The sequence below is a fragment of the Helianthus annuus genome, chromosome 15, assembly GCF_002127325.2.
Source record: "Helianthus annuus cultivar XRQ/B chromosome 15, HanXRQr2.0-SUNRISE, whole genome shotgun sequence".
Classification (NCBI taxonomy): Eukaryota; Viridiplantae; Streptophyta; class Magnoliopsida; order Asterales; family Asteraceae; genus Helianthus; species Helianthus annuus.
This window is the reverse complement of record NC_035447.2, coordinates 168,789,190-168,861,087: the sequence shown is the minus strand read 5'-3', so window position 1 is coordinate 168,861,087 and position 71,898 is coordinate 168,789,190. Positions and strand designations below refer to the sequence as shown.

Below are 71,898 nucleotides of genomic sequence, written 5' to 3'. Positions count from 1 at the left end.
CAAAGGGCATGGAACGTGGTCCCCGAAGTCATCATACCCGCCGAGTGGTACGCCATACACCCGGAGCCTCCGCAAGAGATAGTGCAACGGGTCCCGGTGGGCGTTCCCCCTCCTCCACGAGATGTTGAGGAAAATGAAGCCACATTCTTCCTTCCAAGGGAGATAGAAGAATGGCGTTGACAACATCTAGGAAGATAACCCTCGGCCAAGAGTCCTACTACATCGGGAAACTATTCCCAAAATTTTCTCAACAAAGAAGTAGAACTCTTTATGATAACTTTTTGTACCACCTGACCTATCTAGTTAAGATTTTTCACTTTTACTTCTTTTTAATTTTCTAGGAACATTATGTAATTCTCTCTATGATTTTTAATGAAATGATGGTTTTAAGATTTGAATGATGGTGTTATAATAAAACACACTCGGGATGGTCAAGGATAACAAGGGAAATGAGAAACATAGCTCCATGCATGAAAACAGGGCCACCTGACAACAATTTCTTCATTACAGTAAGCTCAGCACGGGTCGTATCCGCCTGACATGGCCCCGTGCTGCACAGTCTGCAGCAAATCGCCCAATTCAGGTAACTGGACACGGGGTCGTGTTCACTGGACACGCCCCCGTGCCCAGGCTTCTGTTTCTTTTCTTAAATTTTTGTTACTGGCACCTGAACACGGGGCCGTGCCCGGTCCCCACGGGGCCGTGTCCAGATTGCCAGTAACATAAAATTTTGCTTTTAACACCATTTTACACATTCAATCAACCTAAAAACTTATTTTTGGGACACATTGAGGACAACGTGTAATTTAAGTGGGGGGGGGGATGCTAATCACAAAACTCTATTTTTGCAAGTCCTAATAACAAGCCTTACACAAAACTCTATTGGAACCGCTAATCACCCCAAATTTTTTCCAAAAATTTTCATTTTTTTTACTTGTCTAAGTTTAAGTTGGGAATTCAAGTCTTAACAAGGTTATATTTTTACAAATTTACAACCGATAGCGTCGTGATAAAAAGAACCAACATTAGAAAATTATGAAAAGGCATGACAAACTTAGTTAAAATTTGATTATATATACTTGATCACATAAAAAAAACCCTTTTTCCCACAAAAATGAGTTTTGAGCCTTTAACGAGCATATAAATATATATCTTTACACTAAATGCTCATTTTTCGTTTCTTGTGTGAATAGCCGCTTGGTTCGTACGACTCTAGAACTTGCCACAACAATACATTCCCGGTCCTTACCAACTTAAACCCGAGTAAGTAAATGATGGAGGCATTAGGACTACCCCTTTTTATTCTACACCATTATTTTTCATTTTTTTACCACCAACCCAAAATCCCCCTAGTTAACCCCTTTGAGCCTAAACATTTTCATTTCTTAACCCAAAACAACCCTTTTTACCCACCTAAACCTTTTTATTTTTAACCTTTTTTTAGTAACAACGTTCGGTTCTCTTATGACTTCTTCAAAAAAAAAATCTATATTTTGATGAAACTAAATAAACAAACAAAGCTTATCAAAAATAACTTTGTTTGAACAATTCATCAAAATAAAATAAAAATATGAAAAAATAAAAGTCTTTCAAACCGACGTTTGTTACACCTTTCGCCCTTTTTACTAACCACTAACCCAACCACCCACCTTTAGCCCAAGCCTAACCCTTCACCCATAAAGTCCTCTTGATATTTACAAAGGTATATAGTTAAAAAGGAGGAGGATTGATTGCTTTGCAAGCTTATGGTAGGAGTAAGTTCCATGCCGCTCTCGAGCGATTCACTAAAAATACACCTTCGGCCGAGTGTTTAGTGATCCCCCGTGAGGTATGTGAACTTGTATATAAATAGAATTTTAAAAAGGTACGTTATGCCCTAATAAGTAATTTATCTTAAGAAACGTTCTTAATAAATCATGCCGAATAGGATTGTAATAAATAAAAATAAAACCTCAATAAAGAATCTTGGAAATCCCGACACTTTATGACAAGCCCAAAAACCTTCTTTTCTACCCATTCCATTTGGGAGTGAATAAAGCCACATTATAAAGAGTTTTGCTTGAGGAGAAGCAAAGATTCAAGTGTGAGGGTATTTGATATACGCAAAATGCAACATATAAATTATATCAATTGTGGCATAAAACTAACCCTTTTTAGTACTAATGTTGGAAAAAGTGTGCTTTTGTCTTCCTTTTGTATTTTCAGGATTAAATGAGCTCAAAATAACAAAAGAAGCAAGAAGACAGCAAAATCTAACATAAATACAAGAAAAGAAACAAAAGTGGAATGCCCGACCCCTCGACAACATCTTCCCAAGCAAAACTAAGGAAACAGAAGACTGAGCACGCCCCGTGCTCAGCGAGCACGGGGCTGTGCCCAAGTAGCAGCAGAAAAGACAAACCTTTAGAAGCTTCTACTTCTCACCACGGGGCCGTGCCCAGCGGACACGGGGGCGTGGTCAACTTCCTGCAGGCGCATTTATTGTAATTGCGAATTACAATTAATGAAGAGTGAGACGAGGATGGACACGGGGCCGTGCCCAGCGGGCACGGGGCCGTGCCCGAGCTTCTGTTCAGCCTATAAATAGGAGTGTTTGGAGCCATTTCAACTCATCCCTTGGCACACCACCTCTCTCACACTTCACCCACCACCCACCACCACCATAACACCATCATCCACCACCATCATCCATTGTCCATCATAGAGTGTGTGAGTCGTCTCGGGATCCAAGATTGATCGTAAGAGTTCTTGACAATCAAAGGCCATGTTTGCCTAAGTCTCTTACATCACTTGGTGAAGACAAGTGTTTAGTGTAATACTTTTTATTTTTAATCTTTTGCACTTTTTAATTGGTTTTGTATTAATGACTTTAATTACTAGTTTCTTATGTTGAAGGTGATTCTTCCTTATCGTTTGCCCGTGGTGTCTTGACATTATTTTACTGACTATATAAAATAAAAGATTTTCACCATTCATATCTCCACGGTCTATATGGAGGTATGTTGGCTACCTGGTCGGGGGTTAAGGGAACGGTTTGGTAAGAGTCTTGCCATTGTTCATTGTATAGATCCTGCAAAGGACCTGGGTCAAATTTAGTAGGACCTCCTTCAATACCCAAAGGTATTGGATGGCGGGGGTCCAAACTCTTTGATCCACTCATAAGTTAAACTACTATTAAAACTTTAACCCATCTACTTAGGACTGTATCCCTGCTGACTCAGACTACTTAGCTGAGGGTAACATCGCCTTCAAAAGAGGGGCCTACCACATTATGCATTAATAACTTAATTAATTATCTTTCAATAATCCGACCCTTTAGGATTGTATCCTTGCTGACTCAAACTACTGGGTTGAGGGTAACGTCACCTTCAAAAGAGGGGCCTACTACAATAACTAAGATAGTCTCTTAAATAAGTGCAAAAGTGCGAAAATAATCAAAGGTTACACTAACACACGAGTCTGATCCAAGTGATTCATCTTGTCTATCTGTTTTTATTTTTATTTTATTTTCAGCATTTTAGATAGTTTTATTTTCTTAGTTTAAAAATCTTTTCTAACATTTTGATTTGATTAGACGTTGAGGATAAACCGGTACTAAAAGCTCTTGTGTCCTTGGACGACCTCGGTATCTTACCAACACTATACTACGTCCACGATGGGTGCACTTGCCCATATGTGTGTTTAGTGTTAGTAAATATCGTGTTTTATAAATTTAAAACTTGGCCAACAAGTGTAAAAGGGCTTAAAATACATACCTAAAACATATACACACTTCACGCACATCAATCGCGTATAGCATATCGAGTATAGCATAGTATAGTTGTCTAGCATGTCGAATAGTATAGTATAATCGTACATCATGGCATGATATCGTCTAAAATTGCAGCGACTTGTTAGCGTATTGAGATAGAGTAGCAATGCGAGTCGTGTGTGTTGATCGAAGTGATAGCAAAATCGAATAATCTTCCAAAAATTCAAACACATAAACAGGTAATTACACATAAAGCACATAAAATCGACGAATCATCAAAGTCGGCAGTTGCGGGCTCAAAATCGAAACACATAAAATCGAGAAATAGATTGTTTGCGGCTATTTAGACATCGACTACCCAAAGCGATTCGACTATTCACAGTAGACTTGTCATCACTTTTCGACTTTCGGGATCGCATTTCTGCCTCGATTCTTGGGCATTTAGCACGTATTCCCTAGGTCATACTTGTGAGTTCAGGTCGTTGGAGTCCGTCGAGGCCTTGGTGAGATGAGTAAAAGTTGGAATAAGTTGCCAAGGTTTGGGTTTCACCCCTAGCTTAGCAACTTCTTCCTTGTTTTAGCAAAATTGAGGAGATTATTCATCAAAATAAGGATGTCACTCCTGATTTAGTCGAGAGTTTGCGGTTTTCACACCTAATCCTGACTAAATCGCTTGACTTTATTTGGAAATTTGAGTGCAGTGATAACGAGAAATAGCTGGGTATAGCACATAAGCTTGGTCTATTGGTTCCTAACTATAGTCTAGGTCTCTAAGACAGCGACCCAGACTAGGTCGTGTCTAGCCTAATTCCCTATAGTTATGGCTCTGATACCAATCTGTCACACCCCAACCGATGGAGGAATCATCGGGGCATGGCACTGAGCGAAACAGATTGTCCAGAAGTTTCCACAACAACTATCATTACTATTCAATTTAAATAATACGTCCCATACCGTATCCCAAATAGTAAAATAAATTATTACAGATAACAACTAGTCAAATGACTGCGGGTTGACTGCCCGAGGCAGTTCGCAATACATGATTACCACCGTAATCCATGCAAGTAATTGTCCTTAACAACCCCCGTGTGAACGGGTGCTATGTCCAAACTATAGTACTATCATCGTTAAGGCAGTTAGACAGCATTCCACGTGTAAACATAACAACAAGCATTCATTTAGTCACGTAATACATGCAGAACGGTTAGCGTTTAAAATAATTGAGTAGTGTGTTCGGTTGTGATTTTAGATAAGCAACGTATGTAACACCCAAAAGTGCTAAAAGCAAAAAGGGATCGAGTATACTCACATCGATTGATGGATTGAAGGGAGCGCTTGAGAGTAGGGTTAGCCTGAATAGTTCGATAGTATAACGATGAGTAATGCGTAAACGAATACAAGTGTTGATGGGTCGAACAGCCTGGTCAATCGAACGGTAGGTTCGATCGGACGGGTTGTTCGTTCGGTTTGACAGTCCGTTCGGACAGCCGGTTCGGTCGGCCGGTAGGTTCGATCGGTTGGGCTATTCGAGTGGATTGTTTCTTCCTTTGAGTAGGATGTGTTTGTGTATGATGGCTTGTCCTTTTGAGGGTTTCGTTGTAGTATTTGAGAACATTGAAGTGTTCTTACCTTTCAGGTCGATCGATCGAACGGGCCGTTCGGTCGGCCGGCTTAACCGATCGGTTAGATACTTCAGTAGTAAGTCCTTAGCAGGATGTCACCTGATCGGACAACATGTTCGATCGGGTGGCACTCCAATACGTCGAACGAGTTGAAAAATCGATTAAGTGTTGAAGCATAGTATCTCATGATCCGAAGAGTAATTCAACCCAAACCGTAGTTCGATCGAACAACTCTTTGTTCAATACTAGACTTCATAAAATTGTCAAAGTGTGGGGCCATGTGCTAACCGACCGCCTGGCCTGGTCGATCGGCTGACTTGTCTGATTGGCTGGGCTGTTCATTCGAACAGCCTGTCCGATCGGTCAACATCCTGACCTGGTCGGCCTGCTTGTCTAACACTTGGCTGCTCTGATGGTTTGACGTTATATCGAAGTATTTTGACAACGAGTTGGACCATGGAACCTTCGTTCTTACTTGTTTCCCTTGCTCGGACAGGAATCACCCAAGTCCGGCCGGTGAATGGTTCGGAACGGAGTTTATAGTTTAACCCGAAATCGGTGAACCTCGTAGATAGAACCCGAATCTTGAACCACACAACTTATTAAAATGATTAGTGAGTTGGCTCAAGCTCCGTTTCTACCGCTTTGAAGGCATTGAGTATAAAAGAGTTGAAAGAAAGTTGGAGGATCCTTCTTTCAATCCTTTACACCGTGTAATGTTTAGATCTATAATAGATCTTTGTTTATTTATGTGGAAATCGGCTGGATCCAAGTGATTCTTGGTGGATTGAAGCCAAAACATGAAGTTCTTCAAGAATCCATGATGACATCATCCTAGAACACTTAGATCTTGATGATTTCACGGTTAAAAGTTAAGATTTGAAAGATAGAAAGGTGTAGGAGTGTGTATTGATCAAGAAAGTACAAGGTTTAGGATGAAATCTTACCGGAATCGAGAGAAATCTGAGAAAAGAAGAGGAGCACGAGCTGGTCGGTCAGAGAGTTTCCAAAACTGGAAAGAATGACAATGACAGGGCTATTTATAAGCTTCCCAAAGAGGAAAGGGCTGGCCGATCGGCCAGGCATCCCGATCGGACAGCCTGCTCGATCGGACAGTCCGTCCGATCGGCTGGGCCGTTCGATCGGCTAGGAGCCTGATCGATCAACTGCCTGTTTCGAGCGTTCAGTGCGACGATTTCTGATATTTCGATTTCGATTGAAGACGAATACGATAGAGTTTCCTATTCAAATTACTTTTAATCCCAACCACTATATCTACATACAAGCATCTATATTTCACACTATCTTTTCCACCATTTACCATACTTCGATTTTTCGATTGATTTCGATTGAGTTTCAAGTTTCGATTCGATTCGATTGATTACCACACACATAACATAAGTAAACATGCACAAGTAACACATAAGGCACACACACACGTAAAATAACACCAAGTTCGCATAATTCAAGTTTCGAGTTCAATTGATGATTCGATTAGCGTGATTATTGATTGATTGACTTTATTGCATTGTTACTTCCTACTATTCACAGTCGTAAAGCGTTTCGCGTCGATTAAATCATTCGATTACTTCGATTCCTTTGATTAATAACACTTACTCCACATAATACAGTTTAAAACGAACATAAAATAGACTAATTACAGTCAAAGAAGTCAAACTTGACTTTGACTTTGACTTTGAATTTGACTTTGACATTCGAAAACACCCGGTGTTACAGCCTCCCCTTGTTTAGGGAATTTCGTCCCGAAATTAGGCTGAAAGCTGTACAGCACCGTGAATCATCTTGGAGCATTTTCTCTCTCTAGACTTTCACTTGAACAACTGCGGGTACTTCGCCTTCATGTCGCTTTCGAGTTCCCAAGTGAACTCTGCGCCTCGTTTGCCTTCCCATCGGACTTTCACGATAGGGATGCGCGAGCGTCTGAGTTGCTTGGTTTGGCGATCCATGATTTCGACAGGCTTTTCCACGAAGTGCAGCGTTTCGTTGACTTGAAGGTCGTCGAGAGGTACAATCAGGTCATGGTCCGCTAGGCATTTTCGGAGGTTTGACACATGGAAAGTCGGATGGACGTTACTAAGTTCCTCCGGTAGTTCGAGTCTGTAGGCGAATTTTCCGATTCTCTCCAGAATCTTAAAAGGTCCAACATATCGAGGCGCTAGTTTCCCTTTCTTGCCGAATCTGACAACATGTAACACCCCGCGTTACCGAATGTCAAAGTCAGAGTCAAAGTGCAAGTCAAGTTTGACTTCTTTGACTGTAAATAGTCTATTTTATGTTCTATTAATTGTATTATGTGGAGTAAGTGTTGTTAATCAAGGTAATCGAAGTAATCGAATGTTTAATCGACGCGAAACGCTTTACGACTGAGAATAGTAGGAAGTAACAATGCGATAAAGTCAATCAATCAATAATCAAGCTAATCGAATCACCAATCGAACTCGAAACTCGAATTATGCGAATTTGGTGTTATATTATGTGTGTGTGTGCCTTACGTGTTACCTGTGCATGTTTACTTTATGTTATGTGTGGTGCTCAATCGAATCGAAACTCGAAACTCAATCGAACTCAATCGAAATCGAATTATGATGAATGGTAGCGAAAGGATAGTGTAAAATATAGATGCTTGTGTGTAGATATAGTGGTTGGGACTAAAAGTAATTTGAATAGGAAACTCTATCGTATTCGTATCGTCCTCAATCGAAATCGAAATATCAGAAATCGTCGCACCAAACACTCGAAGCAGGCTGTGGATCGATCAGGCTCCTAGCCGATCGAACAGCCCAGCCGACCGCACATACTGTCCGATCGAGCAGGCTGTCCGATCGGGATGCCTGGCCGATCGGCCAGCTCTTTCCCCTTTTGGAAGCCTATAAATAGGCCTGTCATTGTCATTCTTTCCACTTATGGAAACCCTCTGACCGACCAGCTCGTGTTCTTCACTATTTCTCAGATTTCTCTCAATCCCGGTAAGATTTCATCCTAAAACTTGTACGATTTTGATCTATGCACACTCCTACACCTTTCTATCTTTCAAATCTTGATTTCTAACCGTGAAATCATCAAGATCTAAGTGTTCTAGGATGATGTCATCATGGTGTTCTTCAAGAACTTCATGTTTTGGCCTCAATCCACCAAGAATCACTTGGATCTAGCCGATTTCCACATAAACAAACTAAGATCTATCACAGATCTGAACATTTACATGGTGTGAAGGATTGAAAGAAGGATTTCCAACTTTCTTTCAACTCTTTTACACTCAATGCCTTCAAAACGGTAGAAACGGAGCTTGAGCCAACTCACTAATCATTCTAGTGGTTGTGTGGATCAAGATTCGGATTCTATCTACGAGGTTCACCGATTTCGGGTCAAATGTTAAACTACCATTCTGAACCGTTCACCGGCCAGACATTGGGTGATTCCTGTCCGAGCAGGGGAAACAAGTAAGAACGAAGGTGCCATGGTTCAGCTCGTTGTCAAAATACCTCGATATAACGTCAAACAATCAAGAACAGCCAAGTGTTAAACGAACAGGCCGACCAGGTCAGAATGCTGACCGATCGACCAGGCCAGCCGATCGGCTAGCACCTGGCCCCACACTTTGACAATTTCATGAAGTCTAATATTGAACGAAGTCCTGTTCGATCGAACTACGGCTTGGGTTGAATTACTCTTCGGATCATGAGATACTATGCTTCAACACTTAATCGATTTTCAACTCGTTCGATGTATTGGAATGCCACCCGATCGAACATGCTGTTCGATCAGGTGACATCCTGCTGAGGACTCACTACTGAAGTGTCTAACCGATCGGTTAAGTCGGCCGATCGAACAGACTGTTCGATCGATCGACCTGAAAGGTAAGAACACTTCAGTGTTCTCAAATACTACAACGAAAACCTCAAAAGCCCAAGCCATCATACACAAACACACCCTACTCACAGGAAGAAACAATCCACTCGAACAGTCCAACCGGTCGAGCCTACCGGCCGATCGAACAGGCTGTCCGAACGGACTGTCTAACCGAATGAACAACCCGTTCGATCGAACCTACAGTTCGATCGACCAGGCTGTTCGACCTATCATCAATTGTTTCCATTTAACGCGTTGCTCATCGTTATGCTATCGAACTATTCAGGCTAACCCTACTCTCAAGCGCTCCCTTCAATCCATCAATCAATCGCTGTGAGTATACCCGAACCCTTTTTGCTTTAGCACTTTTGGGTGTTACATACGTTACTTATCTAAATCACAATCGAACACACTACTCAATTATTTAAACGCTAACCGTTCTGCATGTATTACGTGACTGGATGAATGCTTGTTGTTATGTTTACACGTGGAATGCTGTCTACCTGCCTTAACGACGTAGTACTATAGTTTGGACTCAGCACCCGTTCACACGGGGGTTGTTAAGGACAATTACTTGCATGGATTACGGTAGTAATCATGTATTGCGAACTGCCTCGGGCAGTCAACCCGCAGTCATTGGTATCGATAGATCCATGTCGATAATTAACATGCTTCGTTTTCCTCTGTGTACGTGCTGGTTATGCGTAAACTATTTCGAACTCTATATGCTATTATCAAACTTGTATGCTCACCTTTACATTTTATGTATTGACTTTATTTTAACGTATGTGACAGGCAATTAGGATGCTTATCTGCAAGGAAGGCGAGCTTAGAATAAGCGTCTAGAGCATAGTTGTCTGTAGATCTTGCAGATCGAGTCTCTTGAAGCAATTGAACAATTTTTATATCTATATCTAAATCTGAGTTGTCGGAACGGAATATTTGACTAGTTGTTATCTGTAATAATTTGTTTTACTATTTGGGATACGGTATGGGACGTATTAATTAAACTAAATAGTAATGATAGTTGTTGTGGAAACTTCTGGACAATCTGTTTCGCTCAGTGCCATACCCCGATGATTCCGCCATCGATTGGGGTGTGACACCACACCCTTCCAAGGTGATACCTTTAGGAGTACGTAGTCGCCAACGTCAAATTCAAGGAGTTTACGTCTTCTATCGGCGTAACTTTTCTGTCTATCCCGGGCTTTCGACAAGTTAACTCGAATTTGGAGGATTTTGTCAGTCGTTTCTTGTAGTAACTCGGGACCGGTTAACTGCGAGTGATCGATCTCGTGCCACACAATAGGCGATCGATATCTTCTTCCATATAAAGCCTCGAATGGTGCCATTTGGATGCTGGCATGATAACTGTTGTTGTACGAGAATTTGACTAAAGGCAGGTATTTGTTCCAACTACCACCGAAGTCTATGACACACGCGCAGGGTGTTACAGGCGGCTTTGTTATCCATTGGAGGTAGGGTAACGTTAATCCGTTCTGTTCTTGAAAGTCTCCCAACCTACATTATGTCGTTGTTCAAAGCGCCGGTGAAGGTTGTAAAAGATTTGGAAAGCATTATTAAAACGTTTTTATGGGGTGGCTCAAATAATATTAGGAAAACCCATTGGCTGGCGTGGGACAAGGTCTCGGTTCCGAAGAAAGCGGGAGGGTTGGGTCTGTGTAAGTTAATGAACGCTAATGTGGCTCTTCTCAGTAAATGGGGATGGAGATTCAAAACTGAATCTAATAATTTATGGGTTAAAGTTGTCAACGCCATTCACTCGGGTCGGTCGGGGTGGGAGTTTCTCCCTTGTAATAAAGCGGTGAGGGGTGTTTGGTTTAATATTTGCAACTTATTGAACAAGCCGATTATCGACAACAAAATTATTCGGAGTTTCTTTAGAGGAGAGATTAGTTCGGGTTGTGATATCCTTTTCTGGCTTGATACTTGGATTATTAATGTTCCTTTAAAAGAGAGGTTCCCGAATCTTTATCATCTTGAGGTAGTTAAAAACTGTTCTGTATATGATCGTTTGGCTGGCAATGGCCTGTGGTTGTGGCGGCATGATCCGGAATCAGCGGCTGAGATTCAGGAGTGGGCTACCCTTTCGGGATTGGTTTCAGCGGTTGTGCTCAGGCCTGGTAATGACAGATGGAAATGGTCGAAGGATGGAGCGGGTCTCTTTTCGGTCAGGTCGGTCAAGAAGCTCCTGTATTGCGATGTCGGCGATTCGAATTGTTTTGTCATTGATTGGTGCAAATGGATACCCTTGAAGTGTAATATTTTCGTTTGGAGACTTGAATTGAATCGTATCCCGGCGTTCGACGCTTTATTTTCGCGGGGCATTATTAATCAGATCGGTTCTTGTCCTCTTTGCGACAGTGAAGACGAATCCGTGAACCACTTGTTTATCTCATGTCAGTTTGCTTCCGAATTATGGCATAAGATTAGTAGATGGTGTCTCTTCCGCCAATTTTTGCGTTTTCGATAAGAGATCTGTTGGAAGTTCATAAGTTCAGCAATTTGGGGCGCTCGGATTCGAATATCGTGCATGGCATCATTGTTATTACATGTTGGTGCATCTGGTTGTCCAGAAACAAGTTGGTCTTCTTAGGAACCCGGCGAAGCGTGGAGGATGTTTTCAGTGATATTAGATCCATGGGTTTCTTTTGGCTCAAGCATAGGTCGTCTTTTCATTCGATTTCGTGGAGTAATTGATGTAAATTTGTAATTCTGTAATTTTGTTTTGTTTTGTTGTTCGTTGTTTGCCGGCTCGGTTTTCGGGTTCGGTGGTGTTAGTGAAAGTTTATTTTCAAAAAAAACTTGCACCTTGTAAAACAAAGCCCCCATTAATTATATAAAAAAAAGAAAAAGAAATTAAAATAAAACAATTGTGATTGGCTCCTCCCCACCTATCCCCCTTTAGTGCTCGCCATCATCTTAGCGGAGCATCTATAGCGCCCCATCTTTGGCGGAGCAAGGATGGTGTTGGGGACACCACCTAGCTGATGTGGCTAGGGATGTTGCCTTAGTCCGGTTAGCCTAAACACCTGATTTTGGGTTTGGAAGTGTTAAGTTAAAATCCTACAAACAAGGAGTAAAAAGATTCGCCTTAAAAACATATTTTCTAGATTTATTGATTTGTGTCACTTTCACTAGCTAATTGTGGTGTTGGTAATTTTCTAGATTTATTGATTTGTGTCATTTTCACTAGCTAATTGTGGTGTTGGTAAAATTCACTTTAAATCCTTTTAACTTGTTCTTCGTCAACACATTTATGATGGTGGTGTTTAATCTGTGTTATAATCACTTAATAAGTTGAAAATAAAATATAATAAATAATAATAATTAATAATAATAATATTAACAACAACTATAATAATCAAATAATCTCTAACGTCCATGAAATAAAAGAATTATAACACTAAACCACATATTTTATATTGAGATCGATCATCATATAACACATTAAATCCGGAAGTTATAATATTTTAAATTATTAATTTAGACCACATATTTATTTATATTGAAAGCTATACCAACAAATACATCATGATCATCCAAAAACATTGTATCTTACAGACACAGCATTTTAAAATGTTTGGAATAAAATGTAAAAATGTTTTTTAAAGAAAAAGTTAACATAAAAATATTGGATCAATAAAGTGTGTGATTAAACAAAAAGTAAACTAAATTATAAAATCTAGTACATCATAAATTGTACCAATGTATTGATCGTTAAACTGGTTGTTTTACTAATATATTGATCATACCAGTTTCGAAATATGAATGATGTAATAAATAATTAAATGCATGTATATGTAAATATTTAAAACAAAATACGAAACTATTTTATGTTCAACATGGATCAATAAATTGAGAAGTCTAGAATAAATAAAAATTACAACTTAATCTTTAAATTTTATAAAATAATTGTAGTCCATACTAATATCGAAAAATCAATATTGTGTATGCTAATAAATAAGAAATCATAATCTGGCCAACACAGGTATTAAAATACCTATATTTTTTCATCCTATTTAACCTAAAATCGGAAAAACTAACGTTCCATATACCATACACTACCACAGAGACGTCTTTGCGATTTTAATACATATCGGATCATTTTTGTAAATGCAATTAAACCCGTTAACTTTATAATTAATTTCAAATAACATATACATAGAATGAATTGGATGACAATATTATTAACCAATTCAATCGTCATAAATTGAACAAAATATATCATTGAAATATAAATATATAGTTTAATTTTTTTTAACGGCGCTTTCAAGTTTTAAACTCTTGTTTAATTAATAATTGCTATATATCATAAAGTTTAATTAATAATTGCTATATATTTTGCTTAGATAATAATTATGACAAATCCAGCATGTAACTTAAGACTTGAAAAGAAAAAAAATTCATGAGAAAAAATCTATAACCTTAAAAGGCACTCATGAAAGTTTGGATAAAGTTGGACGTCGAAAAGTTAATAATGTCAATGGTAAAAGGTTCTTTTAGCTGGAATAATTTTGGTCTTAAACATAGTGCTTTTTTTTTTTAATTGCACCTCAAAAATCTACTTTATGATATTCTTTTAATAATAAATAAAATTAACAGACTTCTATATAAGAATAATTTTGTAGTGCTTTTTTTCTAATGACGAGATAGTATAAATTTCATTTATAGGAAAGTTTAAAAGTCGACATTATTTTTAAAGGATTGTACAAAGTTTTAAAGGTGTAATTACTTAAACTCTTAAAATGTAAAAGATTTAATTATAAAAATGTAACTTTTATATGTATGTGTGAGTAATTTTCACACATGTTGAACTCGAGTTTTGGATATAAAACTCAAAATAGATTTTCCAATATGTGCTTTATATAATTAGTTTGATAAATTGAATATACACCGAAATCTACTTGTATGTGGAATATTGTTGTGTGATTAATTAAATTTAGAAGGCTCTCTTGCAATTTGTGATGGATTTTTGGCACTTTCCCATATTTTGCAAAATCCATAAAATTTACATATGAATTGATCATTACATTGAAATGGAAAAAAAAAACGACATGACTTTCATTTAAATTTAAATACAAACAACATATATTTGCATGGATCACTTTCCAATAATGGGTCATTTCCTTACCAACGATTTTGTTGATATTACAATTTTAGAACCATAACTTCAAAATTTGTTTTAATCCACCTGTTTGGTTGTACTTCAATGCCAATCATTTTAATGGTTTGAATGAACAAACCAAGGGGAATTTATAATGTGTTCATGTGGATATTAGCATTAAGTCATGTTAATATGCTTTGTTTAACTTAGTTTTTATAATAGCTAAGTTTTCTTTCCATAAATTCTATAGCAATGTCTAAATTACACCTCCCAAAAATTAAATATTGGTTAGGGGGTGGGGGTGGTCACTAGTGATAGAATTCCATCACTCACAAGCACCCAATCAAGTTCCGCTATGTCATCAACCATTTTTCCATCACTCACAACCTTTTTTGATGGCAATGGTTATCACTTAGGTCGAACGGGGCGGTCACGTTATACAAAAGTATAACGCGTGATGGCCACAAAGTTCCCACCGCCGGCTTAAAGTTCCACGCGTGATACATTAACGCAATCCCATTTTCGTTATTTTTTCCACGCCGTGATGGTTTTATTTGTGAGGGTATTTGTTGGTTGGGGGGAAATTGTTGGGTGTGGTGATGAGTGATGACCACCCCCACTAAAAAAGGTTGTGAGTGATGGAAAAATGGTCGATGACATGGCGGAACTTGATTGGTGCTTGTGAGTGATAAATTCTATCACTAGTGAACCACCCCCTCCCCTTACAACACCCAACGTCCCTCACATCCATTTATCACGCTAACCCCATAACGTGTTGAAATTATCACGGAAATGTTCCTATCACGCGTTGAAGTTTTGGTGGCGGTGGAAATCTTGTTTTTTCCACGCGTTGAAAAGGCCTATCAAGCGTTGAAGTTTTGCCACCCCCAGTGGCCTTACACCTCCACACAAGAGGTCATTCTCTTGACCACTAGGCGAAAGCCAAAGTGGCTTTGTTTAGGTCTCTTGGTATAATTGATGACATATTCTTAGACCATGCGTAATGGTTAAACATTATAATGCCCCCTCCATGGGGCGTTTTGCGCCATGTGGCAGCCCAGTCAGCAAGGGGCATTATACCATAAAATGGTGTAGTGGGGCATTATTCAAATAATGCCCATGCAATCATTTCCTAATTATTTTTTTTAATTTAAAACATAAAAAAATACAATACTAAAATATTAAAAACAGAACTTAAAAATAAAGAAAATAAAAATACAGAAAATAAAAAACAGAAAGTAAAATAAAAATACAGAAAATAATAAAGTTTAAAAGTATAGGGGCCTAAGTGTCAATATCAAAGTTTTAAAAAAAAACCTTTCTTCTTCTTCATTCCCATTCTTCTTCCCTTCTGCAAACCCTGCAAACCCAGAAAATCCGGCCAAAAATCCGGCCAAAAATCCGGCCAAAAAATCCGGCCACAACCCCATCTCTCTCTCTAAACCCACATGTCCTCAATTGATTGGGCATTCAAACCATTGTTCAGCGTTTTTAAAACCACGCCACCACCATTTTTTTTCAAAAAAAACGCCCGGAAACGCCCCATGTAATGGGGGTTCCGGCGTTATCCGGCGTTTTTTTGCAAATTTTTTTAAAAAAAACGCCCCGTTACGGGGGGTCTTATAGTATGTGTAAACTTAGTCTTGATCTAAGATGAATAAGTATACTTACAGTTTATCATCATGATTCTTTTGTAGCACAAGCAATTCATAGAGCCACTAAGTAATAATTTTTTTTTTATCAAATATACAAAATATAAGCTAAGTCACAGGAATAAAATGTGTGCTTACAGTTTATTGTCATGATTCTTTATAAGGTCATTTAAAAGTTAAAAAAACCTGACCAACAAAACTAAATCTGACTCGTAATTTTGACAGTGTGTTAATATTCCCACTCTTTCTTTCTATCTCTCTATATGTACATTGATATATATAGAAAAGGATAGAGTGAAAAAGACGTGGGAATAAAATTTTAAGGGTGTGAAAACAACAAGAGCCTTTTTCATATCGTCACAATCGATAAAAGGTTGTATTTAACATCTTTTATCGACTATTTTTCAAAAGAAATTATGAAAAATTTGAATATTAAAGTGTACTTGTAATTATTTATTTCATAGTTCATATACCATAATAAAAAAACTTATAATAGTAAGAGTCAAGCACGATACGACGAGAATTCGATTCCGGTTCAGTTTGTTATAACATTCTTGGTTTTAGAATGCGCACATTAGGAGCGCATAATGCGTGCATTACATGACGTGGTCTAATGTGACGCCTTATGCAGTTGACCGGTATTTGAACAAATTAGATCTTTGATTGAATAAATATGACTCTGGATGATGAGAATATATCATATTTTAATGTTTAAAGGTTCACAAGTTACAATATTAGCTATATATATATATATATTTTTAGTGTATTAAATAAAGAACACCTCGCTTACATGATGCGTGGGGTTCACGTACTACGCATTGGATTCTGGGATCAAAACGTATCATATCGCTACACGCATTTCAAAACCAAGATAACATTAATACTGTTCACATCAACCCACAAGGTGAAAATTCAGTTAATATCCGTCCGGTGCATCGTGTTTAGTATGAATATCCCTAAAAAAAAAAAAGAAATGTATCAAGATATTTTCTAATCTCACATCGCCATCACGAATCGACCTCTAATCTAAGAGTCCAAACGTAATTAGTTACACACACTAATCATTATTATATCATCAACACACTTAATAAATAATATTTAATCTTAGCGTTACGTGCGACATAATTACAAAATCACAGCTAGATAGAGATAGAGAGAGAAACCTATACTTACAGAGCGAGAAACACACACACACACACACTGTGTGAAAGAGAGAGACTCTATGTATGTGAGAGATAGAGATATGCGAGTCGTGTGCATCTCCTTTTTTGTCACAGCCTTTTATTTAAATCATCACCATTTTTATTATTAATCCTGTTTCTTACTTTATACATATCCTGATGTGATGTTCTTCGATTACTGTCTCATTTCTTGTTTCATTTCCGATGCGTCTATAATTGTTGTTGTTTACTCTTAATCGGTGAAACAAAACAATTTGTAATTGTTATATGAATATGAGTTCGATTAATCAGAGCGTTGAGACCGTTAACGCTGCTGCAACCGCTATCATTTCTGCAGAATCTCGTGTTCAACCGACTTCCGTACAGGTTTGTTCTTCGATTTATCATCTTCAGATTCGTTTTCATATATATATATATATATATATATGTGTGTGTGTGTGTGTGTGTGTTGGAATATGTTACGATTTGATGATGTTATTTTTGTGATTTTTTTGGATCTGTTTGTGTTTATTAGATTCCTGATCTGTTTGTTTTAGGTTTTAATAAGTTTGATGACTGGATGGGAAATTATTCAGGGCATTTGTGGTGAATTGATTGCGTAGAATTTAAGAGGATGTTGTTGTTGCTGTTGTGTTGAATCATGTACTGTTTGTTTTACATGATCTGTGAATTTATTGTTCATGGATGGACCACTGGATATGAAATTAAGGGTTTTGTTTGTTTTTGTGTTGGTGTTGGTGTTGAAGACTTGCAGCAGCATTTGTGGTTAATTGATTGCGTATAATTTGAGACGGTGTAGCTGTTGAATCGAATCTAGAGATGTACCGATTGTTTTACATGATCTGTGAATTTATTGTTCATGGACCACTGGATATGAAATTAAGGGTTTTGTTTGTTTTTGTGTTGGTGTTGGTGTTGAAGACTTGCAGCAGCATTTGTGGTTAATTGATTGTGTAGAATTTGAGACGGTTGAATCGAATCTAGAGATGTACCGATTGTTTTACATGATCTGTGAATTTATTGTTCATGGACCACTGGATGTGAGTAATGTTATAGTAGGTGATATTTTTAGAAGCTAGATGAAATGAATTTTGGCTGGACCATATGTTATACTTCTACTTTTCGGTTCTATGTTTATGTTTCGTTTTAAGATTGGTTATATTCGGTGCTGAATATTGTTTTGGTTATATATTTGTCTTCAGAAGAGAAGATGGGGCGGATGTTGGAGTCTATACTCGTGTTTCGGGTCTTACAAACACAGCAAACAAATCAGTCACGCGCTCTTGGCGCCTGAGTCAGCGCCACCTGGACCAGCACCGTCATCCGCGACTCAGAATCTGAACAATAACGCGATAATTTTTCCGTTTATCGCTCCACCATCCTCTCCTGCGTCTTTTCTCCAATCCGATCCACCCTCTGCCTCGTATTCACCCGTAGGGTTACTTTCGTTTAAATCGCTTTCTCAAAACCCCAACTCACAAGGAGTTAATTCGTCTTCGATTTTCACCGTTGGTCCTTACGCTTACGAGACACAATTAGTTTCACCACCTGTGTTTTCTACATACACTACCGAACCATCTACCGCTTCTTTTACGCCACCACCTGAATCCGTACATGCCACCACACCTTCTTCACCCGAAGTCCCGTTTGCACAGCTGCTGACGTCATCTCTCGCAAGGGCCCGGAGACACAGTATGGGGTCAAACCAAAAGTTTCCGTTTTCACAGTATGAATTCCAGCCGTACACGGGAAGTCCAGGTGGCGGCGTGATGTCACCGGGGTCAACAATTCCTAATTCCGGGACGTCGTCTCCGTTTCCGGATAAGCAACATCGTGTTCTAAAGTTACGAGTCGGTGATGATCCGAAGTTCATCGGTTACGAGTATTTCTCGACGCGTAAGTGGGGTTCGAGATTAGGTTCCGAATCTGGAACACCGAATGGTGTTTCGGGTTCGGCAACTCCGTACGGGTACGGGTTGGGCTCGAGAGTCGGTTCGGGATCGTTAACCCCGAACGGCGGGGGAGAAATGTACCTAATGGAAAGTCAAATATCTGAGGTGGCATCACTTGCCAACTCAGCAACCAGTTCTCCGAAACGGGAAATTTTAGTTGATCACAGGGTCTCGTTTGAGTTGACGAATTTAGATGTCATTAGCGGTGTGGCAAACAATCTAGAAGCTTCGTTTAGAACGTCATCCGGGCGTAAAACAATTTCAAACAAGACCGAGAATCTTTGCGAATATTGTGTCAACAAGAAAAACTCGGGTGAAATACTCGAGGCGTTAAAGGAGAAAGAATGTCAGTGTAAACGAGCATCGGTTAGTAGGGATTTCAATTTTGACAACACAAATGGTGTCGAGTTGGGGTCTCAAAACAACTGGACCTTTTTCCCTACGTTGCAGCCCTCGGTTAAACCGAGCTGAGGTTAGTAACGATATGGTTGGTTGAATAGGTGGCATGAACCGAGACCAACCGATCATGTAAACTCGTTGTTGTATGTAATCTATATATACGTATGCATGTAGATTAGTTCCGAGTTAGTCCATCTTTTACATGTATTATGAATTTTAAAATAGAAAGAGTTAAATCTGTTAATGGTAATGGAAAGATGAGACCAAAATTTTAGAGATCTTTCATCTGAACCATATGTCTTGTAAGCTTGTCTAAAGCGGGTTGCAGTTAGTAAAACCGAACCATGACTGAAGTTACTGAACTGATTGTGAGACCGATGAGTCGGTTATGATTGTTTTCGATAACCGAATTTTATGGTTAGGTGATGGTTATATGTGTATAAATATTCAGATTGCAATTCATTTAACATTTTAAGACAAGTATTATTGCAATAGTATTTGTATCTCTTTTTTTTTGAAAAAAAAGAGAGAAAAATGACTACAAATTGTTTCGGGTCATTGCAACTCAACCTGAGCCAGCTCTGATCCGTACTAAAATGTGACAGATTTTGATCCGAGCCCGTTTGGACCCGTTACCCAACCCATTATTCGACGCTGACCTCTATTTGTCTCAGTTATGTGTACACTCAACTCATTTTCCCATGTTATGTTGGTTTTAACAGCTAAAAATCAACGCGACTCATTTGGGTTACTTTCAATTAGTTTGACCCGTTTGTGATTTGACATTTTGACCCGTTTCGACTGTTCTTTTCATTTGACCCACAAGTATAAATACTTACCATTTATTTACTAAGTTTTTCATTTTACACTAGCTGAATCATTAAAATCTCACTCATATGATAGAGGTTGCTCCCGTTAGACCCTTAGCTTGAAAAACATTATTTTGACATGTAAAATACAATATCTAAAGGCTCAAACTATCTACACACCAAGTGTGTAGATAACTAACCCAAAATGTGTTTTTTGTCCTATGTGTACACCCTGCAGTGTTGAGCTGTGGCCAAAGCGCGGCGTTTTGGTCCGGTCAACCAGACAAAGACTGACAGGTGTCTGATGGGTCTGTTGACCGGACCAAAACGCCAAGCTTTGGCCGCGTTTTGGTCTTGTTAACCAGACCGGGTGTCAGTCTTTTGTCTGGTTGACAGGACCAAAACGCGGTCAAAGCTCGGCGTTTTGGTCCGGTCAATAGACCCGTCAGACACCCGTCAGTCTTTGTCTGGTTGACCGGACCAAAACGCCGCGCTTTGGCCACAACTCGACATTGCAGGGTATGCACAAAAAACAACTTTTTGGTGTGCCAATAGGCAAATGGGTGTGCAAATAGGTACACCCCCTATCTAAATAACATACAATGTGGCACATGAAATAAAAACCGCAACAGAACAAAAGGTACTAAAAATAATAGCAGTAAACTACTAATAACACAAAGTGGCGAGAAAACTATAGTAGTAACAAATACAATAGCATATATACATGGATAAAGTATCACAAATTCGCTTGAAAGAACCCATACGCTCCCCTAAAAGAATTCATTCGTCAAAACTAGCCAAGACAAAACGAAAGGTAAGACAACCAAGAGTTAAAAATATATAAAATATTTTAATACTAAGTAATCCAAAAGTTGATTAGCTTTGTTTAAGAAACAATAAGATGTTTAATTCAACACATCTCAACATTATTTTTTGCTTATAGTCTTAAATATTGAAGATTTACTACTAAATACTTTATTTGTAAAACAAATTAGAAAATATAAATTTATAAGCTTTTGAATACAGTTTTGACACCTTTTAGTTGTTTAACTAGTTCAACCTTATTACATCGTCCGTAGGGGGCGTGATTTTTTCAAAAAAAGCCGTCAAACACGCCAAGGCTCCACCCCCTTGGGCGTTTTCCGGCGTTATTTTCGAAAAAAAACTCCCCAACGTGTTTTAAACCACGCCAAAATTGCAAATTGTTGGCCAGTCAGATAACACCATGTGGGTTTAAAGAGATAGAGATGGAGATAGCTGGAATTTTTGCTGGAATTCGAGTGGGTTTGGGTTTGGTGGTTAGCCGGAATTTTTGCCGGTCAAACGAAGAAGAAGGGTTGGGAGGCGGGTGGTTTATTTAATAATGGCAAAAGGGCAAATTAGGCCCCCTATCGTTTTAGTTTTCAGTTTAAAAACTTAAATTTCAATAGTTTGGGGCAAATAAGTTTATTTTTTAACACTAGTATTGTATTTTTTATTTAAATATTATTAGTTTTTAATTTAAAAATAATAATAATTGTGTAATGATTGTTTGGGGCATTATTCCACTACGCCCCTTTTGTAAAAATGCCCAATAATGCTCCCTTGCTGACTAAACTGTCACATTGCGAAAAATGCCCAAGGGTAGGGGCATCATTCACTAAACCACTAGACATGGTCTTATTATTACTTCCTTTTATATATTTCACATGTTTTGTACTTTTGTCCCCTTATCAAGATATTACAACATAAATCGACAAGTTTATATGTAATTATTGAAATAACATCTTGTTTCGACTTTTAATATCAAACAAACTAACAATTGACTTGAATCCTCTAATATGATCAACAAAAGTTTCAACTTGGCATTAAACATTTTAACATAAGAATCTCAAAATCTTAATAATCTTTTTATTGGTAGCGATGAGAATCTGTCTTGGAAATGTCACGGGACCCGCCAAGACCCTGCAAACAAATGGGATCAGGCAAATTGAAGCTTGCTCCTGGCAGGTGGCCTTAAACAGGTTTAAATCTTGATAATCTTAACGAGAACCGGGATGGTTTTCCTTGATCAAATTCTCGGTGAAATTCCACAACTTTTCGGCTAGTTGTGCATCGTTAGCTTGTGAGCTTGTTGCATCGAGATTGCAATTTGAAAAATACTTGCCGCTGATTCCTTTAACCTTTGGGTGCAATGCTACATAGCATGTAGTTGCGGCTCCCTGCAAATACGTTCTATTTCAAGTAGAACCAATGGTATGATTGGTGACGTAAATTGTAAACTTTTGCGTAAATTCAATTCAAAATTTCTCAAAGAAACTAGGTTTTTTGAACACCTGCTGTACGTTTTTAAGCACGAATCTACCAAATATGCTAGCAAGGCCTGCATGAATATTCACATACAATTTAGTTGTATATACATGAAATCATAACGGTGGTAAGCGCCTTCCATTGTTTTTTTTTGGGATGCAAACGAACACGAACAAGGCCTTGTTCATGTTCGTTTGTTAAGGAAATATTTGTGTTCGCGAACAGTTCATGAACACTTACCGAATGAGATTTTATGTTTGTGTTCGTTAATTAAGGAAATGAACGTGTTCATGTTTGTTTGTTAATTTTAGGTACCAAACACAAACGAAAGCAAAACAAACGCTCATGAACACACACACACACACACACACACAAATGAACGTTCATGAACACAAACAAGCGTTCATGAATGGAAATGAGCACAAACGAATACAAACAAGCGTTGATGAACAGAAACAAACACAAATGAACATATATTAAATTTCAAATAAAATAGGAATCTTTCATCAGTAACATTAAGAAAATCCACCTAAAATATATTAATGAACTTGGGAATACTGGAATAGTGTTTATTTGCCTCAGATAACTCAAATAAAAATAAAATAATAAAAAATAAATATAAAAGTTAAAAACCCTAATTAAGTATCGAACACAAACGGACATAAACGGAAGAAGATAAATGGACACGTTACGGAACGTTCATGAACGAACACAAATGAACTTCCCGCCGAACGGTTCATGAACTGTTCACTGAAAGTTCAGTTCGTTTGCAACCCTAGTTTTTTTTTCCTTTAACCCCTTGAAGGTTACCTGGCCAGTGTAAGTTATGTTTTACCTGATCCCACTAGTTAGCAGGGTATTGGTGGGGTCCCGTGAGTTTACCAGTAAAAGGTTCTCACGGTCATAGAGAAAAAGGACATGAAAATATACCGCTAAAAAAGCTATGATGGCGGAATATATTGGTGGGGATTGCTCCAGGATTAGCCGAGTTTGCGGTTATATCTGCTCCATCATTCTATTTGTGAAACCATCATCTTTATCGTTAGCATTGTAATTATCAAATTGGAATCTTGGATATGATCAAACGGATTACATCAAACTACACGTATGAAGAGTACCCTACCTTTAAGCGTCTCGCAAGCTCATTAGCATGGAGAACATTTGCCAACTTTGACTGACCGTACGCAGATAACGCGTTGTACCTAGAAATAGTCAAACGAGTCCAGAATCAAAAAGTTTTGCTAAAAATGAATGGGTCAAATGGGTTAAAAGGCTACTTTTAATCAGTGTTGTAAAAGTCGTCAGGCGGTCTCTAGTCGGCCGACTGGGGAGTTGGGAGTAATCGGAGTACTCGGGGAGTACGCGGACATGGTAACTATAAAGAAAATTAATTGTTATATATTATACATATGTTAAAATAAGCATAATTCATGTCAACTGAGTTTAATTTAAAATGAAACATGTTTAAAGTTCAAATATTCTGAATACAAGTCCGAGTAGTCCGAGTACAAGGCCGAGTAGTCCGGGTACAAGGCCGAGTAGGCCGATTTTGACCGATTTTGACTAATTAAAAGTCAACAAACCACGTTGACCGCCTAGACCGACTAGGCCGACTCTTTCCGACTACGTCCGACTAGGCGCCGAGTTTGACCGAGTTTGACCGAGGCCGACTAATTGAGTCCGCCTAGGAGGAAGTCGCCTCGGAGGGGTTCCGAGGACCGAGTACTCGACCTTGGAATCCGACTTTTACAACACTGCTTTTAATGCATACAACCTCATGAATCGATTATTACAGTAACGGTAGTGTCTTTTTAACCATAATTAATGCACTGATTATTTATAAAAATGGACAAAAATGTGTTTGTAAATTGTAACCCATCCATCTTGCCACCTCAAACAAAAGATCCAGAAAAGTCAAACTAGAAATTGACTAAAGGTCAAGATTGTAATTTACTCAGATTGACTGTTAATCTGGTCAAAGCGAATTCCTTCAGGATAAGATAACTGGTGCCTGCGTGATGACACATTCACAATCCTTCCTTCTTTACTACTTTCGTGTGCGGTTCTTTTCATGGTATCTAGTAAAAGATTTGTCAAATGAAAATGGCCTGCAAAAAAAGATTTAACAATGCTCTGAAACAAGTAAAATAATAAATAAAAAAAAGATTATTTGAAGTGTACGTGATTAGCACCAAACTAAGTAAGGATTACAATTATATGTATGGATCATACATAAAACAGTAGATATGACTAAGAAGTGTAATATACAGTGGTAAGACTACATTTTAGTGAATCTTGTTTTATGATTAAATTTTTAGATTTAAATGCCATTTTAGTCCCTGTGGTTTGGGCCATTTTGCCAGTTTAGTCCAAAGGTTTCATTTTTCGCTTGTGGGTCCAAAAAGGTTTCATCGTTGCCATTTTAGTCCACTGGGTTAACTTCATCCATTTTTTCTGTTAACGAGAAGGGCAATTCGGTCATTTTATATGTAATTCGGTTAACTAGAAAGGCAATTTGGCCATATAAAATGACTGAATTGCCCTTCTCGTTAACAGAAATAATGGATGAAGTTAACCTAGTGGACTAAAATGGCAACGATGAAACCTTTTTGGACCCACAGGCGAAAAATGAAACCTTTGGACTAAACTGACAAAATGGCCCAAACCACAGGGACTAAAATGGCATTTAACTCAAATTTTTAAGATGACTATGGTTCAATTTCAAATGGTTTAGTTACTGTGTACACACTCCTTAAAAGTGTAGCCGTTGAATCAGACTCGTTGATAGTTTAACAGATTTGCTGACTATGCATACACGGCTTAACATGTGTGCTGATGTGGCGCTGCAAGTGACCCTTTTGATCCAGTGATCATACACATGTTAAATCCGTTAACTATTAGATGGAGTTCGAATGAAGAGTGGACGCTTTAACTGAATCACTGAATGTCAACTATTACATCCTTACCGACATGATTAGTTGCAAATTGCAGCTCCATGTTGTCTTTCGAAAGCATATACGGTGGCGCCAAAATGCCTGCATTATTGCTAGAAACACAAAATATGACACACCGATATACGAATTATAATGTTTTCTTGCTTAAATCATACGACCTCAATAATCTGAAACCGCGGGATTTATCTTACATAAGGATATTAAGTGGAAGACCCGATGACTTGTAATCCGATACAAAACTGTTTACCGATGCAATCGAGCTTACATCCAGCTCCATGGCATCGATTTTGGCAGTCGGGTTTTGCTTCAAGATTGCTTCTTTAACCTCTCTTCCAGCTGGCATGTTTCTAATAGCCATAACTACATGTACCCCGCGAAGCGCAAGGACTCGTGCGGTTTCGGTCCCAATGCCACTAGATGCTCCTGCCACAGTAACAGAGTTCAGTGGGTACTTTCATCAAACACTTGGTGGGCAACATTTAAAAGTTGGAGGAACAGGTTAGTTAAGTACCTGTAACAATGGCGGTAAGACCCGACCCGTCAATCCCATGGGTAACTTCCTCTGCCGTTGAGAATCTTGAGAACCCAGATGGTCCTGTGAGTCCGAACATTGTGTGAAAGAACTGGAACAACCGTTTTTTACAGCTACTACTATCCTATCCAATGAGTGGTAATAAAAATTGATTGTTTTATGAATAAAATAAAATAAATTAAAGGTTTTTTTTTTTTTTTTTTTTTTTTACGAAACATATAATAGGGTGGAGATACAATAGGAAGTTTATTTGGCTAGGAAGTGATCTTGACCATCCATTTAGTTAATCAAGGGCTAAGATTAAATCAGAGAAATTGAAGAGAAGAAAAAAGGCGCGTGAGTTTGTTTAGGGGCATTCTAGTCAATCCAAGCCAATAGTTTCTTTCTCCTCCAATTCCCCCCATTTTTTAAACATTAATAACTCTTTCATACGACATTATTTTTTTATAAAAATTGCACCAAAAAAACGAGCGTTTTTTAATGTTTAAAACGAGTATACTATTGCTATACTTTAAAAAAAAATTTAAAACCCAGTTGCGTAAAACGCAATAGAAAAACCCACAGTTACGTAAAACGCAATGAAAAAAAAAACATAAAAAATGACATTTTTCTAAAACGCAATGCACCAAAAACACAAAGAAATGACTCAATTGTAAAACGCAATGGCCAGAAAACACAAAGAAATGTCTTATTTCTAAAACGCAATAGCCTAAAAACTCAAAAGAAAATGTACTTTCTAAAACGCAATGCACAAAAAACACAAACAAATGTCTTATTTGTAAAACGCAATGGCCAGAAAACACTTAAATTGTCTGTTTTCTAAAACGCAATAGACTGAAAAACACATAAAAAAGTGTTTTACCTAAAACGCAATGCACAAAAAACACAAAGAAATGTCTTATTTGTAAAACGCAATGGCCAGAAAACACTTAAAAATGACTCATTCTAAAACGCAATGGACTGAAAACACCTAAAAAATGTGTTTTACCTAAAACGCAATGACTAAAAACACTTAAAAATGTGTTTTTTTTTTTTTTTTTCTAAAAGGCAATAGCCAGAAAACACATAAAACTCTCTTATTTCTAAAACGCAATGGATTTTGCTGTAACAAAAATGCATCAGAAAACACATAAAACTCTCTTATTTCTAAAACGCAATGGACACATAAAACTGTCTGTGAACTGTCTGTGAACTGTCTACGAATTACTGTCTTCGAAATGAGCCAAATTCTGTGAACTGTCTACGAATTACAGCCAGGGGCTCTGCCCCTTAGACCCCGCCAGGGGCTGCCGCCCCTGGGACCCCGCTACCAGGGGCGCTGCCCCCGAACCCCCGCCAAGATCGTAAAACGCAATGAATAATTCAAAAACCCAGATCGTAAAAATGAAATTAAAGAATTTCTTACATGGATCGAAGTGATTTCTTCAACAATTGACGATTTTTGAATGATTGAAACACTTATCAGCCCTCGAATTGAACGGATCGAGCGATTATCTTCAAAATCACCGGAAAAAACGAGATTTGTATGAAATTAAACTGGGTTTCCTTCAAAAAAAAGCTGAAGAACACGTTGATCGAGTGTTTGAATCATTGATTGGTGATGAAAATCGCACTATAATGTAGTGATTATTGAGATAGAAAGTGAAGAAATGGTTGAAGATGGTGGGTTTTGAAAATGGTGGGTTTTGAAGTTACTGGGTTTTGAAAAGGAAGAAGAAAAGGTTGGATTGACTAAAATACATTTTTTCTTTATTTTAAATGTTGCCACATGTCCTAATCCTATTGCTTCCTACACTTCCTAGCCAAAATAAACTTCTTATTTGATCTTTTCCCACATATAATAAAGTTTATAAAAATACCAAACTAAGTTATTCTCCATAAAATATATTTTAAGTTTTATAAACTTTTTTAATAAGATAAGAAAGACTTGGTAGTATCGCCTTTTTTTCTATGATGCTTTTTGACATTCCCATCCCAAATAAATAACCCGAGGATGCATTGTGTCAAATTCATTGTCAACGTGAATTTCATCTCTGCCACTAGATGTTGACTTATATCACATCCTGTGTGGTATCTCCATTAAGATCCTATCTAAATGCTGAGTAGTTGTTTTTCTATGAACTGTTAATACATATAAAGTTAAATAAGCAGTTCTTAGATCATGAGAAATGTTGTGCTATCATCAAAACAAGCAAATAGGGATGTGTATACCCGATGTGGCCATATAACTTAATTTGAAAGGGGTGATGTCAGAACGTAAGTATGTAATATTAGTCACTGAGTTTGAATGGTCCTGGAAGTAGGAAGTTTAATTTGGGGGATTTAAAAGGTTGCAAAAATTGTAAAGGAGCATACTTGAACCTACGACCTAAAGCCCCTAAGACAAGTATCCACCGAAACACAAGATTAACTTGTTTTAATGTTCACTTATTATTTATCTATGGGTTCCTTATGGTTTTTTTTTTTTTTTTTTTTTTTTGAGATATATATCTTCTATTAAAATCCAAAAGTCAATGGGTTCCTGGGAATCCATCTCTATATGCGTAGATCCGCGCCCCTGGCTGTAAAGATTTGTAGTGTACGATTTTAAATTCATATTTTAACATCTCATCATCTTTTAACCCGGCCCGTAGCCCATTTATAACTAGTCACTGAAAAGAGTTGTACAAAATTCCACTAAGGAGTTGCGACACTTGATCAACCAACATTCAAAGTTTCTAATTGTCATTTTTCATTTTAATCAAAATTCAAGTTTTTGTTTTTCAGAATTCATTTTATTAAAGTACACCTACTAGCAGGAAACTGGCTATTCAAATAATTGTCATTTTAACCAATTTAAAGCGTTGAGAACAAAATTTACACCAACATTCATTAGAATCCCCCATATTCAAATTTGGTCATATCACTCCACACGAGAACTAACATCTCTTCCACATGAAGGCTAAATGAGCCTCTCTCGCATAAGAGCTACTTTTACACGACACCAAGCACCGCCCGAGGGCGCTAAACCCAGGCGCCATCGTTGCATTCGTTAAGCCCTTAACGACAACAACACATGTCCTTGGACCACACGGTGTGATAGCGTAGAGCCCCCCCGGCGTGGAGGGCTCAACCATGCCGCCACACTGGCCCGGCATTGATGTGAAGCATAACCACGCCGCCACACGGCCCGGCATTGGCGTGGAGCATGGTGTGAGGAGGGGGTGGCAAGGTCTTGCCTCCATGGCGTGGCGATTGTTTATTGTGACGCTTCCTGCCTCTCTTCACACGTCTCCCACACCGTATAGTCCCTTCTGACATCGCTGATGTGGTTGTCACGTGACGCTTCCTGCCCCTCTTCATGCGTCTCCCACACCGTATAGTCTTAGGAACCCTAATTATTCCATAAATAAGTTTGCAAGTTTTTTATGCATCATTAGTTGTAACTTGTGCTTTATGAGTTTTTCAAAAAAAAAATTGATTTTTTACTTTTAACCCAAAGGTTTTTACCTTTTTCAATTTTAACCCTACATAATTTGTTTTTTTGAATTTAACACAAGACTTTTCATTATTTGCAATTTAGCTTCGCAACTTTTGTCACTTATGCTTTTCATTTTTGGCAAATTTTCGTTTTACGTATAGTTCTAAATTTTTCGAGTTAATACGACGCAACGTGCATGTGTGGTTCAACATTTTTACCTCTATTTTTCCATGTTTGACAGGTTCGTCGCAATACGCATATCCAAGGTCGAGTTAGTGTTGGTGGTCGATGACAGTTGTGTGACATTAGTACTATTTGATACCGTTTTACGCCCCACCGCATCGCGGGGTGTGCTTTGGGGGTTTTCAAAGAAAAAATGGTTATGCATATGGTTTTCGTAACGTTGGCTTTGAGGGTTTTCCAAAAAAAATGTTTTTTTTTTTTTTACTTTTCACCCAAAAGTATTTCATAAATTACTTTTAACCCAAAACTATTTGTTAATTACTTTTAACCCAAAACTTTTTATCTTTTGCAATCTAGCCTCATAACTTTTTTTACTTTCAATTTTGGTCCTTTATAGTTTTCATTTTTCGCAAATTTTTCGCTTTATGTTTGGTTCTAAATTTTGTGACTTAACACATCGCAGCGTGCGTCTTTGGTTTAACATTTTTACGTTTCGTTCTAAATTTTGCGAGTTAACACGACGCAACGTGCGTGTGTGGGTGAACGTTTTTACATCGTCTATTTTTCCCCGTTTGACAGGTTTAACATAACGTGCGGGTCTTAGATCCACTTAGTTATAACTAAAGAATCACCGCCGCATTGCGACGGGTCGTAATCCTAGTTTTACTTATTTTATTCAAGTAGTTGCATAATTTACCTAGTAAATATTCTAATTATATCAATGTAGATATACGACTCGAAAACAAAATCATTCATCATGTTCGATAATCCCTCTAAATATACACATCCTAAAACATCAACTCAAAACAAATTTAACACATTTGCAGCATCATCGTCTTCAATCAATCTTAATCCTTAACATTCTTTCCCTCGGAGTAGTACCTCTTAAAAGCTGTCGGAAGATAAAACGGCAACAAAAACCCAAACAAATTAAACCCCCAATACACCAAGTTAACAACTGCCAACACTGTCCCCATATACAACCTTCTACTACTTCCATGAAACTCCTGTTCCACTTTCGATACCTCGCATCTCACCCACTCCATCAACGCAAATATTCTTGTGGAGTTATACACCACCAGCACCAGCATCTGCATCGGGGACGAAAACCGGGCCGAAATCGCCACCCCTTCTAGAAAATACTGGCTGGCCAACAAGAACACATGTGGAGTTGCTGCTTTGATACCTGTTAATAATGAGATAATGTGTGTTATTTGAGACAACACACAACCAAGCTTTAAAAATAAACCGGTTCAAGGCCGGGTTCAGATACTATTCAACGAGTCAATACCCGACGAGTCCATGACCCGGTATTTTTTTCGGGGGTTTAGGTCGGATACAGCCGGGTTAGAACGTGATTCAAATCATAGGATTACAACCCAATATATACACAACGGGTAAGGTCGGGGAATGGAACCGGTTTCTCAACATAGGGTTCCCAGCAATACCCGGTTCCGAGTTCTTTTTACTTGGTTGCAGTTCCGGAACCGGTTTTTTTGCACACATCTAACTAGAGGGGTGCAAAAAAAAAAAATCATGTTTGGGCACGCCAAACTGGTTCCCAACCCGAACTCAATCCAACTAAAAAATCTGGTTTTGGCCTGACCCAACCGGTAGGTTTGGCACAGTTCGTAGTCTCGTTTTTTAAAACCGGTTTATAACCGGAACCGATTTGAAAACAAGTAAAAAGGGGTATTTTGTCCCCAATCCACGGTTTCCGGTTTATAACCTGAACCGGTTTGAAAACAAGTAAAAAAGGGGTTTTTTGTCCCCAATCCACGGTTCATAGTCTCGTTTCGTTTTTTAAACTGATTTATAACCCGAACCAGTCTGCAAACAAGTAAAAAAAGGGTTTTTTTTTGGTCCCCACTCCACGCTTCTTAGTCTCGTTAAAAAAAACTGATTACCCGAACCAGTTAAAAAACAAGTAAAAAAGGGATTTTTTTTGTCCCCAATCCACGGTTCGTAGTCTCGTTTTTTAAACTCGTTTATAACCTGAACCAGTTGAAAACAAGTAAAAAAGGTTTTTTTTTTTTTTTTTTTGGTCTCCAATCCGGTTTGTAACCGGACCCAATCGGCTAGATAGGTCCGAACATTTTCCTCTCTCCTAAACTGGATTATAACCTGAACCGGTTCAACCCCTGATGGAAAAAACCAATTCGGCTCTAGGCTTTAACTATTACTATTTTAAATGAAGCCTAATCTAATCAAATCATATGTTAATAAAATTATATCCTCAATAAAACTTGATATTTAAGAGAAAATTATAGTCCATCACCCCATATCAACTAATGTAGAGGCCAGTTATTGTACAATATAGTTTAACATACAAAGCGTACGAGATTTAGTATCAACATGCAAAAATTGGTTTATGACATGCGATTTTGGTATTTTTTAACATCATACGAATTTTGTTTTTTACTACCATGCGAAGTTTGGTTTTTTTTTTTTAATAAATATGCGATTTTCATTTTTTTAATATGTGATTTTCATTTTTTTAATGTAGAAGCCGGTTATTGTACGAAATGGTTTAACATACGAAGCGTACGAGATTCAGTATCAACATGTAAAAATTGGTTCATGACATGCGATTTTGGTATTTTTTAATATCATGCGAATTTTGTTTTTTTACTACCATGCGAAGTTTGGTTTTTTTTTTTTTTAATAAATATGCGACTTTCATTTTTTTAATATGTGATTTTCATTTTTTTTAAATAACGTGCGAATTTGATATTGCGTACGCAACATATGTTAAGCCATATTATATTTCATATGTCTATATCACTAACAATACCTTCTTTATCTCCTTCAAGAATCCCTTCAAATATGTACGCCACCGGAAGAATAAGTCCGACAACAACACCAACGAACGAGTAGACGCGGAGGAGACGGTTCTTATCGTCGAAAACCTGGTGATTGTTGGACGGATGGAGAGTGGGGAACGCAACTTTGGACATGAAGTACATGTAAAAGAATGAGAATATTACAAACGCGAAATCTTCAACCGCAACCATGCCCGAGGCCGACAGGACCACCGCGACCGCTAACGCATTGAGCTGTTGGAACGAGAAGATGCCACGTCGGATATGGGCTTTTTGTTGGGCTTCTGGTGGTAGTGGTTGATGTTGAGGTTGTTGTTGATCATGTTTAGGTTCTTCTTCCTTGAGGAGTATGTCGCCACTAGGACCAACACCACCTGACATTTTTTCCGGTGGCAAATTTTGTTATAAAAACTGTGAAAATGTGTAGTTTTAGAGGGTGAAAATGGTGGGTGAGTCCGTGAGTATGTTGAGTTGCACGTGGCAGAGAGTGGGTTAGAATGATGACACGTGGATATTGTTAATGGATGACGTGCGAGATACCATCGGTGAGTTTGACCAGATGACGACCACTTTCCGTAACTTGGGAGATGGCGTCTTGGTCTAGGGGCATAAGGTGTTTTCGATAATCTTGTACATATTTTGCTCATGTGACGAAGCATAAATTTTGTTAAAAACGAGTTGTATTTAAAATAGAAAATGTTTTTGGTATTGTACGCTATACAAGTGACGGTGCCGTGATGAACAAAATGGATTCTAACCGAACATTAGTACTGTTATCAATATTATCATATCGATTTTATAATTTTCGATTGATGCAAAACACATGTTAGGGGGTGTTTGGTGTTGTGTTTTCAAAATAGATTATGCGTTCCCAAAATAGATTTTACGTTTTGAAAAAGCATGTATGTACATGTTTCTCCAAAACTGCGTTTTGGAGGCAGATAATCACTTTTTCATTCAAACACTTTTTTTAGATTATTTATGATTTACAAACGCAATAATCAAATAATCACTTCAAAACGTAATTCCAAACACCTTCTTAGTATCATTTTAGGAATATTAAGACTTTATTTTTCAGTTACTATACCAATTATCGGTACATCTAAAGTTACCAAACTATTTTACTAGGACAAAAGTTTGATGTTACTAGATCAAGAAACCGTCGGCAATTCGGCATCTACTAGAATAGAATATTTGATTATTATGTAAAAAATAGAGATCGAAAAACATAAGTTAGACAATGTTTATCCATAATTTTTAGTTTTATATAACAATTAATGTGTTAAGTCGCTTACCTTAATATTGCAAAACCAGAATGGCATAATCTTTTTCCATAACTATTTCCGAGGATTCCGGTTTATGTGAATAAAAGCTGATGTGATCAAGTCTTGAAGCGGGTCGACGAGCTTTAAGATCGTATGATTTAATATGCATCATTTGTTAAGTTTTTTTTGGTCAAATATTTATATGTTGTGTATTAAAATTCAACTCAACAATCGTTTAGCTAAATGGTCGTGTGTCAATGGTGTATCTAGTTAAGTCTATTTTTGTGAGTGTCTTGATTGCTAATCAGGTTCATCACCGTAAGGAGTATCTTTGTTTCTGAATGGGTCATGTCGAAATTTAATAAAAAATGGGCCTAATTTCCGCAAAGTGTAAAAGATTTTATTTTAAAATTTTTGCTGTTACAAGTTGGTATCAGAGCCATAGGTTGAGAGATTTGAATATGAAGTGATATTCAAACTCAACCTTACTGCTCTTGATGATAGATGAATGTTGACCCGGGACTTGATCACGAAGCCAAAGGCACAGGGTTAGTATAAATTTCTATGGTTGTTTTCTGCGCTTATATATCAACTTATGACTTGACCTTTATGGTTGTCAGATTATGTATAGAGGATAATATCAGCATGTGATAATTGATATTAGACATGAGTTGAGTATATATTAAATGAAAATTTACTCTTATGTACAAAGATCGGATACGTAAACCAACTTTTATTACTTTTGACATGCGAATTTTTTTTTTTTTTTTTAATATGATTTTTAGAAAAACAAAAAGAAAACTAAACTAAGTGTACCGATTCTCGGTCAACAACGCCATTTTGATGTAGCTATCATGTGCTAATAAAAAACAAGTAAAAATATAGTATGTATATATGTATATGAAAGTCGAGTCGTTTCCATCGGGAATTGGTGCTCAATTAAGTTTTCTCCTAAATTAACGAAGTACTGAAGCAAAAACTGTTTGTTTGTTTGCTCGTTTAAAAGAAAGAAGTAAACAAGATGATGAAAAGATTATTAGATTAAGAAAAGCAACCCCACATGGGATTTAGATTATAGGTTTTATACAAAACTCTGTTTTAATTACTTAAATACCACATAGACATGACCTCGGAATTTGTGAATTAGCATATAATTAAAGACAGTTTTTAATAATAACCAAACAATCTAATTGTCCGTTTGCAAATCCCAATTAGCCACTTAGTTACTAACCCGCTAACGATGCAAGAAATCGCAAATACATTTGATAAAAGACTAATAATTCAAATATAAGTAAACGTTAAGCCAAATCAAACACAAGTAGTCAAGATGTACCATTTATAAAGTAATCAAACAGAGTCTACGTGCAAAAACCTAACAATCTTTCACCTGGGAGAAGTCATGAGAAGTTTAGCTGCTCATGGTTGTCATCACAGCTTTAATCCTCAATTCAGAATGATCTTGCATTAAGAAATCGGATGAAACTGCTCTTCGAACACTAAAATCACCCTTGGTAAGACCTAAGTTCGTCCAAAGAAATCTAATCTCGAATAACTTGGCTCCTAAGCTTAAATTAGGTTGAAACCTAATCTTTTACGATTCTACACTTCCCCGAGTGTTGCGGAGGGACCTATAATGAGTTGCCGCGTGGCGCTGAAAAGGTAATGGAGGTGGCGAGTTCTTATTCAGTAGGCCTAGGGGCATTTTAGTCAAATACCACCCATGCGTGTCGCGGGGGCTTCTTTCTCTCTCTCTCTCTCTCTCTCTCTCTCTCTCTCTCTCTCTCTCTCTCTCTCTCTCTCTCTCTCTCTCTCTCGCGTGGCGCAGACGAGAGACTTTTCCAGAGTTTTACATTCAATCTTCGAACTTTTTCAGATGCTCGTTTTCTTCAATCTAAGATTCGTTTTACACACTTTTAAGCCACGGACTTCTGCAAGACACCATACAATATAAGTACACTAAAACATATCTAAAATGACTCGATAAAACACTAAAACATATACAAAACTAATTCAATTATACAGTATTGTTACCAACATATCATTAGACAGACAAAAAAATAAAAAAAAAAGAGGTTCTTTGTAACCTATATCTGATCAATTGAATATTTTCTTCTATCACAATCATCATTGTTTTAGTACTTAAAATTGAATGTTTTTGTCAATCATCATTGTTTTAATACTTAAAACTGAATGTTCTTGTCTTACAATTCTTTTTTTGTTAGTTTATATGTCTATATTTATTGTTCTTATAATTTGCATAATCACAAAATATAACATTTGACAAAGAGATGGTTGGGGTCGGTAAGTCCACAAAGTTAAACCCATAGGAAGAATTCTGGCATTTATTGAACAAATGGTCCGAATTATAAATACAGATACCTAACCACTCTCTCCAGTCACAATTTAAAGTGTTAGGTACACAATTTGAAATAAAAATAAAACACGTGTGGTATTTTGTAGCCACGGTTTTCAGGCTCACGTGTGTAAATATGGAGGTTTTTTTTCCTAAACTAGTTTTAGTGGGGAAAATATTTATTAAAATATTATTTTTAAAAAAGTATTTATCAAATTAATGTTTTTGAAAAACTTTGTCTGCTCGATATGGAGCATCATCACCGAGCCACCTCAGCCGATAGCGCTCCCCACCACCATACCCTGGGCGTCATTGAGGGAGCTATTCAAGCCAAGTGAACACAATGGCTAGCATTCGCGAGGGTGAATGTGGGCCCTTTGCTTGACTAACCGTTGGCAATTTTTACCTTATAAATTGCCTTATAAATAAAATTATTTAAAAAAAATATTTTAAAATCAAATTTTTACCTTATAAATAAAATCTTTCTACCCATTTTTAACACCTATCTTACCAATTCATCCAATATTTTTATCACAAAAACCATCTCTCACAACCCATAACACCCATAACTTCATCATGTTTTCGTTCAATAACGACCCGAACGCCTTTTCTCCAAGCAACCCACGTTACATACAAACTCAACAACACCCGTGGACCGTCAACGCCAATACTGACGAAGGTGAATACTGACCGCTTCCAACTGACAATTCATCAACATGTACCCGTCCGCGTTTGACCAATACATATCACAATCCTTGTCTCCTATGTCTCCACCCAATACTCAAACCGTAGTACCTGATACCCAATCCAATCCTGAAACCGAAAACTGTGAAACGTCATCCTCTCGGAGACATCGTCGAAAGCAACCCAACGAGCCACGAACAAAAAAGAGTCATGACAAGTGGACAATGAAAGAGTAGTTAGCATTGGCACGAGCCACGAACAAAAAAGAGTCATGACAAGTGAACGATGAAAGAGTAGTTAGCCTTGGCACGAGCTTGGGTTGACATATCCAAAGACCCTGCCGTTGGCAATATTTTTAAAAGTACTTATTTAATTGTATTTTAGATGTTTAAAATTGTATATAACTTTATGTACTTATATAATTTTATTTACTTAAATAATTTTAAAAAGTGTTAAAAAGTTTAAAGAATTTAATTTTTGAAAATGTTAAAAAAAGTTTAAAGTAAATAATTTTTATAAGTGTTTTGAAAATATATATAAATTTTAAATGTTATCGTACACAATCATCAAGAGGCACCGGTTTTCATGAGGCGTATCCGAGAAAAGTTTTTTATCGTCATGAACCGCGAACTGTATCGTTCAAACGATTCGTTCTCGGGGAAGTGGTCGTCAATGAGGTTGAAATGTAGCAACTTCAATAGCATTGTCAACCGCCATATTAACAACAAAAATAGACCGAGCGGTTCAAGCGACGCAGACGTCAAGTTTACCGCCTTCGACGAGTTTAGAGCAGCATAGGGTTGCGCGTTTACAATGGTTAAACCTTAGGAGGTGCTTAAAAATTCGCCAAAATGGTATCTTGTGCCACCGGTCAAAGCCGGCCAAACATCATCATAGCCCTCCAAGACTAGTTTGAGCACGCCTAAGCCGCGCTCGTCCGCAAACGCATCTGATGCTCGTTCTTTCCTATACCTAAACGACGGCAACCTCAACCTAGACTTTGAGGTGTCACACCCCAACCAATGCCGGAAACATCGAGGCGAGACGTAAATAGATTGATCAAAATCATCATAACACTAGATTGCGACAATAATTCAAACTCAAAATTTCATTTCCATTAATTTCAATAATACGATACATTGTTTCGAAAGGAAAAGTATAACATTTTACAAATTTCACAACTAGAATATAAAAAAATGCATAAATAAAGCTTGGTGAGTTTCTAGTCCACCGTAAATAGATTTCTTGTGATATCTACATCATACATTTCCTGTAACATGTATATATAAATATCCGTCGACACTAACATTTTTTCTCTCCTCCACTCTCAACCACTTGCAACCAATTTCACCCACGTGTAATTTGAGGGACATGATGTGAATGCTCTTAATATTTATATAAAGGAGTCCAATTGGAGAGTTGAGAGTTGCAAGCTGCCCTCACACAATGAAGTCTACTTACATACGGCTCTCTCTTTTGATGATCATTGTGCATCTCACACCTTTTTCTAACACAAAATCAATTATCAAAAATCTCCCTGGTTTTCATGGTGATCTACCTTCTGCTTTTGAAACTGGGTATGTATGTATGTATGTATACAAGTCTTTAACTTCATCATTTTATTTTATTAGAAATTATTTTTTGTATCATTTCTTTTGTTTTTTCATATATCAAAAGATACGTAGAAGTGGGAGATAACAATGAAGCCCAGTTTTTCTACTATTTCGTTGAGTCTCAAAGAGACCCGTCGCGCGATCCTCTTCTTCTTTATCTCACCGGTGGCCCGGGCACCCCAGCATTGTATCCGTTCATGTATCAAATAGGTAAATTAATTAAAGGCATGGTATAAGCCTTTTTAGATGCATACTACTGTTTAAAAAGCTATACACCTAAGGGGAGTCGGTATGGTTGCGGGGACCGAGCTCGGGGAATGGTTTCACCGATCAGTATTGAACCACCCCTATTGTTTGAATGGTGAGTGGGGAGTAGGAGAGAGGGAGAGAAATCGGTGACTATTCACTGAAGGTGGAGAAGGAGTGATGGAGGAGAGAGGAGAGAAGAACCAATCAAATTTTTTTTATTTTTTAATAACTGAGTGAGTGTTTGAACCATACCTAGTGTTTGAGTAGAAAATAGGGAGTGAAGGGGGGGAGTTGACATGACTTTATATCATTGGGTAGAGAAAACTCAAACACCCTAACTCACCCCAACCATACCGTCCACCCTAAGGGTGGAGGGTATGGTTCAATCACTCTAGGGTGTTTGAGTTATTCTCTACCCAATAATAGCATGCCATGTCAAGTCCTCATTCCACTTCCCATTTTGCACTCAATCAGAAGGGTATGATTCAAACACCTAGAGAGTGGTAAAAAATTTAAAAAAAAATTGTGATTCGTTGAAAGGGGTTGGGACCCACCATTAAACCCCTCTCCCTCCTCCTTCCCTCCTCTTCCCGCATCTGTGAATATACATCGAAAACATTCAAACAATCGGTAACTTAAACAAGTGGGGGTGGTTCCTCGATCGAAAGGAGTCACCGAAGCCACTCCCCCAAACCATACCTGTAACATAACCTAAGAGTAAGACCTCGTCTTTTGTGTACTTGAAAATTAGTATCAATAAAAAATATAAAATTATATTTGACGTCAGAGGCTGTGGACCTACTTAGTCGAGTTCAAAGGGTCATGCATAGTAATGTTATGACCCCGAGATCTATGGACGTAGTTTTTAAAAGGCTTAGTTTTGCTATTCAAAAAAAGGGTAGCGACGCAGCTTGTAGCCCGTTTACCAAATATCTCGATGTGAATTATCATTTATAAATATATAGAATAATAATAATTAAGTATATAGTTCATAACCATAAAAAATACCGAGAAATCAACTACGCAACAGAAGACAACAAAATGTTACAACCAATCCAATTTTTTTTTAAAAAGGAAAATTCATTTCATTCTAATCATCAGGGCAAATTATAAGGATAGCAGATAGACGAGCAATAAACTGCATCATCATATCCTTCTTTCTGAATAGAAACCCTAATCCAAATTGCATCACTTTAAATGTTAGCCATCTTCTGTTTACACACGTGCACCGAAAAGGTTTTCCAATACCAAATCTGTAACTTTATTATATTCGTAATGATGATTGTATGCATGAGCTCTATGCTTTATCCAAAAGAAGAATATACATGCTTAATCTATTTTTGGTGTAATAAATCCTTTTAGGGGTTTTATCATTTATGGTAGGTAGGTGAAACCACTACTATATCTATAACATTCTATATACGATTAGAAGGAGCTTTCTTTCACTAATAAGTTACTATAAAAGACCAACCTAATGGGGTGGGGTGGCTGTACTCTCTTCTCCTCTCCTCTCGCAACCACGTTTCTCTTAAGAGTGTCTAAAGAAGGGCGTCGTTGTCCTCTCTTCTCGCCGCATATACTATCGGTCTTCTTCCATCTTTTACCTTACCCTGCGGGCGCCTAGAATTTCAGTGCAAAAGGCAAAATCTCACCAACCTCTCCGATTGAATTTTGTATGTAGTTGTCCAATAAAAAATAGGAAGAGGGAAGGGGAAAGTGAGATGACGTTGAGGTAGAAGTTGGAGGAGTGGATGACCACACCCAATAGCCTAGCCTTATAGGCTATAATTTATCACATTATCAATGATTTAAAACATCTCTAGTACTTATTGGGTGTTTGGGATTGCTTATTTTAGTGACTTATTAGCTTATTAACTTTTTGAAAAATTAAAAGCTGTTTAGCATGAAATTCTAATGTGAGGGAAAAAGTTAATAAGTCACTTCATCGTGACTTATTAACTTTTCTAAAAAGTTATAAGTTGTTTTAAAAAGCTAAGCCAAACATGGCCTTAGACTATCTCCATTCCCAACCCAACCTAACCCATCTCATCCCAACTTTTAATAAAAAATTAATTTCTCTCTCTTCTACCTAGACAACCAAACCCAATCTAAACCATTTTTTTACTAAATAAATATGACTTAGATCATAATTTATTCTATAAAATTTATTATAAATAACAAAAATGTTTATTTTTTAAACTTTATTATTTAAATATAAAAGTTATTAAAAATAAAAGTTTGAAAATGAAGAACCCATGGTAGAAAATACGAAAGAGATATGGAATCAGAAATGGATATGAAAGTTTGCTATGTTTTGTACAATATTTATAATACATCTAAAAATCTTAGATATTTATAAATCCCTTTTTAGTTGGATAATGTTAGATTTTTAGATAATAAATTTTATTAAAAAAAATCTAACAAACCAAAAGAATCTTGACACGTCGTAAATAAGATAAAGTTAGATAAAAAACAATTAAAAAATATATCATCTTTTTTTTTTTTATCTTGATGTTAAAAAAAATAAAAAAATAAATAGACAAGACTATGATTTTAGATTTTTAAAAACAACTAAATTTTTATAAGTTATTAGAGATAATCTAATTATAGTTATAAGTAATTGTGTTAAAAGAAAAAAAAAGGAAATAAAAATAAAAATATCAACTCTCTTGTGGACGAGTGGCAGGAAAGGTGTGAACATAAGTGTTACAACCTAGGACGTGTGTAGGTTAGGTTGGTGGATTTAATTGAATTTTCCATTTATTATTTTGGATACCTAGTCTGAGACAATGTCACCAATACCAATAGTGATAGCCTTAATACTAGTATACTACTATAAGACTACATGGTATGATGCACATCCCAGCAGCCTAATTAAAAGAATACCCTTAATAAATTATGTCACCATAGTATGCATGTACAAGTATTTTACTATAACTTCTGCAGGTCCACTAACTATTAGTCTTGAACGTTCAACAAAGGATAACATTACGTTGGAGTTAAATCCCAATGCATTGACAAAGGTGAACATTCTTACTACTATACATTTTGACAAACAAATTACACTATATATCATAATAATGCTTTTCCAAATCAATATTTCAATATTCATAGTTATATTAAGGATGTTATTAATGGTTATTGTATTTATGTAGGCTGCTAGTATAATATTTCTAGATCTACCGATCGGTGTAGGGTTTTCGTATGCTACAACATTTGAAGCATCAAAGAGTGGTGATTCCATCTTAGCTTTACAAACTTATGAGTTTCTTAAAAAGGTTAACTTCATACACTTTTTCAAAGTCTTATCATATTTCCATGTTTAAATAGTCCATGTATATAATTATGTGATGCTTACAGTGGCTCTCTATGCATCCGAGGTTTCGCAATAATCCGTTGTACATATCTGGTATTTCATACATGGGCATTATAATACCAGTAGTTACTCTAGAAGTGTATAAAGGTAAGACTTCTGTTGCATTTGTTAGGGGCGGCGAATTCTGAAACACTATCCAAACACGACACGAAATAAATAGGTTTTTGGTCGTTTAACTATCTGATATGTCAACCTGATGAACATGACTTGTTTAATAAATTTGTTAACCGGAACACAACCCTATAAATATATGAGTTATAATGTTAACCACTTTAAGGATTTTTTTTTTAAATGTTCATATTCAAACTTTAGAGATGCAAATGTTAAAATATAAATTTAGATATTTTGATTTTGAATTTCCATTTTAACTTTAGAGATACAAATGTTGATCAACTTTATTTTCAACAATATTTTTTTTTTTGGCAAATTGGAAATAAATAATTCCTTCTAACTCAATTTGGCCGATAATAATTCCAAGTCAGTTATTGCCTGATAATAATTCGAACTTGTCATTTTTTTTGTAAAATAGTCCACCATTAAAATAGCTTAACGGAGTTAAGTTTTTTTCCGAATTACAAACCGATGTTTTAGGGCTTTTGATCAGAACGAGGATACGAGTCGATTGATGTTTGACCTCGAAATACTGCCCCAACCCACGAAAACGGTGCTTCAATTCTGGTGTTTAAACTTCCAATTAATTAAAATCAAGCCATTTCGAGGTAAGTTTGACATCAATCGACTCGTATCCTCGTTCTGATCAAAAGCCCTAAAATATCGGTTTGTAATTCGGAAAAAAAAAAACTTAACTCCGTTAATCTATTTTAACGACGGGCTACTATTTTACAAAAAAAAAAAAATTGTCCAGTTCGGATTATTATCGGCCAATAACAGACTTGGGATTATTATCGACCAAATTGAGTTAGGTGGGATTATTTATTTCCAATTCGCCTTTTTTTCATTAGTTTTTATTATTGATTCTTCATTTTTCATTCGACTCTTTTAATCTTGATCTAGACATATATTTCCAAGTTTCTCTAATTAGTGAATCATATAATGATACATATAATTTTGCAGGTAATGAACATGGAAATCAACCACATCTGAATATCAAAGTAAATACATATACATATATTGACATAAAGATTTTTTTACTTAACAACACATAACCCCAAATTAACTAACTATATGTATATGTATCATCAATACCCATTATACAGGGATACTTTATAATTAGCCCTCTCACTGATAAATTCAGTGATTTTAACTCAAGATTAGAGTTTGCTCACAGGCTTGCACTAATATCTGATGATATCTACAATGTAAGATATTTATATGTGTCAACTTATTCATTATACATTTACTTCAGAATTCATAGTTCTAGTTTGCAAAATATGTTGACATGATCCTCTTCGGTTGTGTTAAATAAAAATAGTCAGCGAAAGAATCTTGTCATGGTAATTACGTCGATAAGGATCTGAACAACGTGTTATGTTCAAGTGCGCTTCAACGGATGGATGAAGTATGTGCTCACTGATCATATATTTCGATACGTTATTTAGAAACTTTTTGTATGATGACAATTCTAAATCAAAATCAATCTCTATTGCAGTGCACGAGTGGAATTAACCCGTCGAATATATTGGAGCCGCTTTGTGAAGATTTAGATACGGATCCAACTTGTGTAATTTTTCTTCCTCCAGTTACAAGCCACATATTTTTTTTAAGAGTAAATTACAGTTTTCGTTCTTTAGACTTATATCAGAAAACAATTTTCGTTCTTAAACTTAAAAAAATTCAATGATCACTTTACCGCATTATAGTCTGTTTACCGTAGGCCTTTTGGTTACAAAAAGAAAATATAATTAGACTCATCTTAATCCTCTTTGTTCTAATGAGGATGAAAATACAAAAGCTTATGAAAAATGTAACTTGTTTTTCTAAAGGCAAATAGTTTTCAACACAGAAATTTGTGAGGGTATATAACTTCTTTTATGTTGTATTTTCAGTCCCTTGATAGGATATATTTAGAGGTTTGGGCAAACGATAAAGATGTGCAAAAAGCTCTCCATGTTCGTGAGGTATGTAACAGCGCAGCTTGTTGCCCGTTTACCTTCTATTTCGATGTAATTTTTACAAGTTTAATATAACCTAAGTACTACAATTTATATGACACTATTTAGTATTTACTCAATATAATTGTCCACTAGATCATAAGTGGGGTAGCTCACATGTGAAGGCTCATGGTTTCTCCATACAACTTGTTACACTCTAAGTCATAAAAGTGTTTTGACAAGTTTAATTTCTCCTTCTTTATTAGTAGAGAATACTAGTAGAGAATAGTGAGTTAAAAATGGAAAACTCATTGGAGGGACGGCTCTTTAGGCTTATTGACCCAGGTTGAGGTAGAGCCGTCCCCGAGAACTCTAAAAAAAATTTAGGCCTTGGGCGACAAAAAAAAAAAAAAAAAAAAAAAAAATTGGGCCCAAAATTATGGTTGGGGAAATGAATTAAAAAAAACAAACTTCTGATGGTGGAATCAAAACTTGAACTTGAGACCTTTCACATTTTCTTGAGATGTTTTTTCTACTCCAGCACCAACACTTTTTTGCATAATTAGTAGATGCATATATTAAATATATAATTAAGTGTATATACAAAAGCTCATAGAAACTTTTCGGGCCTTTTAAAAAAATTGGGTCTCGAGCGACGGCACGGGTTGGTCGGTCCAAGAGCCGGCAAGGTCTAGAGTCATAAAAAAACAAGAGCCTTCTATTTTTCTTTTCATTTATTAGACTTGTTTTTGGCACAATTAAATAGCTTTTCTAGGCCCAAGATTTAGGATCTTATTCCAGGAGTCCACAGTGTCCGCACACACTTCATTCCAGAATCTAAAAGAAGCGTCGTAACACACCAACCCTCATTATCTGCAGCGTCTTTTGAGTAACCAATGTGAAACTGATTGCGGATTGGGCGAAATTAGGGCCAACATTAGGAAAAATCATCGTTGTGGTTATTTAATGTCTCAAATCTCAATCTCAATTGTCGATTTTCTTTATACCAATTCAATAGGGCCGCGACTTTATAGTTCGCTTTGGGCCTCCAAAGACGTTGGAACGGCCCTGCTCATTGTTATCAATATTTAGTAGTATACACTAAGTGTAGGATCACTTAGGGTAGGTTCGCCCCTAACTCCACTACTAACCCAAGTTATCGTTGTTTAAAATTTTGGCCCATTTTTCCTTGTTTCCGTTTGTCCAACTAGCCCAAATAAGAATGTCAACTCTTGGATTAACTCCTAACCAGTGTGAGTTCAGACTAGAAGAATACACCAAATGAATCAAAGGTTGAAAGTTCATTCGGGTCCTAATATTTAATGGTTCTTGTGTGAATCCATTTATGTTAAGTTAGTCATCATGGTATTACTACATGTATAAACATACAACTTACAACTGTCATTTATTGATATAAAGACATGTTACCATTTTAGTTGGGTTCAACCACATTAAATGTTTTTTTTTTTTCATTGTGCAGGGAACAGTTAAAATGTGGCAGCTAGACAATGGTAATTTTCATCGCGATTCAGAGAACACCACATACTCATTCGACATCTTCAGTAGTTTCGTATATCATAAACTACTTGTTGATAGAAACTGCCAAGTTTTGATCATCAAGTACGACAAGTATCGTTACATATATACAAATAATGTACATAAGATCTACACTTTTGGTCGTGATTATAACTTATTTGGATTTACAGCGGTGATCATGATATGACTTTTCCATATGTCGGCACGATGGCATGGATAACATCTCTCAACCTTCCAATCGAAAACCCATGGGCACCATGGTTTGTTAGAAATCAAGTTGCTGGGTGAGCTCCTTTCTTGTTATCGTTTAGTAAAAAGCCTGAGGGGCGTGCGACTTAATCTATTGTGGGCTCTAAAGCGGGTTCATATATTTGTAAATGAAAGGTTAGATGGTATTAATGTGTAAAAAATATGGTTAAAAACTACAAATAAGTATAGAATTTTAAAAATAGTTTCAAAGAATTTCTTTTTATCCATTAAAATATAATATTGTACACATAAATTTAATTTTATATGCATCTATTGAAATTTATTTTTCTTATCATTGTAAACAATATTTTTAATTTATCACCTTTTTTTAACGACAAATTTCTTTCATCCTGTCATCTATGAGACTTAAACTCAAGACCTTACTCTACCAGAGTGTTTAAAGGGTTTGCCTTTGCCAATGAAACACCACTCCATTGGTTTTATTTTATCACTTTTAGGGTCATTTAGTATAAAGTAACACAACTATAACCTATATCTTGATTGTGGTCTGTTAGTAATCCAAATTTATCGTTCAAATAAATATATGGTTGGATTTATTTCAAAACTCTAAATATTCACCGAATTTTTAGAAGTGCTAATAAACAATTATTTTATTTATATATTTTTATATTTAACATTATTTAAGGATCCTTCTATCATTTATTATATGTATTTTTATGATTACATATATGAAAAACCAAATTATTTATGTGTAGTAACTAATTTACATATGTGTAAAGGAACTAATTTACATTTACATGTATGTAATATAAAAAAAATGATAAAATAACACACATGGAATCTTAATAAATGATAAAAAAAAATACCCTTAAACGATGTCAAATATGAAAATATATAAGTAGAATGATTGTTTATTAGAAGTTATGTAAGTTTTACAATTATTTGGAGTCCTGAAATGATTCTTACCCTAAGTCATTGTTTTTGTAGGTATCGGACCATATATAGAAAGAATGGATACTCTTTAATGCATGCAACCGTTAAGGTAAGAAACAATAGACACTCTATTGACGAGTATTTTATAATTTGACTAGTTTTAATGTTAAGTACATACTCGCAAAAGCTCTTGATAAGTTAGTTAAAGAAGCTAAAAGAAGGGGATTAAGTAAACATCTTTCTGAATCGACTATATGACATAGCTAAGTTTAGAAAGAGATTCAAATATGAATTATTCAATAACTAGTAACTAACAAATTCATATTTTGATCCTTGAATTATATATGAAGGCAATACAGTGGCGGATCCAGAGGTGTTTTGTGGGTTCCCGGGAACCCTCTCGGTTTAGACAAAATAAAAAAAGTTGAAATTTTATATGATTTAAAAAAATAGTGAGAATTAGTGAAAATCTACCAAAAGAAATCCGGTAAAAAAAAATTTCTGAATCCGCCACTAAGACAATAATTCTCTTGCTCTACATATACCATGGTCAAGTAATTTTTTTCTCGATCGCTTCACAATTAAAAAGGTGTTCACTTACTTAGTGATTTTAATTTCAACACATACTATGGTTAAAAACTTATCAAACAAATGAATTTTTTAACAATAAATGTACCAATTGTGTTATGTAGGGTGCAGGGCATTCAGTGCCAGTATACAAGCCTGAAGAAGCTTCGGTTATTATCAATTCATGGCTCACTTCACATACCTATTTACGTGATTACTAAGCTTGACACTAAATAACTATTCCATTGTTAGTACGTAAAACAAATCTTCTTAATATTATGTGAAAATAAAAGATGTACAATACATCTCATGTTTCATTGGCTTATTAAGATCTACTTGGTGAACTGATTATCAATATTAAAATTGAGTTTTGAAGATAAAAAATCACTAATAGACTATGTGTCGGTGATCACTGACGCACAATACAAGCCCAAAAAAATACATGTAAATTTTAACGCTTCGCATTTCTGTACTTTTCATAGTTAGAAAGTTGTATTTTGACGTGGGCGCGGCTATACATTTATTTACAGCATGTTCGCGCGCCCGACGAAGTGTGTTTTATATTTATAAAAATGGTTTATACCTTAACATTAAAACACACACAACAAAGGACAAGTGTATCCCGTCATATATGCAACAAAGTATTGGTAAGAGCCAGATATCGATCCATGGAACACGGGCGCTATAATGTACTAAATCTTTGTCATTAGATTAACAGATAAAAAGATAAGTGAATAATTGTTTAACTAAGTTATCTAAATTACTTCTAAAACATAAATATACTAATATCTTGTTTCACAAACAACCTAAACATGTTATCTATCAGATATGTCACAAAAGCACTTAATCAATTTTCCAATTTCGAGACAGTTAGTCATCCGCTAGGAGTTTTCTAACATGATGATTCTTCGGAAAGTTAACGCGATAAACACACGTTAACCACCTAAAATCATTCTTTAGCGAGCTATTGATATTCATTCATGTAAACCTTTAAAGATAGATTAGTCATCCGCTAGGAGTTTTCTAACCTCGCTTATCAAAGAAAACAATACCGATGGTCACAATACAGCCACGAGGATAAGCATTTAAGTAGATCATATAACAACTATTTCACCTTTACAAACCATGTTAGCAATTTCAGACCAAAACTACTAAACAAGGATCATAAACCGCATGCAAGAACATGTAATCAACACCATATAATTCATTAGAACCCTTACATGCAAGAAAGTATTCCTAATCAAAATAAGATATATCTTGGATAAAACCAATACCCCTCTCGAGTTTCATGGTGTAAACAAGTTTACAAACAAGTGATTAATCAAGAAATAGTTACAATCCCACTAACCACAGATTCATTATCCAAAATAATCAAACTTAATCAGGAACTCAACATCAATGAAACGTTCATTATACAATCATGAAGATTCAAACATGAAAAAGTACTCAAGTTTCATACAAACAAGATTACAACATAAAGTTCATTCAAGAAACAAGTTTATAACTACTATTACATAAACTACATTAAACATAAACTAACATCAGCTCATAACTTGCAAAATGATCAGAATACATGCTCAAGAACAAGGAATCTAACCATAAACAAGCAAGGAATTCATGGGTTGGATCGGTTATGCTTCCACTCAATCTTTAAGCTTCAAATGGATCTGATCAGGACTGCTTCGGAACCCAGAAATCGCCCAGAAACATGGAGAAAAACCCAACATTTGAACCAGTAGCAAATGCTGCTATTTATAGGCGATTTCAAGATTGGCACGACCGTGCGGATTTGGCACGGTCGTGCGGTCAGGTCTTGTCGGGTGACGTCAGTTTCAGCGATCCCGAGTCAGCCAAGTGGACTAGTGGACAAGTTGCCTGAGTCATCAGATCGGCACAGTAGTGCCGTTGGTAGCACGGTGGTGCCGTTGGTGGCACGGTAGTGCCGCCCGAGAAACAGTTGGCACTCCCAGTTGCACTAGCAGTGCTTCCGAGATCGTAGAAGTGGCACGGTAGTGCCGTTGGTGGCACGGTCATGCCACACCTGGCAGTTCATCAGATTTTTGCCAATTCCATCATAAATGCATCAGAATTTGTCCGTTTTCATCAGAATTTTCCTTTATGCTCTATTTAAGACCTGAAAATATAAAAGTACCGGATTTGGTACCTAAACGTTGCGTTTTCGGACAAAAATGCTTAAAACGGAAGTGTTTTGGGGTATAAAAACATGTATAATTTAACGTATATCAAACATCCCCACACTTGAACTTTGCTTGTCCTCAAGCAAACTTAAAATAAAATACGGAATCAAATCTGAATATTTACAAAGTTACTAATTTGTTTGGTGGTCAATTTGGTTTTAAAAAAGTCATCATCAAAGATTTAAAACAAACAAGCTTTGTTAAATGTATGAAAGGATAATTATAAAGCAATAATTCAACTTTCGAATGACTTTAGCATGCGAATCCTTATATTTCTCACAATGTTCACACACACTCGGTTATTTTTCTGAATCATACATATAATGTGTATGTTAAACACTCGATGCCTAGTCAATGAATCATGCAATATCATAAGCTTGTCAAAAGATCTAATATTCACCAATTAATATGAGAAAAACATAAATCAAGAGGTCTTTGATGGGTTGTAATGATAGGCTAAGGTTAAGGGTATGGAATGGGTATTTGAAAGTAGCAAGAAAGGTTAAAACTTTGGCCATAAACTTGGTGCTTTATTTTCTATTACTCTGAACACGTTGCTAAGCTACTTGTGTAGGTCTTCAGAGTTTATTCTTTTTGTGTGTCAACTCTCTATTTTTCATTCTTGATAGTCTTTCCTTAATTTCCCTAGAGAGTTTTGACAAACGTTTTTTTTTGAGAAAGTACTAAAGTGAAACTTATATTAAACTAGAAAACTTATCTGACCGAATTTTAACGAAAATAAGGGTTATATTTGGGTTTTAAATTTTTAGGTAAAGTTTAAGAAAAATACGAAAAATAGGCTCAACATGGCGAACTAATGGATAGTGTTGGGTGCGGGATATAAACAAAGAAAAAGGCTAACAAAGGGGTTATCCTAATTGCCTCTATCATTTCTATGTAATTTCATATATTCATGGTTTTGAAAAGTATACAATTGACAAGTTCTAAATTACATAAGACATCCGGCTCACTCATTTTTCCGCAAAAACAAAGAAGCATTTGACAAGAAAGCTTTTAAAGGCTCAAAAATATGCTCACGTAAACGGAGGGAATGGTTATAAAGATAAACATGCAAGTCTTTCGTTTTGTTTTATCACTGCTTTTTAGTTATCTTTTTCAAACATGAATTTGACTTGTCGATTTTTATCAAATTCGATGCTTTCTAAAGAACACAAATTAACCATTTTTGTTTTATTTTTCGAAAATATATAGAGAAATGAGAACAATTAAGGACAAACAAAGTTTAAAACCTTTTAAACCCCTCCCCACACTTGAACTTCACATTGTCCCTGTTGATGCAACAAACACGGGACCAAGGATGGTAGCTAAGCTGGTTAGGCAAAAGGGCTGAAGGGTTCAGTTTTGCCTAACGCAGGTCGCGGGGTCCCTCCACATTTGCAAAACGTGGAAGGAGGTTCACTAGTATGTTTTTGTTATTTGCTTTGAGGTTCTTTCTCCGAGGCCAGCTCGGATCCAGAAAAGAAAGCAAATGGAACGAATGTGAGATGAATCAGGTGAAGAGTTGTTTGAAAGTGACAAAGAACTCTTTGAATGACTAGAGATTAAGGAATCTCTGTGTTTTTGGAATGTCTTTGAAGTGTTCAGGAGCTGTCCTCTTATAGTGGAAGACTCCTCCTGAAATGGCATAAACTATACTAGCGAGACCTGTTTGCATATGGAGGGTTTCCCCTTTTGGGGTTGAAGGCTTTGGACCCCTGGTTAATAGAGTGTGCCTGTGCAGACCTGCTCTGACTTTGTGAGTTGGTGAGCATGGGTTGGTGAGACTAGTCCTTGGACATGACTGATTACTGTTTCTCGATTTCCTCATTTTACAGCTTTTCATCCGATGAACCTTTCAACCTTTTAAGCTCTTTGCATATTAATCATTTTGTTTATCCTTGGGCTACCCCCGTCGTCAGCCCCCCAAGTCAGAGGTTTTTGGGGTAGTATACTCAAAGACTTCTGACTTTTATGCACGTCTTTTAAAGGCTTCAAGGGTTCGTTGCTTGGAGGCTTGAAAGGTTTGAGGCAGTTACTTTTTTGAATTTTGAATTTGAAACGATTTGACAGTTGATTTGATTGACATGTGTCAGGCGGCGGTTTTGCAGGTACCATTTATTTACCTTTATTACCCTTACTTTATTATCATATTTATTTTGTGTTTGGATAATTTCTTCACTTTACTCTCAATCGTTCACAGTATCCTTCCTCAGGTTAGTTTCTCTCCTTCATTTTCGTTTTTGCTTTGTTCAATCATGGGTGCCCTTAAGGATTTAGCGAGGTCATTTTCTCGAATGACACAAGAGGAAGTAGACCTGTTTTGCCTTGAATATGGTATTGATAAAAAATTTAGTCCAACCGCCCCTTCTTGCGATGTTTCTATTGACAAACCGATTCCTGGTTCGATTGCTTTGTATTGTCGCCATTTTCAATGGTCCAATCTTCGTTACCCTTTTTCGTTTTTTGTTCTAAACTTGCTTGAGTATTACCGAGTGTCTTTTGGGCAAGTTCATCCAAAAGGAATGGCTAGGGTTTTGCACTTTGAAGTGCTCTGTCGTGCTCTTGGCTATGATCCCTCTCTGTTGCTTTTCCGGAGGTTTTTTCGTTTAGCCAAAAATGGCGATTGGTTTACTTTTGAAACGACAAAGGTTGATACTTGTCTCATTTCATCCATGGTTACAACCCTTGGATCCTGGAAGGATCAGTTTTTCTGGGTTTCTGATTCTATCATTCCTTTCAAAATGGTATGGAGGCGTCCGGATGCTGTTCTCAATGATCCGGAGCCTTCTGAGTCTGAATTGAACGATGCCTTTCTTTCGGCCATTCGGGGGTGCCCTTCGAGGGTTCGTCCCTTTCCCGAACATTTGTTAGTGCTTTTAGGGGTTAGTAATATTTGGGCAAAAGCCGATCGGGATCCGGTGTTAATGAGAAATGGCCTTGGTATGCATTTTCCCCTTTTATGCCTTTTTACTTTGCTTTGTTTGTGACTTATTTTTCTTTATTTGTTTTTTGCCAGTTATGTCTGCTTTGGATTTTATCAAAAGTGACGACACGTCTGATGTTGTTTTTGAGGATGCCCCGACTGTTCCGGGTGAGAATGTTGTGGTGAGAACTTCCGAGCAAAGGTTTGAGGGCACGGGTTATGCTAATGTTGCCAATGTTAAGGGTTTTACCAAGTCTACTGCCCCTAAGTCTTCAAGTCGCCGATCTTCTCGTCGTTTGCTGAAAGCTGGGCCTCAATCCACTTCCACTGAGCCAGTGGATTTGACTGATGATATTGAGGTTTCGGAGGATCAGGTTGAAGCGGGTGTTGAACAAGATAAGGAGTTGGTTGTTCATGGCAAGAAGGTTCGAGGTAAGAAGGTTATTCCTGTTCAAGAATCTTCAAGCAGGGACGCTGGAGGGTTGGACCCTGAAGGTGTTTATGTGCCTGCTTGGCAAGTGAAGAATGATGATACTTTCAAGGATGCTGCCGTTTGTGAGGATGCTCTTAGTCATCTTGCTCCTCCCTCTGTTCGTGAAACCATTGCTGAGATGGACGATGACTTTATGTTATCTCGCATGGTTTTAACCACTTGTAACCTTGCTGCCATGCTTCCCCAAGGGATTACTCGCTTTCGCCAAAGGATGCGGGAGTATGAGGATTTTTCTAAAAAGAAGGACAAGATGAAATCCTCCCTAGCATCAATGAAGAAGGAAGTGGCTGGGTTTGCAGAGAAGGAGGCAGCGTGGAAGAAGGAGATTGATGGTTTGAAGAAGATGCATGATATTGAGATGGGTGACCTGAGGAAGAGCTTTGAAGCAAATTTGTTGAAGTTGAAGGCTGATCGAGAGGCCTTGTCCGTCCAGCAGCAGGCTTTTCGTGAAGAAAAGGAAGGGTTGAAAGCTTCAGTTGGTCAGGTGACTGCGGACAATCAATGGTTGATCGAGCATGGTTTCCAGCAGGTGGTTACTTACCTTTTGCATTCCAAGGAATTTAACTCTGCCCTTGGTGATGTTTACACAAAGCTGCTGAACCTGGGGAAGCATCAAGGCCTTGCTGCTGGCTATAAACTTCATGAATCTGGACAACCTTTGGAGAAGTCACCCATGTTTCGCCCCGAGGCTTCTGATATCTTCAAGGCTTCTGTTGAGCAGATGGAGAGGCTAACCTACCCCTACATTCATGAGGTATCCTCTTGCTTTGGTAAGCCTTTGTCTGTTCTACAGGGATTGAAGCCTGAGGGTTTGAATGAAAAAGTTTGTGCTGAGGTTTTGGATTCCTTGTCAAGGAAGAGGTCATACTCTGGGGATAGTGATGATACCCTCTCGAGTTTGCCTGAGGCTTCGAAGGATGCCGGTTTAGAGACCTCTGCGGTGGGTGGTGAAGAAGGGGCTAAGATGAAGAAGACTAAGAAAGCCAAGAAGTCTAAAGTTGAAGGTTCTAAGCCTTCTATTAACTGATATTTATTCGTAGCTTTCTTAGCAAACACTTTTATGTCTGTAATGGTTTAAACAATGTTAGGTTTTTGGGAACCCTTAAGGTTCCTGTGGTTGGGCCTGTATGGCCATTTGAACACTAGTTTTATTTGCAAGTCACTAGGGCTTGCTTTGACTATTTTCTGAAGGTCTTTTATGGCCTTCCTAACTATGACGTGATGGTTGTTGTTTGTGTTATTTTTGTTTGCTCTAGTTGCTTGGTTTGTCTTGTGAGGTTTCAACCCTTCAGGCTTTTTGTGTAGTTGTTAATGGGTTGAAGCCTTTAACCTTTCAAGCTTGTTTTCTGTTGGCTTGAAATTTGGGTACCTTTTGGTTTGGTTTGCATAGTTAGTTGATAAGTTCGTTTATCTTTTGTCCCTTGTTTTTATTTTCTTGCATTGTCTTTGTTTACTTTGTCTTTATGTTTTTTACACTTTAAAGGGTTCAGTGCTGCAGTCACTTTGCCTTAGTGTTTATCATCAAGACGTAGTATCTATCCTTTTCTTTATTTCGTTGTAATTTGTTTGATTTCGTAAGTCTATTTATTGAGTACACTTTTTAGACTTAAGGAACGATTGGTGTAGGCTGTTCGAACCTGTCTATGAGACATTGTTGTTTTTCTTTGATGAGTCTCATGGAGTTGTATTGATCTAGGAACTCACCCCTTATATAGGTCCATTCAACCCTTGAACCTATTGAGCGATATGGCCTGGGAGCTCATCCCCTTACATGGCCCTTGCCATGGAGTTTTTTGCTAGGTTCTCAACCTGATATTAGGATAGAAAGACAAGTTTGATAAAGTAACTTCATTCATTCAAGCAACATCTGCTTTTACAAAAGGTTTTTGTTTTGCTACAAACCAAACTTTCTAAACATAGAATTTTCTCAAGGTTTTTCCGTTCCAGTGCCTTGGGAGCCTTTTGCCTTCCAGATCTCCCAGCTTGTAGGACCCTCCTTTGTGTGCTTCGAGGATGGTGTATGGACCTTCCCATTTCGGGCCTAGTTTCCCTTGATTTTCTTTTTTGCTTGCTTCGTTGTTTCTGAGGACTAGATCCCCTGGCCTGAATCGTTCGTTCTTGACCTTCTTGTTGTAATAGCTTTCCATCCTTTGCTTGTATTTGGCTTCTTGTATTGCTGCTTGATCCCGGGCCTCCTCTAGGAGTTGTAAGTTCAACATGGTCTCTTGTGTGTTTACCTCGGGATCCATGTTGACAATTCGTTGGGTTACAACTCCTATTTCAGCGGGGATTACGGCTTCGGATCCGAATACCAAGCTGTAAGGTGTCTTTCTGTGACTTGCTTTTTCTGTTGTTCTGATTGCCCATAGAACGCTAGGCAATTCTTCCAGCCAATTACTTTCATATCTCCCCAATCTTGTTTTGATGCCTTCCACTATGCTTCTGTTGGTCCTTTCAACCTGACCATTTGACTGCGGGTAAGCCACTGAGCTGAAGATTTGGTTGATCCTGTACTCCTTGCACCAAAGGCTGAAGGGTTTCTCAGCGAATTGTTTCCCATTATCGGTGACAATTACCCCTGGCAGCCCATAGCGGCATATGATATTCTCCCATACAAAGTCTATGATTTGCTTTCCTGTGATTTTGGCAAGGGGTTTGACCTCTGGCCATTTGCTGAAGTAGTCAATTGCTACCAACAGGAATTTTACTCCCCCTTTGCTTGGAGGGAATGGTCCAACAATGTCCATTCCCCACTTATGGAATGGCCATGCTGAGGTTATGGGGACCAAGTCATGCTTGGGACTTTTTGGTATTGGGGAGTGGATTTGACAGGCATCACATTTCTTCAATTGCTCGACGGTGTCACGATGCATTGAAGGCCAGAAATATCCCAAGTTCATGAGTTTTGCAACCACCGACCTAGCTCCAAAATGAGCTCCGCATATTCCTTCATGCACTTCCTTAACCAAATACTTGCTTTGTTCGGGGCCTACACACCTTAGCAATGGTGCAAGGTAACCTTTTTTATAGAGAGTTTCTCCTTGCAACACATATTGTCTTGCTTTGATCTTGACCCTTTCAGCTTCCGTTTGATTATTAGGCAGTTCATTGTTTTGAAGGAATTTTTTGATAGGAGTCATCCAAGTTGGATCTTCCTCGGTGACCACATCTTGTACTTCCAATTCATCAATCGACCGGGCCTTCAACACTTCAACCAACACCTTTTTTGTGAGGTGGGCGAATGTGAGAGATGCCAATTTGCTCAAGGCATCGGCCTTTTTGTTTTGGGATCTCGGAATCTGTTTGATGTTGCATGCCTGGAAGGTGTTCATTAACTCCTTAGATTTTTCTTTGTATTTTCTCATGTTTGGCTCCTTGGCGACATAGCTGTCATTAACTTGGCTTGATACTAGTAGTGAATCAGTGAACACTTCAAGCTTTTTGACTTTCATTTCTTTGGCTAGCCGGAGACCAGCGATCAGTGCTTCGTATTCAGCCTCGTTATTGGTGGTCTGAAAGTTGAAACGAAGAGCGTATGTGAATTCTAGCCCCTCAGGGTTGATTAGAATTACACCAGCTCCTGACCCTTCAACGCTTGAAGCCCCATCGGTGAATAGTTTCCAGGCTTCAGGGTTGGAGGGTTCAGTGGTTGTGGTGTTTACTTCTTCAGTCTTTTGGCTTGGGACTTCGACCAGGAAGTCAGCCAGGACCTGAGCTTTGATTGCTTTTCGTGGGACATAGGTGATGTTATGTTCACCTAGTTCCACTGCCCATTTTGCCAATCTACCTGAGTTTTCAGGTTTTTCAAGCACATTCTTGACAGGTTGATCAGTGACCACTTGTATAGGATGTGCTTGGAAGTATCTTCTAAGCCTTCTGGCTGTTTGAACCAAGGCTAGGGCGAGTTTTTCAAGGGGAGGATATTTGGTTTCAGCTAGTTTTAGAGTTTTGCTGAAAAATAAACGGGTACCTGAGCCTTGTCTCTTTCAATAGTGAGAACTGCACTGATGGCTTCGTCGGCAACTGAAAGGTACACTGATATGAGCTCCCCAGTTTCTGGTGCTGCAATGTCTGGTAGTGAAGCAAGGTGCTGCTTCATTTGATTGAAGGCTTCCTCAGCTTCATCGGTCCATTTGAAATCTCTTTTATCGGAGCAATTCTTGAGCGTCTTGTAGAATGGTAGAGACCTTTCGGCCAGTTTTGAGGTAAAACGCTTCAAGGCTGCAAGCTTCCCATTCAAGCTTTCAACCTCCTTCTTGGTTCTTGGTGGTTTAGCTTCAAGGACAGCTTTTACCTTGTTAGGGTTGGCTTTGATACTTTGCTTTCCAACGATGTGGCCTAGGAATTTTCCTTCATCAAACCCAAACGAGCATTTTTCCGGGTTAAGCTTCATGTTAATCTTTCTAAGGTTTTTGAAGGTTTCTTGGATATCGTCAAGCATTTGGTATTCCGTTTTGCTTTTGATCACTAGGTCATCGACATATGCTTCCATGTTTCTACCGATTTGGCTTTCAAAGGCCTTGTCGACGAGTCGTTGATAGGTGGCACCCGCATTCTTGAGGCCAAAAGGCATCTTTTGGTAACAAAAAATGCCCTGGTCAGTGTGGAAGGCTGTCTTTTCTTCATCCTCCTTCTTCATGAGGATTTGGTGATAACCTTTGTATGCATCGAGAAAACACTTAAACGGATACCCTGTGAGAGAATCAACCTTGAGATCGATTTCCGGGAGAGGGTAGCAATCCTTGGGAAAAGCCTTGTTAAGATCTTTGAAATCTATGTACATTCTCCAAGAGTTGTCGGGTTTTCTGACCATAACAGGATTTGCAATCCATGATTGGTACTTGACCTCTCGGAGGATGCCAGCTGATACAAGTTTTTCGACCTCCTGGCAAGCTGCCAGGCTTCTCTCGGGTGCCAAGCTTCTTTTCTTTTGAACCACCGGCTTTACATTGGGTGGTATCCTTAGCTCGTGTTCAGCAATGCTTCGAGGGATCCCAGTCATATCTTCGGGAGACCAGGCGAATACATCGCTGTGATGTTTTAGCAGCTTTTCAAGGTATGAAAGGGTCTCTTGAGAAAGGTTGGGGTTGACCCTTATTCGTTGCTCGGGGTATTTAGGGTTGATGACTAACCCTTGCTTGTCTTTCTCACCGCTCGAACCTTCCCCTTCGATTAGATAAGCTTCCTGAGAGGGTTGAAGGGTTGCAATTCCTCTTTCAGTGGGAAATTTGACAGTGCCATGGCCAACGGACACTGCCATGTAGAATGCACATTGTCCGGGCCTCCCTATGATTACGTCATAGTTGGAAGGGATGTTGATAACCACGAAGGTTAGTGATCGGGTTCTTTCCTTTGATCCCTCCTTAAGACAGACATCAAGGGTTATTTGCCCCAAAGGCTTCAGGGTTATATCAGCGATCCCCTTTATGGAGGTCCCGGAGGGTTGAAGCCTTGAACGCTCCTCGTTGCTTAGTTGATTGAAAAACTTCTCGAACATGATTTCAGTGGCTGCTCCCGTGTCTATGTATGCTTTGCATGTTTGTAAGGTACCCACGATGGCTTCAACCACAAGGGGACCAGGGAGTGGGTCCTTCCTTGTTGGGGGGAAGCAGACACACTGAAGCTCCCAATCCTCCAACCGTTGCTTCTTGTAAGGGACCTTTTCGTCAGAATATACCATGTTTACTTCCTTCCCTTTGCCTTCAGCCATTTTGTCTCGAACCCCTTTTACCAAATGGGCGAGTTCTCCTGACTTAACAGCCTCTTCAATTCTCTTTTTCAATTGGAAGCAGTCATTGGTGTGGTGTCCCTTTTCTTCATGGAATTCACAGAACTGAGAGGAGTTCTCATTTTTTCGACTCTTGGGAAGAGGTCTGGGAGGTCTAAAGTTTTGCTTGACTTCTTCCGTCGCCAGGATTTCTTGAGGGGTTTTGGTGAGGGGAGTGAAACTCATTCCTTTATCTCTGCTTGAAGGGTTTCGCCCTTCAACCCTTCGAGGGTCTGAACCCTTTGAGCGTCTGTCGTAAGAGTTAAAGTTTCCTCTCTTTCTGGCCGGGCTACTGCTTCGCCAGCCAGAACCCCTTTTTCTTTGTTCTTTGATATCCACAGCTTCCTCTCCCCGAATGTGAGCCTCGGCTCTTTCAAGGGCTTCTTCCAAGGTTTTGGGCAGAGATTTATTGAAATCTCGTGTGAGATACTTGGAGGTTATGGCGTTCATAAAACCGGCAACCCTCATTTTCTCATCAGCCCCCACATAGGTTAGCCCTTCTTTCTTGTATCGTTCAATGAATGCCCGTAGGCTTTCATCATCTCGTTGCTTTATCTGAAAGATCACTGTTGCGTCTTTAACGTACCTCCTTTGTTGGGAGAAGTTTGCCAGAAAGCCTCTGCTGAGATCGTCGAAGCTTCGAATGCTTTGAGCAGGTAAGTCGTTGAACCAGATTCTAGCGGACCCAACAAGAGTTTGCATAAACATTAAGCAGCATTCAGCGTTCGTCCATTTTTCTATTCGAGCAGCTCCAGTGAAGATCTGAAGATGATCTTCGGGATCTTCAGTCCCATCATACGTTCTGATGTGAGCTGGCATCTTGATTTTAGACTGAAAATCATAATCAGCTATCTGTCTAGAAAAGCATGAAAGGTTACTTGGCTTGTAAGGTTTAGCCAGGTCTTCTTCATGTCTTGTACCTACGTTGTTGTTATTGCCATGGTTTCCCTGGGTGGCAAGCACTTGATTGATGAAGTGTTGCCAGGGGAAGTTGGCCATCATCTGAGACATCATGTTGGGTATGAAATTGAAACCTTGAAGGCTTCCCGGACCAACTGAGCAACTTACCCCAAGAGGGGTGCTGGCAACGGCACTTCGTGCTAAAGGGAGCACGGATAGGGCTTGCTCCCATGTGGTAGTTAGAGAAGTGGGACAACTGGTCACCGGGGATTGTAGGAGTTGGTCGAGTGTTAACTCGTGTCCCAGAGGAGTACCACTAACAGTTGGTTGGGAAGAGAGAATAGGATGAACAGTGGGGTTTGTCACAGTGGACAGATAAGGGTGAAGGTTTGAAGGGTTGCTGGGACCGGCTTCACTTCTTGTAACGAAGGGTGGTAGAGGTGGCCCAGGAGACAACGTTGGCTCAGGTTCGTCGTAATCTAGACGAATCCTTACACCTTTTTCCCTTTCTCTGTTCACATGTTGGTTAAGAAGTGATCTTAGCTCAAGGAAGTTATTAGCGACCCCCTCGGGGGTAAGTTCAACACGTGCCGGAGTGTCTGACACACCAACGTTGGGAGACGGAGCTCCAGATCTGGATGGGGTTGGTGTGTTAAAGGTAAGAAACTCGGGTGTACTCCCCGGAGTTGAAAAAGGCGTTGTTATTGTTGTGTGAGCTTGACCACTTCCCGGGGTAGAGGTGTTAGGGATCTGGTTTACCTCTCCCGGAGATCCACTTTCTGACATGGTGGTTTTGAATGAAAGGAGCTACACGTACCAGGTCTCTTTTGAGGAGAAACAGCGGCGTAGCCCCACGGTGGGCGCCAACTTGTTGATGCAACAAACACGGGACCAAGGATGGTAGCTAAGCTGGTTAGGCAAAAGGGCTGAAGGGTTCAGTTTTGCCTAACGCAGGTCGCGGGGTCCCTCCACGTTTGCAAAACGTGGAAGGAGGTTCACTAGTATGTTTTTGTTATTTGCTTTGAGGTTCTTTCTCCGAGGCCAGCTCGGATCCAGAAAAGAAAGCAAATGGAACGAATGTGAGATGAATCAGGTGAAGAGTTGTTTGGAAGTGACAAAGAACTCTTTGAATGACTAGAGATTAAGGAATCTCTGTGTTTTTGGAATGTCTTTGAAGTGTTCAGGAGCTGTCCTCTTATAGTGGAAGACTCCTCCTGAAATGGCATAAACTATACTAGCGAGACCTGTTTGCATATGGAGGGTTTCCCCTTTTGGGGTTGAAGGCTTTGGACCCCTGGTTAATAGAGTGTGCCTGTGCAGACCTGCTCTGACTTTGTGAGTTGGTGAGCATGGGTTGGTGAGACTAGTCCTTGGACATGACTGATTACTGTTTCTCGATTTCCTCATTTTACAGCTTTTCATCCGATGAACCTTTCAACCTTTTAAGCTCTTTGCATATTAATCATTTTGTTTATCCTTGGGCTACCCCCGTCGTCAGTCCCCAATGTGAAATACATATTAGTTAAGCAATTATAAGGAGCTAAACTAATAATGTGAAAAAGGGAAAGATGTACTCCCTCAGAGTTGGAGTTGACTTGTTTGAGTAGAATTTTTGTTCGAAGTTGTCTCAACTCTGTGTGCATTTCTTTACGAATCTGCCAATTATGTCACTCGCTAGAATAGCCAACATTACCATTGTTCAAAATGTTAGATAATTCAACCAGATCCGTTATTAAACAAAGCAAACAAACTAAAGTACTTAAAACAGGCATAAAGTAAAAATATCCCAAACAAAGTACTGAAATAAAAATAACATAACATAAGTTTCTGAACTGTTTCACCCTACCTCCTTCTACTCCGCATCATCATCACCATCATGGTAGCGTGTTCCAGATGAACCCACCCCATAGGTACCTGTGTCTCCAAATGGAAACTGTGGAGGGTTGCCAAAATGGCCTGGATATACACTTTCTAGCCCTCCAAAGATGTAGGAAAATCCTGCATACACTTCCTCCCGCATGATCTGCTGATATGCCCGTATAGCTAACTGGTCGGCTCTCATAGCGTCTTGAGTTGCCCTGATAGCATCTTGAGAAACCTGCATATGTTGGAACTGCTGGTACAACTCAGGGTAGGAAGGTATACCTAGAGGCCAGTTTTGTTGGTGCTGATACTGATGCTGGTGCTGGTGCTCTTCATGTTGTGGTTCATCATGTGGTGGTGGCTCGATCTCTGCCATGTTGATGTCTTCATTCTGTGGTGGTAACGGTAGTGGATCCCATATTTCCCCATTTAGACCCCTCAGTCGCGGGCCATTATCTGTATCTACTACCAAACCCATCGCTCGTAGAGACCTCATATCCACATCTCCTCCTGCGTGAAAACATGTGGAGTGACTACATCATCTGTCATAATACCCAAGTTGTATGCCAATTGAGTCACATATTCACCACCATGGATCTCACTGCTTGTGGTTCTCCCCGCGCTGTGTATAAAGAATTCCGACATTCTAGCTGCGAGGTTGACATGTACTCCAGTCACTAAGGAATATAGGAAAGAAGATCTGGAGTGGGACAGTTTCCTGCACTGTCCATGCGTCCACAGATGGTGTGACTCATGACCTGATGAAGGACCCTCAGAAGCGGGTCTCGTAGTCGTGAAGCTTTAGCTTTCCTAGCTTTGTACGGTGGTCCAACTGCCACTTGTGCCCAAAAGTTGGCCCATTGTTGATCATTAGAAAACTTGTAGATATTGGTGAAAAGTTCTGAATCGATGTCTTCGGATGAGTATATCCCCAATCTTCTTCCAAGTTTAGCAACTGACCATTTGTGCCACTTTTTCCCCAACCTGAACTGTATTGTTTCTCTGTTTTTGAAGTCTGGATTCTCGCTTCTTGTCTTTTCATAAGTGTATGAAGCAAAGAATTCCAATGTTAGTTCAAGATAAACGGGTCGCGCAATGTTGAAAAACCTTGACATCGGATGTGACATCATGTTAGATAGCCTCTCTTCTTGGTTCAGGGCTGTCAGAGTATCCCAGTTGATCCTTCTTGGTTCACCGATTTGTCCCCGTCTATTCCATAATGCTTCTAGTCTGGAAATACACGGTTGTTCTCTCGCTTTGTTCTCGCTGAACTTGAGGAATCTGTGATTCATTTGCATACAGGAATACAATCAAATAAGATCATAACATAAAAATTTCATTGCTGCCACCGGAACAGGCTGTTTTCAAGCTTCTGTTTCTGTTTCGTCAGTCGCACAGTCGTGCCACTTTGGCACTGCCGTGCCATTTACTGATCGCTAAATAGCTTGTTACCGGTATTCAATGTCGCACTACCGTGCCAAATTGGCACTGTCGTGCGACTCGACGTCTGTAATATTCCTATTTTTATCATGTAAATTATAAGTATGGTTAAATTTATTAACCACTAGTAATTAATAACTAGTTTATTTTTAATATAAATATTCAACCCAAATAGTTTTAAACACTATTTTATAAAGTTGGTTGAAATATTATTGGCCGTATATGGGTGATCTTCTAATAAAATAAAAGTCTATAAAAACTTATATTATTAGACGAGTAGATTATGGGTAAGTTGACTGTAAGAAATATGAAGTACCTGGACGGGTCCAGGAACCGTTTACTAACCAAACTTACATTTTATTTTGAACCTACTCTATTTTTAATAAAACTTAGACCCAAATGTAGACAAAAATATTCTCGTTCTAATAACATAATTATTATTTTATAAAACGTTATATTTTAGAACCTATACACGCCAAATAAGTAAAGCAGGTAAATTAATTATAATATATATAAAGTAATAAATTAAAAATAACTAAATTAAGTTTGAAAAAGATAGACATTTCGAAATTCTATGCCTGACATTTTTTACAATATTAAAATATTTGAAAAGTTTAAGTAGACATGTGTCATACCAAATAAGACTAGAAGGTATGGGGGCCGGCTTGGCCCGGCGCCGGACCCCCACACCGCCCCCCTGGCCCGGCAAGCATCACAACCGGCAACCTCCAGCCGGGTGTGCCGCCCCAATTTTCAAAACATATAGCCGTTGAACGGCTAGTTCTTTAATAAAAAAAAATTCATTTTTTCCTATAAAATCACTCACTTTCAATATTATTTCCCCACTTTCAACCCAAAACCCTCTCACTTTTATACCAATTTCTCCCTACTTTTATAAAAAAAATATCCTTTTACCCACAATGGCTTCTAATCCTTGGTGGCCCTCGTCTTCGGATGACGAAGAGGAGATGTTTTTCGCAAACGCTGTTCTACGGGCGGGACAGATTTTAATCGAAGAGGAAGAGGAAGAGGAAGAGGAAGAGGAAGAAATTGGTGAAAATGTTATTACCACACGAATACGCATTAACAGAGACCGCCAAGGTTTTGGTAGAACATATTTGGAACAACGTTAACATTGTGGAGGGTGACGGAGCCGAAGACGAAGACGAAGACGAGTAGTGTGTTTGTTTTAAATTTTTAAATCTAGTCTTTTTTATTTTTTAGGTAGCGTAATTTTTTATTTTTTAGGTTATGTAATTTTTATTTTTTTTATGTAATGGATTTTATTATCTTCCTTTATGTAGTATTTTTATTTAAATGTTGAATACTTTTTATAAAAAATAAAAGTTAAAGAAATAAAAATTAAACAATTAAAATGACTTAAACAATAAAAAATATGTGGTGGGGCCCCATCCTCCATCCCCCTCCATCTTTATTTTGGCTCATCCCATGCTAGCCGCCTACGTGGCGCCTACGTAGAGGCTCATCCCTGTGAGGATGAGCCAAACCATACCTTCTAGTCTAATAGAAATTGGAAAGGTGGTGAACAGGTGTCTTGTTGTGATAAAAGGTGTCATAAGGAAATGAATAGAGTTTTCGTAGCCACAAAGCTACTAGGTAGTATAAATAGGAGTTATCACCAAATTCACCATTTTCATACAGAGTCTCGTCGCCTTTCCCTTTTGTTTATATATATATTTTATTATTATTATTAGTATTTACACTATAATAATAATAAGGCTCTACCCTGTTTTAAGTATTGTAACTCCCGATCACCGCTACCTTTTCCGATTGATCTGAACCCTATAACGCATGTCAAGGCTCTGCCCGACTAAGTTCGTTTGGATTCTATCTCGGGACTTCGGGACAAGGTTGATTTAGGGATACTATACTTAACAAAGTGCTTTATATATTTTCTAGCTCAAAAAGTTATACCCAAAATTTATACCAGGAGGTTTTCTAGTTGAACCCTAAAGTTACACAGTGGGTCCATTCCTTTTTCTCACCATTTTATTCTCTTTTTGTAAGTTACTCAAAACTATTATTTATTATTTATTATTTCTATTTTGTAAACAAACTTTCATCAAAAGTCATGCCTATTATTTTATTTACCCAATAGGGAACCATAGTTGAGACACCCAAGTAAACCTGCACAAATCCTAAAATTTTCATAGCAATCAGAATCAGGATTAGGGCCCCTAAAACTCAGAGGGGGACAATTCCCATTCGATATTATCTTCAAATCTCGTTGTCAAAATTAAAATTTATTATTCTGTCAACTCGGCAAAGCTACCCCGAAACGTGTTCACCCTACCCTACTTTTGTTACCCGTCGCGCCACGCGACAGGATCAGTAGTCCCTGTCGCGACACGCGGGGGAGACCACTTTTCAGATATAAATAGGGGATGTTGGCACTTGCATTCTGCTGTTCCTACGACGTCAAAATTCATTATGTACGTCAAGTATAACCGTTTTACTTCAAACACACACAATTCCCGAGGTGCTGCCACAGAAACAGGGTGTTAACTCGATCGCTATTACGATTCATTTTCCGAGATCAATATATCCAAAGAATGTCTAAGTGCCGCCCACATTGGGTTATACTTTGTCGTTTGTTGATAATTCGATAAATGAGTTGAAGTATTATACTTTGTCGTTTGTCGTTAATTCGATAAATGAGTTGAAGTATTGCACTTTGTCATTCATTGTGAGAATTTGATCTCGTGAGTTATCGTAACTGCTGTATTGATCATTAACCCGGTTTTGTGTGCATCATTTCCTAAATTAGGATTATTAGTCTTAAATACACTTACAATCAAAATAGATGCTAATTCTCAGAAGAATCTGAACCATGAAGCTTGTTAATTCAAATACTGCATACTTATATTGTGAGTTATTCTTCTTTTGTAAACTCTTTTCTCACCGTTTGTGAGTTGTTAACTGTTTTACAATACTCCAAATTATTTTCAGAAATTATAACTTACAGTGATTAAGTTTATGTAATCACCAAGTTACAGCCGGTATGTGGGGTATTGTGCACATTACTTGATAATCTTCACCATTGGGGCAGCCATTGGGTGATATGACCATAATCACAGACACCATTGGACATGTGGGCCAATGGGTCGAGTGGTAAAGTACTGTGGGTAGATTGGTTGATATCAGAAACATTGTAAAAGATCTTAACACTGTGAATTATAACAAATGTGTCATTTTCCAGTAACTAGAATAATTCACTCAGTATTTCCCGCTGACAAAACCTTTTTAAAACGCGTTTCAGGTAATTACAGTAGATTGGAGTAAGGATTGGATCCGGCACTAACAGACTTCAAGAAGTGGCTTATTTTATTAATTAAATCAACTTAAGAAATATTGTTTTCATTAAAAGCTACCTTTGTAAAACTTGGAATTTATTCCATCCATTTAAATAAAATCCGGTGTTTCTAAACTCTGATATTTTTCCTAACTCACGGTCCTGATGAAATTTCCGCTGCAATGTTTTTTTTTAATAATCACCGGTACCACTGGACTGCTCACGGCACCGATTCCGGCAAGATGGGGTCGGGGGTCGTTACAACGTCGCAGTTCAGAATCGGTGATTTGTGCTTGATTTTTAACCGGCACTGTCATGCCTTGACCGTGCGACAGCAACTTTTACCAGAATATACTTTTATTTTACTGATTTAACGTGTATTTTTAAGATTTGACTTGTAATCAGTTAATAAACTTTGAATCAAGCATCAGAACTACCGATTTAGCACTAATCACCCAAAAACTAGGGTTTATTTGACATTTATGAAGAAAACCCCAAAATTTCTTGGTTCAAGCGTCAGATCTACATCAGAAACTAAGTATAATCCACAAAATAAGTAGGAAACATACCTTGGAGGATGATTGAAGCGAAATCTAGGCCAAATTTAGGTGATTTTCGGGTTTGGGCGACCAGGAACTCCCGTGCGGCGCTTAGGGTTTCAGAAAAATGAAGTATTTTTACTGCAGATTCGTTTAAATACCCTAGGTTTTACTGTTCGGTTTTCGAGTCGCACGGTCGTGCGGATTTGGCACGGTCGTGCCGTTCCGGACCGCTGGCCTGGGTCGCTCTGTTTTATCGGGCAACAAAGTAGTGCAACGGTTGCACGGTGGTGTGATCCGATGACTGTCCTATGTCCGAGTTACTGATCAGTTTTGACTAAGGGTTGCAATACCGTGCTGATTTGGCACTGCCGTGCAACACCCGGGCCATTTTATGTCATTTTTCACAGTAACCTTATAACTCCGAAATTTTACCAAAAATTTCCATTTTTGCGTTATTTCATTTATTTTAACATTTATTCAACTTCAAAAATCCAAAAAATATGGATCAAGGTCGTATGCACCTACGGTTAAAACCGAAAAATTAAAAAATTACTTAATAAACGTTAAAAGCTAGTATAAACAAAATTACCTTTAAAGTGTGAAAAGATGCTCGCTAAATTTGTCAGCGAGTCGATAGCTAGACTCATTCCCCCCACACTTGTTTTAAGCGTGTCGGATGTGGAGTTCGAGAATTTCCTCCACCGGGTCAACCGGTCCGTTGATGTAATTTTTTAAACGATGACCGTTGACTTTAAATGTCTCCCCGCTTAAGTTTTCGATGGTGACGGCTCCGTATGGAAATACTTCTTTGATCGTATAAGGACCCGTCCGTCGAGATCTTAATTTTCCGGGGAATAAACGCAGTCGTGAGGAGTACAACAAAACAAGATCTCTAACGCGGAAATCTTTGTGTTCTCTTATTCTTTTATCATGAAACCTCTTGACTCATTCTTTGTACCTGCTAGAACTTTCATAGGCATGGTTTCTTAGTTCCTCGAGCTTGTGATTTTGCAGAAAACGGGCTTCACCTCCGCTCTTCAAATCCATATTTGCCGTTTTCAAGGCCCAGTATGCCCTATGTTCTAGCTCGACAGGTAGATGACAAGCTTTTCCATAAACCAGCCTAAAGGGTGTGGTCCCAATAGGTGTCTTGAATGCTGTTCTAAAAGCCCACAGATCGTCATCTAGCTTGTCTGACCAATCCTTGCGGTTGTGATTAATGGACCGCTCAAGGATTCTTTTCAAACCCCGATTTGTGACTTCGACTTGCCCGCTTGTTTGAGGGTGATATGGCGTAGCCAATCTATGATGAACACCATAACGGGACAAGGCTCGTTCTAATTGCGCATTACAAAAATGCGTTCCACGGTCACTGATTAGTGCTTTTGGAGCACCAAATCGGGCGAATAAACTTTTTAAGAACCTCACAACTACCCTAGCATCGTTTGTAGGCTAAGCTTGAGCTTCGGCCCACTTTGAAACATAGTCTACAACAACTAGGATATATTTGTTACCTCGTGAGGCCGGAAATGGTCCCATGAAGTGGATACCCCATATATCAAAGACTTCACAGACTTGCATTGGATGTCGAGGCATTACATTGCGTGCGGAGATATTCGTTGCCCTTTGGCAAGCATCACACACTCTAACCCATTCATGTGTATCACGAAAAATTGTGGGCCAGTAAAATCCAGAGTCTAACACTTTCTTTGCAGTGTAGTTCGCTCCATGATGACCTCAGGTTGGCCCCTCGTGACAATGGCGTAAAATGCTAGCTGCCTCTTCTCCAAACACACATCTTCGGATCACCTGATCAGCTCCGATTCTAAACAAGTATGGTTCATCCAAAATATAATATTTCAAATCTGCAAAGAACTTCCTCTTTTGCTGATATGATAATCCTTTGATAAGGATTCCACACGCGAGATAGTTTGCAAAGTCTGCGAACCAAGGTGACTCGTCATTCATCTCGATACTTAGAAGAAATTCATGGGGGAAATTGCCATTTATTGGTTCCTCCAACGAATTTTCAGAATTTCCATGTTCAAGTCTCGAGAGATGGTCGGCTGCAATATTTAAAGCTCCCTTTTTATCTTGGATCTCAATATCAAATTCTTGTAATAAAAACATCCATCTGATAAGGCGCGGTTTTGCGTCCTGTTTGCTAAAAAGGTATTTAATTGCTGCATGATCCGTATACACAATTGTTTTGGACAACACAAGGTATGACCTGAATTTGTCAAAAGCATATACTACAGCCAAAAGCTCTTTTTCGGTAGTCGTGTAATTTTCCTGAGCATCATGTAGAGTTTTGCTGGCATAGTAAATAGGATGAAAATGCTTCTCCCTTCGTTGTCCTAAGACTGCTCCTATTGCGTAATCACTAGCATCGCACATTATCTCAAATGGCAACGCCTAGTCGGGTGCAACTAAAATAGGTGCTTCGATAAGCCTTTGTTTAAGTTGCTTGAATGCTTTCATGCATTCGTCTGAAAATACAAATGAAGCATCTTTTTCTAACAAACGGGTCATAGGTCTTGCGATTTTTGAAAAGTCTTTTATGAATCGCCTATAGAACCCTGCATGACCCAGGAAACTTCTAATCGCTCTAACCGAGGTTGGGGGAGGAAGTTTAGAAATGATATCTACTTTTGCTGGATCAACTTCCAACCCGGCTTCAGAGATTTTGTGTCCAAGAACTACCCCTTCCATCACCATGGAGTGGCATTTCTCCCAGTTAAGCACAAGATTAGTTTCCTCACATCTCATTAACATTCTTTTCATATTTCCAAGACACTGATCGAAAGAACTCCCGAAAACAGAGAAATCATCCATGAATACTTCCATGGAGTCTTCAATCATGTCATGGAAAATAGCTACCATGCAGCGCTGAAATGTGGCTGGTGCATTACATAGCCCAAAAGGCATACGCCGGTAGGCGAATGTGCCGATAGGACATGTGAAAGTAGTCTTCTCTTGGTCTTCAGGAGCGATAGGAATTTGAAAATATCCAGAGAACCCATCCAGAAAACAGAAAAATAACTTCCCCAACAGACGTTCCAACATTTGGTCGATGAATGGAAGCGGGAAGTGGTCCTTACGGGTGGCATCGTTGAGTTTGCGATAATCGATGCAAACTCGCCATCCGGTGACGGTACGGGTAGGAATAAGTTCATTCCTATCGTTTGGAACTACAGTAATACCACCTTTCTTGGGTACTACTTGCACTGGACTTACCCAAACAGAATCATATATAGGATAAATCAACCCTGCATCTAACAATTTAATTACTTCTTTCTTCACCACGTCTTGCATGTTAGGATTCAATCGCCTTTGATGTTGTGCACTAGGCTTGTAATTGTCTTCCATGAGAATCTTATGCATACAAAAAGAAGGATTAATGCCTTTGATATCCATAATTTTCCACGCCATGGCCTTTTTATGGAGCGTTAGAACTTCGAGAAGTTGTCTCTTTTCTTCTTTTTCTAAAGATGCTGAAATGATGGCTGGTAAGCGACACTCCTCGTCTAGAAATGCATATTCGAGATGCGGTGGGAGTTCTTTTAACTCCAACGACTGTGGGTCTTCAACCGATGGTTTGGATTTTTCTTCAACTTCACGGTCAATCTCCACAAATTGATCTGGACTTTGGGAACCATCTTCATCGATTTGGCAGACTGGCTGCTCCTGTGAAATGTCGTCTTGGTTCTCACACAAAAGAGGTGTGTCCATATCAATTTCTTCTATCGTGCCTATGAAATGAGAGCTTACACAAGTATCGACAATGTTGACATAGTAAAGCATGTCATCGTGACTTTGCGGATGCTGCATTGATCTTTTAATATCAAAAGTCACGTGCTCGTCATTTACTCGGAGTGTGATTTGGCCAGCTGCCACATCAACGATCGTCCTCGCAGTATTGAGGAACGGACGTCCAAGTATTAATGGCACTTTTGAATCTTCGTCCATATCTAAAATAACAAAATCCACGGGAAAAACAAATTTATCAATTTTAACAAGCATGTTTTAAACGAACCCACGCGGATATTTGATCGAACGATCTGCAAGTCGAATGCTCATTCTAGTGGGTGAAGGTTCACCCAGATCTAATTTAGCAAAGACCTTATACGGCATAAGGTTTATGCTAGCTCCTAAAACGGCTAATGCGTGACTGACAGACATGCTGCCAATGAGACAGGGAAGAGTAAAACTGCCCGGATCTCCCATCTTTTCAGGTAGACGGTTTTAGAGAAGGGGTGAACAGTTTTCGTTCATCAACACACAAGACAAGCTTTCGAGCTTCTGCTTGTTTGTGAGGATGTCTTTTAAGAACCTTGCGTATTTAGGCATTTGAGCCAACGCCTCAACAAATGGTATGTTTATGTGTAATTGTTTAAACATCTCTAAAAACTTACCATGTTGTTCATCGTTCTTCTGCTTCTTTAGTCTGCTTGGATATGGGACAGGAGGAATGAAATCTTTAACTGGCTCCTGAAACTGTGTTGTACTTGCTGGGACTCGCCTAGCGTGCACCTCGTCTGAAGCATCAGTTTGGACCGTATCAGTGATCGGTGGTGAGTCCGATTTGTCAGGTCCCGTTGTCTTACCACTCCTCGTCATTACTGCATTAACGTGCCCTCTCGGGTTTGGTTCTGTGTTACCTGGAAGACTACCTTGTGGTCTTTCAGACAACATTTTGGCCAATTGGCCGACTTGATTCTCAATGGTTTGAATTGAAGCCTTCTGGCTCCGCATTTCCCCTTCCTGAGCCATGAAACGCTCCTCATGCTTCTTGTATCGATTTTCAGACATTTGATTGGCATTGTTGGAGTTGTTTAACAGTTGCGCCATCATTTCCTCTAGTTTTGAGCTGGTTTGAGAGGTTTGAGGCTGGGAAGTGCTTCCTGAACCTAAATTATTGTAACGTGGTTGAAAAGTTTGCCCTGATGGCTGAAAAGATTGCCCATGGGGCTGAAAGGATTGCCCCTGAGACTGTTGTGGTACGGGAGCGCGTTGAG

At 38.2% G+C, this 71,898-nt stretch overlaps 4 protein-coding genes across 5 annotated transcripts; 2 read left to right on the top strand and 2 right to left on the bottom strand.

Moving 5' to 3' along the window:
* The first annotated feature begins 17,176 nt into the window (after positions 1-17,176).
* LOC110912804 (uncharacterized protein At1g76660) lies at positions 17,177-19,846 on the top strand. Its single transcript, XM_022157619.2, has 2 exons — positions 17,177-17,570; positions 18,407-19,846. The coding sequence occupies exons 1-2, from the start codon at positions 17,472-17,474 to the stop codon at positions 19,625-19,627; spliced, it is 1,320 nt and encodes a 439-aa protein (XP_022013311.1). The 5' UTR covers positions 17,177-17,471; the 3' UTR covers positions 19,628-19,846.
* A 2,266-nt stretch (positions 19,847-22,112) lies between these two features.
* Positions 22,113-26,273, bottom strand: LOC110912803 (short-chain dehydrogenase TIC 32, chloroplastic). 2 transcript variants are annotated; one of them, XM_022157618.2, is made up of 8 exons: positions 26,119-26,273; positions 25,799-26,030; positions 25,620-25,699; positions 24,608-24,761; positions 23,777-23,855; positions 23,584-23,668; positions 22,680-22,726; positions 22,113-22,578 (listed from the first exon to the last, which is right to left on the bottom strand). In XM_022157618.2, exons 1-8 carry the CDS (start codon positions 26,216-26,218, stop codon positions 22,522-22,524), a joined length of 834 nt encoding a protein of 277 aa, XP_022013310.1. In that variant the 5' UTR covers positions 26,219-26,273; the 3' UTR covers positions 22,113-22,521. The 2 variants fall into 2 exon arrangements, with proteins under 2 accessions (XP_022013310.1, XP_022013309.1); XM_022157617.2 differs by having other exon boundaries at positions 22,113-22,565.
* Positions 26,274-30,510: 4,237 nt separating this feature from the next.
* Positions 30,511-33,022, bottom strand: LOC110912802. The gene is made up of 2 exons (XM_022157615.2): positions 32,577-33,022; positions 30,511-30,968 (listed from the first exon to the last, which is right to left on the bottom strand). The coding sequence occupies exons 1-2, from the start codon at positions 32,983-32,985 to the stop codon at positions 30,631-30,633; spliced, it is 747 nt and encodes a 248-aa protein (XP_022013307.1). The 5' UTR covers positions 32,986-33,022; the 3' UTR covers positions 30,511-30,630.
* A 5,316-nt stretch (positions 33,023-38,338) lies between these two features.
* Positions 38,339-47,752, top strand: LOC110912801 (serine carboxypeptidase-like 7). Its single transcript, XM_022157614.2, has 14 exons — positions 38,339-38,483; positions 38,584-38,729; positions 41,715-41,791; positions 41,924-42,046; positions 42,129-42,231; positions 43,219-43,256; positions 43,362-43,463; positions 43,577-43,663; positions 43,754-43,825; positions 44,151-44,222; positions 45,676-45,815; positions 45,902-46,015; positions 46,929-46,983; positions 47,567-47,752. The coding sequence occupies exons 1-14, from the start codon at positions 38,353-38,355 to the stop codon at positions 47,660-47,662; spliced, it is 1,356 nt and encodes a 451-aa protein (XP_022013306.1). The 5' UTR covers positions 38,339-38,352; the 3' UTR covers positions 47,663-47,752.
* Positions 47,753-71,898: the final 24,146 nt, after the last annotated feature.

What these genes read in the sequence shown, in the direction of transcription:
- LOC110912802 (XM_022157615.2), bottom strand. Translation starts at nt 32,985, where the DNA reads ATGTCAGGTGGTGTTGGTCCTAGTGGCGACATACTCCTCAAGGAAGAA. An exon ending in TCTTGAAGGAGATAAAGAAG is followed by an intron (nt 30,969 to 32,576) that starts GTATTGTTAGTG and finishes CATTATTAACAG; the next exon opens with GTATCAAAGCAGCAACTCCA.
- LOC110912803 (XM_022157617.2), bottom strand. Translation starts at nt 26,218, where the DNA reads ATGTTCGGACTCACAGGACCATCTGGGTTCTCAAGATTCTCAACGGCA. An exon ending in CAGATTAACAGTCAATCTGA is followed by an intron (nt 23,856 to 24,607) that starts GTAAATTACAAT and finishes GACTATTTCTAG; the next exon opens with GTACAACGCGTTATCTGCGT. An exon ending in CCATCATAGCTTTTTTAGCG is followed by an intron (nt 22,727 to 23,583) that starts GTATATTTTCAT and finishes ATATTCATGCAG; the next exon opens with GCCTTGCTAGCATATTTGGT.
- LOC110912804 (XM_022157619.2), top strand. Translation starts at nt 17,472, where the DNA reads ATGAATATGAGTTCGATTAATCAGAGCGTTGAGACCGTTAACGCTGCT. An exon ending in TTCAACCGACTTCCGTACAG is followed by an intron (nt 17,571 to 18,406) that starts GTTTGTTCTTCG and finishes ATTTGTCTTCAG; the next exon opens with AAGAGAAGATGGGGCGGATG.
- LOC110912801 (XM_022157614.2), top strand. Translation starts at nt 38,353, where the DNA reads ATGAAGTCTACTTACATACGGCTCTCTCTTTTGATGATCATTGTGCAT. An exon ending in CTTATGAGTTTCTTAAAAAG is followed by an intron (nt 42,047 to 42,128) that starts GTTAACTTCATA and finishes TGATGCTTACAG; the next exon opens with TGGCTCTCTATGCATCCGAG. An exon ending in TACTCTAGAAGTGTATAAAG is followed by an intron (nt 42,232 to 43,218) that starts GTAAGACTTCTG and finishes ATAATTTTGCAG; the next exon opens with GTAATGAACATGGAAATCAA.